Source organism: Schistocerca nitens, chromosome 9, assembly GCF_023898315.1.
Source record: "Schistocerca nitens isolate TAMUIC-IGC-003100 chromosome 9, iqSchNite1.1, whole genome shotgun sequence".
Classification (NCBI taxonomy): Eukaryota; Metazoa; Arthropoda; class Insecta; order Orthoptera; family Acrididae; genus Schistocerca; species Schistocerca nitens.
This window is the reverse complement of record NC_064622.1, coordinates 232,849,712-232,921,800: the sequence shown is the minus strand read 5'-3', so window position 1 is coordinate 232,921,800 and position 72,089 is coordinate 232,849,712. Positions and strand designations below refer to the sequence as shown.

General features: G+C 41.5%; 1 protein-coding gene across 1 annotated transcript; it reads right to left on the bottom strand.

Moving 5' to 3' along the window:
- Positions 1-15,645: 15,645 nt before the first annotated feature.
- Positions 15,646-67,120, bottom strand: LOC126203150 (uncharacterized). Its single transcript, XM_049937392.1, has 4 exons — positions 67,052-67,120; positions 33,205-33,288; positions 24,930-25,000; positions 15,646-16,904 (listed from the first exon to the last, which is right to left on the bottom strand). Exons 1-4 carry the CDS (start codon positions 67,092-67,094, stop codon positions 16,020-16,022), a joined length of 1,083 nt encoding a protein of 360 aa, XP_049793349.1. The 5' UTR covers positions 67,095-67,120; the 3' UTR covers positions 15,646-16,019.
- Between the last annotated feature and the right edge of the window lie 4,969 nt (positions 67,121-72,089).

Here is a 72,089-nt window from a genome sequence, read left to right as displayed (position 1 = left end):
GCAGCGCTATTTTGTGATCAACACCTACCTTGGATTGTTCAAGTTTCGCCGCCTTCTGTTCGGTTGTGCTTCAGCTCCTGCTGTTTTTCAGTTTTACTTGCAGCAGTTTTGTGCCATTGTTCCTGGTTCTTCCAACTCTCTGGACGATATAGTCGTATCAAGTCGCACTCCTGACGAACATTTGCAGAATTTGCGTGCCTTATTTACTGTACTTTAGTAGGCAGGACTAAAGTGTAACAGAGACAAGTGCAAATTTTTTCACTGAGATTCACTATTTAGGACATATGATTAACGGACAGGGTATCACCCCTCGCCATCACATCTCAGTGCGATTAGAGACTTGCCAGCGCCCAGGAACTTGAAAGAACTTCAGTCTGTGTTGGGCGAAATTACATATTATATTCAGTTTATACCAAATGCAGCGCAGATTGCAGCGCCTTTGTATCACCTTCAGCGTAAGAACGTTCCTTTTGTTTGGTCTTCGAAATGTGACGATGCTTTCTACCAGTTCTAATCTGCTTTGTTGACTGATCGCTGTTTAATTCCTTTCGATCCCTCCAAACCAGTTGTTTTGGCTGTCGATGCATCTTCTCTTGGCATCGGAGCGGTTCTCTCACACCGCCTTAATTCCGTCGATCGCCCGATAGCTTTTGCGTCTAAGTTGCTAAATTCTGCCCAGCAAAACTATTCTCAAATCGAGAAAGAAGCTTTAGCAATTGTATACGGAGTGAAAACGTTTTGTGATTTTTTGTAGGGTCGCAAGTTCCATTTGGTCACCGACGATAAGCCTTTGTTTCGTTGTTCCACCCTTCAAAGCCAGTTCCGGCCCGTGCTGCTCAAAAGTTGCAACGTTAGTCTTTGTTTTTGTCTAACTGGAATTACGAAATTTTGTTTCGGCCTGCGGCCCAGCATGGCAATGCTGATGCTTTGTCTCGTCTCAAATGGCTCTGAGCCCTGTGGGACTTTACATCTATGGTCATCAGTCCCATAGAACTTAGAACTACTTAAACCTAACTAACCTAAGGACATCACACAACACCCAGTCACCACGAGGCAGAGAAAATCCCTGACCCCGCCGGGAATCGAACCCGGGAACCCGGGCGCGGGAAGCGAGAACGCTACCGCACGACCACGAGCTGCGGACAGTCCCGTCTCCCTATCGGTCCTGAGGACGTTTTTGATTTTTCCGAATTTCCCTGTATATTTACTGATTCGCAAGATAAGGAATTAGCTGATGGTTTTCCGGTGGATTTTCGTCGCATTGCTTCCGCGACGGCCACCGATGCTTCTTTGCAGATTCTTTTGCAGTATATTCGTATTCAATGACCTCCATCTGCTACGCATATTCGTGATACACTTGTTCGACCTTACTTTGCGCAAAGTCACAACTTGTCTGTGCACCACGGTGTTAACTTGTTACGAACTGACAATAATCTGTCTCGTGTGGTTGTACCTCGTTCGTTGCAGCCGTAAATCCTCAGATTGCTGCACGCTGGTCATTGGGGTATTGTGCGGACGAGGCAATTAGCGCGTCGTCACTGCCCTTGTGTCGGCATTGACAAACAAATTGAGAATTTGATCGCTAACTGTCGCTCTTGCGCGGAGCATCAAGCTGCTCCCCGCCAGCGCTTCTTTACCTCGCGGACTCCTACTGCGCCTTGGCAGCGCGTTCATATTGATTTTGCGGGTCCTTTCTGGGACACTTGTTGGTTGATAGTCATTGATGCGTACAGCAAGTTTCCTGTTGTAGTGCCTATGTCTTCTACTACGTCTGCCAGTACTATTCGGGCTTTGATGTCTATTTTTTGTACTGAGGGCATTCCTGAAGTTACTGTCTCCGACAGTGGCTCCCAATTCGTGTCCTCAGAGTTTGAAGCGTTCTGTGCTGCTAATGGCATTCGCCATCTGACCGCAGTCCCGTTCCACCCCCAGTTGAACGGCGAGGCTGAACGCTTTGTGCGAATGTGCAAGTTGCGCGCCACGCACTCTCGCGAGCGCGCACTCAGGACTTTCTTTGCTTCATCTCACTCCCAGCCGCGCGGCACCCGTTCCCCAGAGGAATTGCTACATGGCAGCCCCCATCAGTCGCTCCTGCAGTTATTGCACCCGTCGCCGCGCGCTCCCGCCGCTTCACCTCGTTCTGGCTTGGGGCCGCAGCATTTGGTGTTCTATCGCGTTTTCTCTGGCAGGCAGCGCTGTGAGCAGGGGCCCATTCTTTGCCAGCTTGGCCGCTCCTTATTTGTCATTTCTGGTCCCTCCGACACTGTCAAGCGACACCGTGACCAGATCCGTTTTTGCCGTCCTCGATTTTCTGCGCTGGTAGTTTTCCGGAAGAATTGGAGGCTTCGCGGCTTCCACCGACTCAGCCAACACACTCCACCGACGGCGCCTCCGTCGCTCGCGCCTGCGCCGCGGGCGCGCGTGCCGTCGTCGCCGCTGCCGGTCCGGTCACCAGCTCCGGGTGGGAGCGTCTCGCCGCCGCCACGGCCCCACCTACGGCCGTCGAGGTCGCCGTTGCCGTGTTCCTCCACGGTGCCGGAACCGATGGACACTGAAGCTGCCGCCACGCCGCCGCCTCCGTCGCCCATGGAGGTCGTTGCTCCGCCTCCTCATTCGAGCATACCCAGTGGCGCTGCGCGGCCTGGCAAGGTTTTCCACGCGGCGTTTCCCTCGCCCCTTCGCCAGCAATTAGGGGTCGTGGATGGACAGCGCTCCCCGACAGTTCCGCTGTCCAGCCCCTCAGCTGCGCCGAACCTGGGTCCCCTCCACCCGCCGTCGGAAGCCCTACTCAACGACGGTGCGCCGTTTCAGAGGGGAGGGATGTGGTATCGATAGCTACGATGCCACGGCGTAGGTGCAAGTTCTTAGGTTGGCACTACGACACCGACAACGACGACGGCACCCTCTCGCCGGCGAGGTGCAGATCTACGAGCTCAGCTCCAGATTCAGCCCATTTGATGCCGAGCAGATGACCAAGTAACATTGTTTCTATATCAAAATGGGAGGGCCACTACTTGTAACTAACTTGTTGTACAGCATCGCACCTACATCCTCATGTGAGCCAAAGTTAAGTACTCTCCTGGAAATGGAAAAAAGAACACATTGACACCGGTGTGTCAGACCCACCATACTTGCTCCGGACACTGCGAGAGGGCTGTACAAGCAATGATCACACGCACGGCACAGCGGACACACCAGGAACCGCGGTGTTGGCCGTCGAATGGCGCTAGCTGCGCAGCATTTGTGCACCGCCGCCGTCAGTGTCAGCCAGTTTGCCGTGGCATACGGAGCTCCATCGCAGTCTTTAACACTGGTAGCATGCCGCGACAGCGTGGACGTGAACCGTATGTGCAGTTGACGGACTTTGAGCGAGGGCGTATAGTGGGCATGCGGGAGGCCGGGTGGACGTACCGCCGAATTGCTCAACACGTGGGGCGTGAGGTCTCCACAGTACATCGATGTTGTCGCCAGTGGTCGGCGGAAGGTGCACGTGCCCGTCGACCTGGGACCGGACCGCAGCGACGCACGGATGCACGCCAAGACCGTAGGATCCTACGCAGTGCCGTAGGGGACCGCACCGCCACTTCCCAGCAAATTAGGGGCACTGTTGCTCCTGGGGTATCGGCGAGGACCATTCGCAACCGTCTCCATGAAGCTGGGCTACGGTCCCGCACACCGTTAGGCCGTCTTCCGCTCACGCCCCAACATCGTGCAGCCCGCCTTCAGTGGTGTCGCGACAGGCGTGAATGGAGGGACGAATGGAGACGTGTCGTCTTCAGCGATGAGAGTCGCTTCTGCGTTGGTGCCAATGATGGTCGTATGCGTGTTTGGCGCCGTGCAGGTGAGCGCCACAATCAGGACTGCATATGACCGAGGCACACAGGGCCAACACCCGGCATCATTGTGTGGGGAGCGATCTCCTACACTGGCCGTACACCACTGGTGATCGTCGAGGGGACACTGAATAGTGCACGGTACATCCAAACCGTCATCGAACCCATCGTTCTACCATTCCTAGACCGGCAAGGGAACTTGCTGTTCCAACAGGACAATGCACGTCCGCATGTATCCCGTGCCACCCAACGTGCTCTAGAAGGTGTAAGTCAACTACCCTGGCCAGCAAGATCTCCGGACCTGTCCCCCATTGAGCATGTTTGGGACTGGATGAAGCGTCGTCTCACGCGGTCTGCACGTCCGGCACGAACGCTGGTCCAACTGAGGCGCCAGGTGGAAATGGCATGGCAAGCCGTTCCACAGGACTACATCCAGCATCTCTACGATCGTCTCCATGGGAGAATAGCAGCCTGCATTGCTGCGAAAGGTGGATATACACTGTACTGGTGCCGACATTGTGCATGCTCTGTTGCCTGTGTCTATGTGCCTGTGGTTCTGTCAGTGTGATAATGTGATGTATCTGACCCCAGGAATGTGTCAATAAAGTTTCCCCTTCCTGGGACAATGAATTCACGGTGTTCTTATTTCAATTTCCAGGAGTGTACATAGTAAAACTACTTTCAATTGCAGTACCACATGTTCTACGTCACCTGCTCCTCCCAGCTTCCTACACTCGGCCTACCCTTCAAGTTTCAAGAGCAGACCCACTCGGGATACTAATCACATAATTAATATTCCAAATTTCAAAACGCTGTATAAAGAGAACCACTGCTCAGAATGATGTCAAAATAGAACACAATATTATTGATGCAGGGTGAAACGCCAAGGAACGAAAATAAATTTTACAAAAATTTTAGCAGTAGAGGACGCTATAAGCATTTTACCTTGAATTGGGTAGGCTGCAAATGACAGATTTATCCGAAAATTACGAGAGTGATTTGAACTGTAGTCCACACTATCTTGAATGAGCAACTCTACAGCTAACATTTGTGCCACTTTACTTAGGTAAACTGATTCATCGCGGCAAAGTCGTCCCGCGTCCTAAGGGAAAATCGGTTTTAATTGTCCTGAGCCCAAAAGCAGCCTAAACATCAAACTAACATCGATTTTTAATGTACTGCAGCCAAACAGCGAATAATGAGCAAAATGATATCAGTTTTTAATGGTATTGAGGCCGAGAACTGCACGAAAAGCAAACCGATGTCGGTGTTTAACTGTTGTGAGAGTGTCGCAAGGTATGTTCAGTGTGCTGTCTACCGTTTTTTGTTACAAAATGAAATAGACAGCAGCTTCCACAATAGATCGGAGTGTGTCGGGGATCACATTCAGAATCCCTTACGCAATGCGTGGCTTCAGTTCATCTACGTTCATAACCGGAGCATCGGACGTAACATCTTTGAGATAACATACAGCCAAGGTAACACGCGGATTGTCAGGTGTTCAGAACGGAGAGAATGCCGGAAAATGACGGTTGAAAATTCTAGCATTTCCGAAATGCCTCTATAGCAGCAGCTTCACTGGCCACGTAGTGTGGGCAGGAGCACCACCTTGATTGAAAACAATGCTATCCATACATCCACACAGTTAAAGGGTTGGAATGACGTCGGTGGGGAAAAGACTCCCATAGCGTTAACCAGTGACGGCACGGGTTACTGGATCCGCAGGGCGCATCTCCTCGAAAGAACACTACCCTACGATAAACGGCGCCGTCAAACCTAACTACACTGTTAACGCTGCAGAACGACGTGCGTACGGAATTTATGTTTTCCATATTCTGCAGTTCTGCGTATTGAGGTCCTTGGAGATGGAAATTGGCTTGGTCTGTCGACAGAATGTTCCATGGCCATTCAGTGGCCACTTCCATGTCAGCAAGAACTTCCGGAGCGAATGTTTGTCTCGGTGTCAGGTCAGCCGGATGCAACTCCTCAACGAGTGTATTTTGTATGGATAACTATGCAGGATGTTTCGCAGGATTTTATGCATCGTGCTTTCACGCACGTCGAACGTTCGGGCAATTACTCGTGCACTGCATGTTTCCACACAACTGCTCGACCATTCCTGCGATGCTGTGATCTAATCTTCGACACACATCGGAATAGCTGCTTTTCTCCCTCTGCCAAAAAAGGAATTCAAAATAATCTGTCTTCTCCAATTTCGTAATCGTTTTCTACAGGGCCTTAGCAGCCATCGAGCCAATGCCCTTTCTCATACCCTTGAGTGTCCGGAACTCCTGCATGAACACTGGCGCACAGACATCGTTCTTGTAAAAGAGTCTTACCAGCAGCGCGGGATCGTAAGTGCAGACAGTCATGTTGGGCGTATCGAACGCAAACTGAGGAGCAGCTGTGTGTCGCGTGTCTGTCTGCGTGCATATTCTCACTCTTACAGCGCCACCTGTTGGTCAAATTTTTGTTACATGTATTTTTGTCCAGTGACCATTCCCTCTGCGTCAGTAATATGCTGTTAAAATTTGAGGTCGTTCTGAAGAATGCTTCTCTTTCTACATGCGTTTTGAACCTGGAATATCATTGTCTACACCCTGTAAACACTGGTAAGTCAAAGCATTATGACCGCTGCCCACCGCGGCGTTGGATGCCGTCCAATGGCGTTGCGGGAATTTGACGCTGTAACAACAGTATGTAAGTGGAGCAGACCCGTATGTGGGCTCACCCTAGAGAAGATATGGGTTCCAAATGGGGAAATCAGTTGAGATAAACGATTTTGACAAAGGGCAGATTACACTAGTCTGCATGGTACTAGGTGACTGAAAACTAATATATGGTTCAAATGGCTCTGAGCACTATGGGACTTAACATCTATGGTCATCAGTCCCCTAGAACTTAGAACTACTTAAACCTAACTAACCTAAGGACATCACACAACACCCAGTCATCACGAGGCAGAGAAAATCCCTGACCCCGTCGAGAATCGAACCCGGGAACCCGGGCGTGGGAAGCGAGAACGCTACCGCACGACCACGAGATGCGGGCAAAAACTAATATATGATATTACTTCTACTTTCTATTCTGATTCTAAATCTGTTTTCAGTTTTTTCCTGTAACGTACAGTTTTGGAGCAATCTGCTTCACTGTATGTTGCTGTGCTAGGTAATGCCTATTGTTGGAGAGAAATTTAGTCAATTCGCACTGTATATCTCTCGGTTGCAACACCCGTTTATGCTAGTTGTTATTGTGCGGCCTTGAAAGTGATTTTATCTCGCAGCCTTCCGTTACCAGTGATTTAATTTGATTATTCTGTGTATTTAAGACACTATTAATAAAACAGTTCACCTACTATTTGTAGTTTCTACAACGTTAACGCTCAAATGCGTGAACGACCTAAATGTTTTCTGTTGCGTTTGTGGAAATTAGACAATGCCTAGGTGGAGAGTGGCTTAAGCAGACGTTTTGAAACAAGCTTACCACGCTTATTTTAAAATGAAACCTGGTGACCAGAACAAGAATTAAGAATTATGACGTTCTTGAAAAATAAACAGCTCCTCTATAAAAATTGACATGGATTCCGCAAACACAAATCCTGCGAAACTCAGCTCGCTCTGTTCCTTCACGAGATTGACAGCGCAGTGGACAACGGCGCTCAGCCTGATGCCATGTTCCTTGACTTCAGTAAGGCATTTGACACCGTCACGCATTGCCGTTTAATGAAAAAAAAACGAGCTTACGGAGTATCGGAGCAGACCTGTGATAGGATTCCGGACTTTTTTTGCAGATAGAGCTCAACAGTCGCTCTTAACGGAACAGATGTGAAGGTAATATCCGGAGTACCACAGGAAAGTGTGATATGGCCGTTGGTGTACACAATATATGTAAATGATCTAGTAGAAAGCGTCGGATGCACTTTAAGGCTATTAGCAGATGATGCAGTTGTTTATACCAACGCAGCAATGCCAGAAGATAGTAAGAATTTGCAGCACGACCTGCAGAGAATTGATGAATCGTGCAGTCTCTGGCAGTTGACCCTGAACGTAAGTAAACGTAACATACTGCACATACATAGGAAAAGAAATCCACTACCGTACAGCTACACTAACAATGACAAATAGCTGGGGACAGCGTCTGCGTAATATATCTAGGCGTAACTATCCACAGCGCATGAAAGTGGAATGGCCATATACAACAGATAGTGGGACAAAGACTCAGATTCATCGGAAGAATCTGAAATGTAACTCATGAACGAAAGAAGACTCTTATAAGACGCTTGTTCGCCCGATTCTTGAGTATTGTTCATCTCTCTGGGATCTCCACCACGTAAGACTGATAGAGGAGATAGAGAAGATCCAACGAAGAGCAACGCATTTCGTTACGGCATCGCTTAGCTGCCGCGAGAGCGTTACGGAGATGCTAAGCAAACTCCACTGGCAGACGTTACAAGAGAGACGCTGTGCATCAAGGAGAGACTTACTACTGAAATTTCGGGACAGCACTTTTCAGGAGGAATCAGACAACATATTACTTTCCCCCACATACATCTCGGGTATTGAGCAGGAGGAGAAAATTCGAGGAATTAGATCCAATACAGAGGCTTACCGACGATCATTCTGCCCCCGCACTATTCGCGAGTAGAACAGGGTAGAGGGATCAGATAGTGGTACCGAAAGTACCCTCTCCCGCACACTATCAGGTGGGTTGCCGAGAGTGATGTAGATGTAGATGAGGGGGTGCCAAAGACAGTTTGCCGCTGTTGTGTTGAGGATTGAGAAAAGAAAAGACGCATGATATTTGCGATTCCAGTGGTGTGGAGCTAGCCTAAAAGTCGCCTTAATGATTCATACTTCTCTTTAGTTAACGTTCAGGGAAGCCGTTCGGAAAGTAACATACACATTGTGTATCCAAGCCTTTCTTCAACCATCAGGCCAGTTGCACATGGAGAAGAACTGATTGATCCTCTTCTTCAAGCTGTTTCAGAGAAAATGGCAGAAGATTATGATGAAAATGAAGCTGATGCAATTACCGAAGACTATAGTGATGTCTGCCAACCTGTATACGACTTTACTCCACAATTATTCTCTCAGAGTGAACTTAATGTTCTCGTAGGAGATTTAAATTTGCCTCAGGAATCTGCGGAACTACTTGGCTACCGGTTAAAAACTAAGAATCTTCCGGAACCAGTAACACATTACTCATGGTACAGACATAGAGAGTAAGAACTAGTGGTTTTATTCTCACAGAGCGATTCCTTAGTTTACTGCAGTAACGTGAAAGATTTAATGTACTTCTATGGCACTAAACAAGATCCTGCCTATTGGGGAATTTTTCTAGGCTCATCAACGAGAAGCCTGAAGGCGTGTTACTGCATAATGGGAATGTGTATGTGCCCTTTCCTGTGGCCCATTCAGTTCAACTGAAAGAGGCGTATAAGAACATGAAGATACTGTTTTCAAGTATCCATCATGAGGAACACAAATTGCTAACCTGTGATGACTTCAAAATTATCTGAATAGTATTAGGGTTTACAAAAATGCTTTGCTATGTACACGAATGGGAGAGTCGGGCAAGGAAAACATACTGGAGAGTGAGAGTTTGTCCATAACGAAGATATTTTGTGCCTGGTACTAGTAATATTTTGCCCGGACCGCTTGTAGAAACACACAAAAAAAGTAAAATCTTGCTTCCACCACAACACAAATAATTGGGCTTGATGAAGCAGTTGGTAAAGGCTCTACCACAGGAAGGACGCTGCTTCAGGCAACTCTCCAGAGAAATATCCTTCCAAAACACACGAGACAATTATTGTTGATCCTCAGGAAAAGGATGAAGATTTTGACAACACAATGAAAAGGAGAGAAAAAGACGCATGGTCCGCCTTGCCATCAGTTACTGACAATTTTCCGGGAGTAACAAACATTCTAATTTCAAGGCATTTGCTGAAAAAATACTGCAAAATTTCGAGAAGATAGGATGTAATTTGAGTTTGAAAGTCCACTTTTCTACACTCACTTACCGACTACTTTTCGGAAACGTTGACACTTTATAGTGAAGCGCAGGATGAAAGTTTTCACCAAGTCATTAAGGAGATGACGAGGAGATACCGGCGGAACTGGAAAGAAACTATTATGGCCGATTATTGTTCGATGATGAAAAGGGAGAGTCATCATATACAAGGATATGCAAGGGAGTCAAAGAAGAGAAAGTTAAAAAATTGATGGAACACTATTGACTTCATGTTTTTAGACAAGGTAGTCACGAAATAAATTAGGGGATTCTATAGAATATTTCTTAAATGTATTTTATTTTGATTAAGAGCTCACCTTATGTGAAATGTTGTTTAAATATATTTGTGGGTCCAAAACGAAAAATCGTTAAAATATTACGTCTTATTTTGTGTAAATACCTGACGTGATAGACCAAACCGGAAGTTGTTTCTGGAATCACCATAAAAAATTGATTCAAGGACACCTACACCCAACTAATCACCTTACAAAAAAGGTTAAAATGCAGACTGGTGTTATTATTATGCGGAGCCTGTGAACGAGTACCTCGAAAACAGCGAAGCTGGAGGAATGTTGAAGTGATACAGTCGTGAGCATCTATGGAGAGATGTACACTACTGGCCATTAAAATTGCTACACCAAGAAGAAATACAGATGATAAACGGGTATTCATTGGACAAATATATTATACTTGAACTGACATGTGTTTATATTATCACGCAGTTTGGGTGCATAGATCCTGAGAAATCAGTACCCAGAACAACCACCACTGGCCGGAATAACGGCCTTGATAAGCTTGGGCATTGACTTAAACAGATCTTGGATGGCGTGTACTGGTACAGCTGCCCATGCAGCTTCAACACGAGACAACAGCTCATCAAGAGTAGTGATTGGCGTATTGTGACGAGCCAGTTGCTCGGCCACCATTGAACAGACGCTTTCAATTGGTGAGAGATCTGGAGAATGTGTCGGCCAGGGTAGCAGTAGAACATTTTCTGTATCCAGAAAGGCCCGTACAGGACCTGCAACATGTGGTCGTGCATTATCCTACTGAAATGTAGGGTTCCGCAGGGATTGAATGAAGGGTAGAGCCACGGGTCGTAACACATCTGAAATGTAACGTCCATTGTTCAAAGTGCCGTCAATGCGAACAAGAGGTGACCGAGACGTGTAACCAATGGCACTCCATACCATAATGCCTGGTGATACGCCTGTATGGCGATGACGAATACACGCTTCCAATGCGCGTTCACCGCGATGTCGCCAAACACGGATGCCACCTTCATGATGCTGTAAACAGAACCTAGATTCATCCGAAAAAGTGACGTTTTGCCATTCGTGCACCAAGGTTCGTCGTAGAGTACACCATCGCAGGCGCTCCTGTCTGTGATACAGCGTCAAAGGTAAGCGCAAGCTTGGTCTCCGAGCTGATAGTCCATCCTGCTGCAAACGTCGTCGAACTGCTCGTGCAAACGTCCCCATCTGTTGACTGAGGGATCGAGACGTGGCTGCACGATCCGTTAGAACCATGCGGATAAGATGCCTGTCATCTCGACTGCTAGTAATATGAGGCCGTTGGGATCCAACACAGTGTTCCATATTACCCTCCTGAACCCACCGATTCCATATTCTGCTAACAGTCATTGAATCTCGACCAACGCGAGCAGCAATGTCTCGATACGATAAACCGCAATAGCGATAGGGTACATTCCGATCTTTATCAAAGTCGGAAGCGTGATGGTACGCATTTCTCCTCCTTACACGAGGCATCTCAACAACGTTTCACCAGGCAACGCCGGTCAACTGCTGTTTGAGTAAGAGAAATCGGTTGGAAATGTCATGTCAGCGCGTTATAGGTGTCGCCACCGGCGCCAACCTTGCGTGAATGCTCTGAAAAGCTAATCATTTGCATATCACAGCATCTTCTTCCTGTCGGTTAAATTTCGCGTCTGTAGTACGTCATCTTCGTGGTGTGGCAATTTTAATGGCCAGTAGTGCAGAAGGACAGTGAAACTACCAATAGGTACTAAGTGGTTGGACGTCGACGACTCTTCACAGAACGTGGGGTTCTAAGGTTTGTCTACTCTGTAAAGCAGGATAGATGGTGACCTTTGGCATCTTTATCGACAGAGCACAATGCTCGTTCATGCACAAGTTTTTCGGAGGACACCGTTCATAGTACGTTGTTGAACATGGAGCTCTGCAACAGACAACCCCCGCGCGTTGACATGTTGACCCAACGCCACCGTCCGTTACAACTGCAGTGGGCACGGACTGTCGGGATACGAACGTCGATCGATGGAAACGTATCAGCATTTTTGGTGAATCACATTTTTGCTACACTAGGTCGCTGGCGATCTCGACAAACGCCGTCATCGAGAAGAACGGCGGCTCCAAACGTGCAGCGAGCAATAGGCACAGGGTGGTGGGAGCAGTATTATGCAGTTGGAGACTTTGTACTTCGCTAGCATGGTAAGACTGCTGCGAATCATCTGCACCCCTTCATGTTTGATACATTCCCGTCGGCGATTCATCTTTCAGCAGCGTAATTCTTCGTATCTCGGAGCCAGAACCGTGCCACAGTGGTATGAGGAGCGTTAGTTGATGTCTCGGCGGCCAAAATCGCCTGATGTAAACCCTATGGGAAAAGTGTCGGTCGCTATTGGGCGTCATCGCAGCGTGCGCAAATCATTGTCCCGTTATGTACGCAAATTACGTGACCTGTGCGTAGAGTCTAAAGCCGCCTACCTACACAATCGTAGCAACAAACTGTCGGAACCCTGATACCCAGACTCAGTGAAGTATTTCGTTCCAAAGATTGACAAACAGGCTGTTAAGCAGGTAGACATTATATTTTGACTCATCAGTGTCTATATAATTTTTATGACTATAACGAATCCGCATTTACAAACAAATAATAAAGCTAATATGTATATTATTCTGCTTACAATTTAATGACATTGATGTCTGTATATGTATTGCGTCGGATAATAGACTTTCTACTGTAGTAGCAATGAAACGTATGTGTGGATGATCAAATGTGAAACTTAAGCAAGTACACCAGAGAACGAAACTCTGCTTTAATAACCATTGACATGAGAGTCTGAAGGCCCTATTCGCCGTTTTTCTTTGGTTTTCAGTGAAACACGGCCGAAATACGGTGTAAGAAAGAAAATATTAATCCAAGGTTCAAAATAACCCAACCTCTAGCAGTACATCTTGCATAAAAGTACAATTAACTTGTAAGAACGCTCAATTGAAAGATGTGCCACAACCACCGCTAGATTGGATAAAAAATTAATATGTACACTGGTTTCTCAGACTCAAATATGGACTGGACTCATGTATACTCACTAGACTGTAATCCGACGAACCAACAACTTGAACTTCTGTGGCCCGGATTCCATCCTACTTGTTATGTAAAGAAAGACAGTACAATACTATAAGTATTGTATGTAAGAGAAGCTTTAGGCTGAACATATAAACTGATACAAACAGAAGGCTACAGACTGTCAAAAGTCCTGTTAACAGTTTAATATTTCCATACAAAATTAAAAATGACATACTTATTCGCTTTCTTATAACTCTGTAATAACTGGCTGCATTCAGGCGAGGTTTCGTGGGCAGCATGTTTATCTACGTAATTGTCAACATTTTTTATAAGAGCTAACAAATGTGTCGGACGCTCTTTACAACACTCATCTTGTTCCTACGTCTTGAGCCTAGCAGACTGTAGTGATTTGGGGGAGGGAACCAAACAGCTAGGTCAACGGCCCCATAGGAGTAGGAAAGGACGGAGAAAGAAGCCGGCCGTACCCTTTCGATGGAACCATCCCGGCATTGGACTGAGGCGATTTACAGATATCACGGAAAATCGGAAGCAAGATGGCCGGACGCGGTTTTGAACCGACGTCCTCGCGAACCACTGCGCCAACCACTGCGCCACCTCGCTTAGTGACTGAAGTGAGACAAGTGCGTGCGTACGCCATTGACGTATTGTTGTAAGTAATAAATACGCTACGAAGATAGCAGAAATATTTAAATATTACGGCGTTTCTCATTTACGATTTATGTTTCTGCCACCAATTATCTTAGGAACTTTGGCTTTCTTCAAGTTTTTTTTTTTTTTATTTGTTTCGTGGTTTATCCGCCGACCGAACGCTCCAGCATGTAGGTGCTCTATTGTAATTTATTTCATTATTAAAGTCGAACCTTCTTCTTTGCTGACGTTATCCTTTGAATTAAGTTGCGATTCGGAATCACTGCTTATACATTTTCTTTTACCATCCACGTCATTAGATTTTTCACGTAAGAAGATCAGTACAGCGAACCAGGAGTGTTACATTAATATTGGCAGATTTAGATGATTAGAAGGAAAATATTTCTGGATTATTTCAATTTTATTAGAAACATTAAGCCATATCAGTTTTAGAGAATTTTTTTTAATATTCCGTAGCATTCATGGCAAGGTTACTTAAACTGAATACGATTCATCAATTTTAGTGAACTACATTTTTTATGGAGATCGTTCAGTGCGTTGTTCGTGACTCTCCATTTGGTGAAACTGCCATTATCACCCTTGTATATAAACCACCTCGTCTCGATCCTGTATATTATGTAAACTGTCGGATATAGTTTGTGAAATTAGAATAATTATACACAAATTCAAAACTGGTTGCAGCTTTTCTCTGAAGCGTACCCAGTTGTACAAATTTTCAACGACCACATAATAATATTGTTTATTCAGACTTCTGATGCATTTTTACTTCGACATCAAGTGTCCTAGAAATAGCAATGTTGTAAAAGTTTTTTTTATGTAACGTATGGTTTTTCACATAGTAAGGATTGAAATTCGTTCTTAATTTGCTTTGCAATTCAGGTCGTTAAAAATTCACTGTTGAACATAATATGCCACTTAGAGCAACGTTATGATACCTACGGAACCTATATAAATACAAAACATCGTGTTAAACATCTTGCTGGCACAGAAAGTGTGTGTATTATTTGCCTTTCTTTCCATTTGTAAAAGTGTGCGTATTTCGTTGAGTTTCTCCTCATTTCACGGCAGGCAAGAAAATGTTATTGTGAATTTCTGCTGATTGATAACACTCTTCTATTAAAGAAGAGTATGTTGGCTGTTTTGTTCTCTGTGTTATAAGACATTGTAATAGTAAGTACGACTTAACAGACGTTTTCTAGTGTAACAGACGTTAGATGTTACGTTTGACGATTACAGTTAATAGACTCTCATAAACCATCATGTTCACAACATATCCATCTGACGTACATCTACTAGAGGTAAGTGTTCCTTGGTAAGCATATATCGAAAGATGCAATATTTTTGTGATCAACGCCTTCAAAAGTTAAACTTTACAGAACAGCAGAATACGTAGTAAAATACTAAAACATGCAAAACATTCCGTTATGGCTGTAAGAGAACTGTACTAACTGGACATAAAATTTATTACCGTACCAGCGTGGAGTACTAGTCTGTGGGCGGCTAGCATTGTGATGATAGGTGTTGATTGAGGTGCAGTGATATGGATTTTTTTTATCTGGATGAAAAGCGGGGCTTGTCGTAATTGCAGAGGTGATATATTAATGCGGGAAGAAGGAATTTACTGTCCTGGATTACATGATATAATTACGTCATGGAGATACCAATCAAACATGCGAAGTCCATATCAACACTGCAACAGTCTACGTAAGTTAGACGATCTTCCGTTAAGTACTTCTCCTCGATGACAGTTTTTCGTTCATGTTAAGGAATTTGAATACTGAATATTTTGTAGAAGGCTACAATCTTTTATTGGCTTGTTTAAACCTTATCTTCCTAAATTTACATTGGTTGTTATTTAAAGTTTGGCACGAAATATAAAGTTGCTTCACGAACATCGTTTTCAACAATGGCAGTAGACTAATAGACTTATTATTTTAATTTTTGTGTATGTATTACTTTCATTGTTGTTTAGTGCATGATTAGTAATGTAGTGACATGAATGAGTATGACTGGGTTTTTTAAATTGTTATCATGCCATCATATTATGCATTCACTTCTGCAGTGCAATATCTGCATCAAACCTCCCATTATTAGTGTTTTACGTAAGTAAAAGATTATTATTATGTTTACTTAAAATTTGGTTAAAGCGTTTTTGTTACACCGCTTGTGAAATTCTCAGTTCTGTTGCCTGTGAAAGGAGCCATGCTTTCCATTTTTCTCATGTTCTACGTGTCCCCCATGTTTTGCGTGTTTAGAGTGACGCATAAAGCCATGGCGTAAGTCGTGGTGCTGGCCTCTGTTACCCAATGCGATAGCATTACTTTTTCTTGAGGCGTCTGCTGCAGTTGAGGCAGTTGAGGTTGAGACGTTTGTCTCCTCTGATGTGGAAGAATCAGTTTCAGCAGTTGTGACTGAACCATCTGTTGCTGTATCAGCAACTGTTGTTTCTTCTTCTGCTGAGGTCGATGCATTTGTCGTGGTTGAAGACGTTGTCCCCTCTGATGTTGTATCCACAGCTGACTCGGTTGTTTCACTGGGTTCAGTCCTTTCTGTTGTTGATGTTGATGATTCAGGTACTGTGTTGGTGGTAGTTGGTGCATCGCTTGAGGTTGTATATGATGCAGTTGAGCTAGTTGTTGAAACAGTTGTTGTAGTTGTATCTGATGCCGGTGTTGTGGTTGAGGTTGTTGTTGATGTAGTCGATGTAATTGCAGGTGTTGTGGCTGAGGTTGTCATTGGAGCTGTAGTTGTTGTAGTGGTCACATTTGTCGTTTCTGGCGTAGTGGTTGTCGTTGAAGAAGTCGATTCGATCATAGCTGTTGTAGTTGAGGTTGTTGTTGGAGCTGTAGCTGTTGTAGTTGCAGCCATTGTTGTAATTTTTGCTGTAGTAGCTGTTGTTGTTGAGGAAGTTTGTGCCATTGTAGGTGTTGTGGCTGAGGTGGTTGTTGGTCTTGTAGTAGTCATAGTTGTTCCCTTGACTGTAGTAGTTGTTCTAGCTGTTGTTATTGAGGAAGTTGGTGCCATCATATGTGATGTTGCTGGTGCTTGTGTTGTCGTTGTCTGAAACACCGGAGAAAAACGTAAACTGAATATACTAGCTTTTCTGCAACTAGAAATGTTACTAAATAAACCACATTATCAACCGTATATAAGGAAAAAACCATGTGTAACTGTACCAACAACCTACTGCTGCGATACCTTTTGGTAGACAAGGTATCACGATGCCTGAAAGATAAAAGACATCTCGACCTTATTGGTGATAGTTATCCTAGCAAATAAATTAGTAAATTTCTAAAAAAGTCGAGGCCTCACTCAATATTATCATCTTAAAAGACTTTTTGGTTGTATTACAACAAATTACTTTGCTGAATAAAGGATGAAATGCTTTAAGACTATTATCAGGAGCTGTCACTGAGAATTTAACACAAATTTGGGAATCTAAAATTGCCAACATGTAAATTTAATTACAAATTGCGTCACTGACGACATAACTGTTTGTCTCATTGCAATTCAAAGGGAAACAACTGAAGTATAACAGTTGTTATTAGAGTCTGTGCTTGACGTGAATACCTCAGTTTTATTTCAACAAATTAAGTAACTTCATCAAACTTTTGTTTTAAGTGAGACTGAAATTTAGAGAAGTTTTCTTTGAGACATTCCCATCCCTTCTATCCTATAAACCAGAACCATTTCTTTACAGTTATTAAATCGTCGTAATTCCAGTACGTGACTCATTATCACGCCATCAGCTGCTACTCATGTAGTGTTTGGGGACTGAGATTATCACGTCTCTTCATTTTAGCTTATTGTTCCTTTTTATAATTCGAAATAGTTTCATAGGTGTAACTATACCGACATTAAAACAGAATTATTATAAGCGTCAATTATAAAAAATGTATAAAAACATACTTTCCTTTGGAAAACATTCTCTTAGGCTTTGGTATCCTTAGACATGGACTATACGGGACATTTAATCATAAGTATTTCATACTGGTGTTTCTTCTAACGATTTGAGTTTTATAAGATGAATTATGCAAGGGAATTTTATGACATATTTATCTATAAAGTAGCTATGCTAAACACCACATCTACAGTGTGGTGTCTCATGTCAGTTAGAAATTAGTTCAGGCATATGTTATCCACACGAGCGAGCGTCAGATCATCAAATGACAGTCGTTAGTTTATGAGATTTCCATAAAACACTCTCGGCAAGTACAGTGACGGTTTAAAGTTTGAACACTAAAAAAATAATTAATGTAGAGTAGTGAAATCTCGACAATACTTTTGTAGAGGTAACATATTTAAGGCTATTTTATATATATATTGCTTAAGAACAAGTTAATGTAAGCGCGAGATAAGCCATAGCAAATGTGAAATGCTGGTACATTAATATCCAGTGTAACTGCAGAATGTTGAATGTAAGCATGCAGATGTGTATGCATAATGTTGTACATGTGGCGTAAGTCAGTTTGTGTGATGCACTTGATCTGTCAGTGGAGGGACGGTTAATGCTGTTTGTGCATGATGCTCAAGTTGTCGTCCAAAGATGTCACATATGTGCTTCATAGGAGACAGGTCCGGTGATAGAACAGGCCAAGGTAACACGTCAACAATCTATAGAGCATGTTGGGTTATAACAGATGTATGTGGAGGAGTGTTACCCTGTTGTAAAACACTACCCTGAATGCTGTTTATGAATGAAACCACCACCGATGGAACTACCAGACTGACGTACATATTTGCAGTCAGGGTCCGTGGGATAAGCACGAGAGTACTCCTTCTGTCATACGAAATCGCATCCCAGACCAAAATCTATGGGTGGGTCCAGTGTGTCTAGCACGCAGACAGTTCGGTTGCAGACATTCAACTGTCGACCTTCTAGTCAACACACGGTCATCACTGGCACCGAGGAAGAACCAGCTCTCATCAGAAACCATTATAAATGTCCAACCTGCCTTCCAATGAGCTCTTGCTTGACACAACTGAAGTCGCAGTTGGTGGTGATTTGTTGTCGGTGGAATACACGCTACAGGGCGTCTGGTACGAAGTTATCCTTGAAGCAACCGATTTGTAAAAGTTCGTTGTGCCATATTGATGTCAAATGCTGCTGAAATTGCTGCTGCAGATGCAATACTACGCGCCAGGGCTATACGTCGAACACCTTGGTTTTCTCTCTCTGCAGTGGTAAGTGGCCTTCGGGAGCCCAGTGTTCTTGCGCCTGTACATTCTCGTGACCTCCGCGCAGCAACTATGTACACTGGCTACATTCCTGCCACGTTTTTCTGCAGCATCGCAGGAGGAACATCTGGCTTGTAGCCATATTACACGACCTCGTTCAAAGTCAGCGAGGTGTTAATAATGGCGTCTTTGTGGCCTTAAAGGCTTTTTTGACTAACTTCAAATCACCACGTCCCATCTGAAAGTTAACTAACGCTCATGACCCTTACAGCGTGTGTTTAAAGCAAGCCAGATTTGAATCCCTATCGTGGTGCTACTATGCATCATTTGTCAGCTGCAGAAACACGCATTCCATCTTTCGTTTGTGTCGCACAACTGCTTCTTGGTGTTGCGATTTTTTCCCCGTCAGTGTATTATGACGGTCCGTATATAGTGAGGGCTTCATGGAACAGTTACATCTCAAGTGAATTAGTACTAACTAGGACATTGCATCATGCTGAAGAAAGTGTTTACCCAACTGCGTACACATCTCTATGTTTGGATTGTATTACCGTCTACTTTCATACGAATTAGTTTTTGCTACCATTTAAGATACACCCTATGTGCTATGAACTATTATCCTCACAGTGACAATATCGCGTTACCATTTGTCTCAGGAAACATTACAAGCACTGTAATGCGATACCAATTTGGAAGCACACAGCAGACGGGTAACATTCACTGATGAGGCTTGTGAAATGTACTCTCATCTACACTATCCTGTAAGTGCTTAAGAGTTCTTCTCATCCATAGAGTGCGTATTACACCTCTCTACCGCAGTTCAGAGACGACTAAGATATCCATTCAGATTTGGCAAACAGATGTTCTCATGTGAAGCTGTCGGGGAATAAATAAGTGCAGTCACTTTAAAAGTCAATTCATGTAAAAGCAAACAGATAGAAATATCTAACCTTTCATTCCGTCCAACATGAATATTCTGAATACAAAGTCACTACAATCAGACTGAGCCTTAACTTATTGGTAAGACATGTCTGTTGCATCATTACTTTATAACGTATTCATACCAACATGAAAAACAAGAATCCAGTACAAGATATCTGAGTTCTGAGCGAATTTCCAGTGGCAGTGTGAGCTGCACTCCACTTACAATACTCATCTCTCACATGATCAACTTTATGACGACAGTTACCAAAGAGTAAACGTTATCGGGGTTTTGATAGAGTTTTATACAGCGGTGTGCTTGTTGTTCATAATAACGTGTATCCTTGACCTAAAATGTACCTGCCTTCCTTCCTGTGTTAATCTGAAGTTCTTTGTTATTACCTACCACGAAATGTGTCGTTAGGTATCAGTTTATCAATATTTTGTTATAGGAGCTGCTTTCTTCTTCTATTGAGTAGCTTATTATGAATGCCATTCACTTTGTTTTTCGTATCTTTTTTTTTTCTTTCCGGTACAGGAAGAAGGATTGAAATTTAGTATATTTTGCCTCCCCTAGCCCATAAATCTAGCCTTCTCTTCATTGTCGTAGCGACATTTTCCCGAGCTGAGCATCGGTGTGATTACATTTCACTGCTCAGTTTAATAATTGGTCTGTCGACTTGAGGTGCCATGGCCATGGCCTCAGAAGTGCTGGCTGCCTTGTTTTTCAAACATTCGACAGTTACCTAAGAAAGGCGAAATGCAATCATTCTACGACTTTCAGTAGCTGCTGTAGTCGGATTAGCTAACTGTGCATGCTTGCCGTGAATGTTCTCCCATTAAAGTGTCTCTTCTTATGGTAAAAATTTGCTCAGATTTCCTTGCTCGTCTACTATTTCTTGCACACCTTCATTTCGTACATTTACTGACCATGAATCTTTAGCGGTTTTTTACAGTAGACATTTCACAGTTTCTCCATTTCGTGCTTTTCCATTGTGCACATTTTATTTCCAATGAGTCTAATTGCCTTCCGCTAGTTTACGAGGTGTCAGAAAGATCAGTATCCAGTAAAACTTTGATTGAATTGCTGGTCCCCTCTTTTTTTCCACATAACTCGTGTTGTTATCTTCTGGTACAGTCTCCTATAACTCTGATCCATCATGCAGACTTTTTACATATACTCTTACCATCTATCGCCCATATACGTTATCATTTGTTTGAGCTTTCTATATTTCTCGTACCCTCTCTAACAATTTGTCTATCATATGACATTCACCTTCTGTTGAAGTTCTTCAATAGTTTCTGGGTAGCCCATTGGTGACTACGAAGGAAAGTTCCTACATCTTCCATCTGCAATGAAATTTCGTCAATTATCGTCCGTCATATTTGGGTTTTTAAATTCGTTTTCTTTGTTTAGGATTTCGGAAGAACTTGTCGCCTCAGAGTCAGCTACCATTCATATTTATTTTCCCTTTCCGTACTAATCATTTTTCTGCCTCGGAGTTTCTGTCTTATTAAAGCATTGCAATCACATAACATCCCCCCCCCCCCCAATGAACCATGGACCTTCCCGTTCGTGTGGTGGCTTGTGTGCCTCAGTGATACATATAGCAGTACCATAGATGCAACCACATCGAAGGGGTATCTCTTCAGACGCCAGACAAACGTGCGGTTCCTGAAGGGGTGCAGGAGCCTTTTCAGTAGTTGCAGGGACCACAGTCTGGATGATTGACGAGTCTGGCCTAGTAACGTACCCCGGAACGGACTTACTGTGTTCTAACTGCGAATGGCGGAAAGCAATGGGGAACTTCAGCCGTAATTGTGATGATAAATGACGCCGGCAATCTCCTAGGTAAAATATGCCTGAGGTAAAACAGGCTCCCCATTCGGATCTTCGGGCGGGGACTACTGAAGAGCTTTCCCTCGCTGGAGAAACAAAACTGGCCTTAAATGGATAGGAGAGTGGAATGTCAGATCCCTTAGTTAGGCAGGCATGTTACAAAACTTAAAAAAGGAAAAAGATAGGTTGAAGTTAGATATGGTGTAAATTATGAAGTTCGGTGGCGGGAGGAACGGTGTTACAACTACAAAAGCATTTTAGGGGTAATGCAGAATTAGGTTTAATAATGAATAAGTAAACATGAATGAGGGTAAGCTACTACAAACAGCAAGCGAACGCATTATCGCTGCCAAGACAGACAAGACGCACACACCCATCGAAGTAGTACAAGTTTATATACCAACTAGTTCCGCAATTGATGAAGAGTTTGAAGAAATATATTATGAGATGAAAGAAATTATTCATATACTTAAGGGAGACGGAAATTTAACTCTGATGTGGGGCTGGAATTCGATTGTAGGTAAAGGAAGGGAAGGGAGAGTTGCAGGTGAAAATGGGCCGGAGGAAGGAGTGGAAAAGGAAGCCACCAGGTACAATTTTGCCCATAATTCAACAATCGCTAACATTTGCTGTAAAAATAACGAAAAGTGGTTGCATATGTGGAAGAGACCTGGAGACTCCGGAAGGTTATATAATCGTAAGACAGAGATTTCAGAACCAGATTTCAATATGTAAGACATTTTAAGGTGCTGATGTTGACTCTCACCTCATTGTATTGAAGAAATTTCCAAAAGTTAGGAAATGAATGGGATGGAACCTGGATAAGTGGAAATAACCAGGGATTGTTAAAAGTGTCATCGGGAGTATAAGGCAACGAAAGGGAAAGGAACAACGTGGAAGAGGAATATGTACCTTTGAGATGAACGCAGCTGAGGATCTGATAGGTAACACGACAAGGACTAGTAGTCCTTGTATAGCACAGGAGCTATTGAATTTATTTGATGAAACGAGAAAACTTAAAAATGCAGCAATGAAAGGGAGAAAGGGAATATAATCGTCCAAAAAATGAGATCGACAGGAAGTGCAAAATGATTAAGCAGAAATGGCTAGAGGAGAAACGTAATGATTTAGAAGCATGTAACACTAGGGGAAAGATAGATACCGCGTACAAGGTAATTAAAGAGACATCTGGAGAAAAGAGAAGCAGCTGTATTAATATCAGGAGCTCAGATGGAAAACCAGTGCTAAGCAAAGAAGAGAAAACTGAGGGATGGAAGGATCGTGTAGACGGTCAGTGCAAGGGAGATGAACTTGAAGGCAGTACTATAGAAATAGAAGATGACGTAGATGAAGATGAGATGGGACATATGATACTACGAGAAGTATTTGACAGAGCACTGGAAGTCATAAGTCAAAATAAGTCCACGGGAGCAGACGACGTCCTGTGAGAACTACTGATAGCCCTGGGAGAGCCACCCAGACTTCAAGAAGAATGTAATAATTCCAATGCCGAAGATAGGAGGTGCAGACATATGTGAATATCTCCAAACTATCAGTTTAATGAGCCGTGGTTGCAAGAAACTAGCCCGAATTCCTTACAAAAGAATGGAAAAATTGGTAGAAGACGACCTTCGGGAAGATAAGTATTAATTCCCGGAGATGTAGGCACACGCGAGGCACAACCGACCCTACAAGTTGTCTTCGAACATAGGTTAAGGAAAGGCAAACCCACTTTTATACCATTTGCAGACTTGGAGAAAGCTTTTGACAATGTTGAATGGAATACTGTCTTTGAAATTCTGAAGGCAGCATGGGTAAAATACATGGAACGAAATGTTATTTCCAACTGTTATAGAAACCAGACAGCAGTTACACGAGGCGAGGAGATGAAAATGAAGCTGTTGTTCAGAAGAAGGGTGAGACAAGATTGTTATCTATCCCCGACGTTATTCAATTACTAACCTTGAGTATCAGTAAAATGGAGCAAAGAAAAATTTGGAGAAGGAAGTAAAGTTGAAGGAGAAGAATTAAAAACTTTGAGGTTTGGCGATGACATAGTAATTTTCTCAGAGACAGATAAAGGCTTGGAACGGCAGTTGAACGGCATGGGCAGTGTCTTGATAGGTGGGAATCAGGTGATCACCAACAAAAGCAAACCAAGGATAATGGAATGTATTCAAACTAAAGCAGTTGATGCTCAGGGAATTATATTAGGAAACGAGACAATGAAGTAGATCGCTTTTGTTGTTTCGGCAGTAAAATAACTGATGACGGCCGAAGTAGAGAGGATATAAAATTTAGACTAGAAACGGCGAGAAAAGCTTTTCTGAAGTAGAGGAATTTACTGACATCGAATATAGATCTCGGTGTCAAGAAGTGTATTTTTAAGTGTTTGTATGAGGTATAGCCGCGTGTGAAAGTGAAACGTGGACGATAAGTAATTTAGATAAGAAGAGAATAGCACCTTTTAAAATATGGTGCTACAAGAGAATACTGGGCCGATGAAGGACTAGTGAGGAAGTACTGAAGAGAACTGGGGAGAAAAGATTTTCATGACACAACTGCTAGAAAAAGGGATCGGTCAATGGGACATATTTTGAGATATCAAGGAATCACCAATATTGTATTAGAGCTAAGTGTTCGGGGTACAGAAAAATTTAAAAAGTCTTCGTAGTGTGAGACCAAGAGATGAATGAAATACGCGTATGAAGAAGGATGTAAGTTGCAATAGTTATTCGCAGATGAGCAGGCTTACATAGGACAGAGTAACATGGAGAGCTACAACAGACTCATTGTTGGAACTGAAGACCACAGCAACAACAAGACTGTCAAATTTTGATTTCCATTCGTACGTTTCCACAATTCCCCATTTTCACCATATATTCTATTTCTTCATAATAGGATTGTGATATGGATATCCAAACACACCCCATTTTACGCACTGTTGACTTTGTTTCATCCCCACTCGTCTGATTGTCACTTTTTTACTGATAACACGTCAGTTTTATAACCTACCTGTACATCAATTACAACAAGTAAAATATTGATTGACATTTAGTATGAGTGTGCTCGAATTTAAATTTGAAACGTAAATAACGCTTTGGAAAGTGAACCAGAGTACCCACACCTAATGTACTGAGACATACCTGCATTCCTCCTTGATTGTTGAGGCATTGGGAATCGCAGCCGGCCGACCAAAATTCAAGGTAACGTATAGCTGCAAATAAAAATTATTTTGAATTTCTTTTACATTTAAACCGCAGACCAGATGCATTAATATAATATCAGTCAGTTAATTTCAGCTCTTATTAATAGACATTAAGAAATGGAAAACGTTACATGGAATGGCATTCTGCAATGTTCTCATGAACAACTATGCAGACCAGATGCATTAATATAATGTCAGTCAGTTAATTTCAGCTCTTATTAATAGACATTAAGAAATGGAAAACGTTACATGGAATGGCAATCTGCAATGTTCTCATGACGAAATACAAGGAGTTGTCACTGACGTTATTCAACTTACCGGATGATCAAGAAACGAATAATAGGAAAGGATGTTTCAAAACAAGAATAAGGGGGAATGGGTGAGAGAAAGATACTAAGGTTTCTTAGATATACAAAAGGTACTGTACGTGTGGAGTACTGGTCCGATGTAAGAGAGGGCTTGAAGGCCCTAATCGTGTTAAATGCATTGAATGACCAAATGCAATAGATATGGAAGTCCCACAGACTGACATCCTGCACTTGTACAATATAACTGGTGCATGTTGTATGCTTGAATTCAATATATTGCGGATATACCTGTTATTAATGTAGTAGCATTTCACAATTTCAAAGGCAATGGGCAATTTAATCACATACATATGTTACCTCGGGAAATGTGTGCCCGAAATGTCATTACTCTATGTTCATTGTTTTTGGTGTTTTGATTTTCTCCCCGTCAGTGTATTACAGCAGGGACTGCAGAAACATGGATGGTACCAAGTGGTTCTTACAGTTTCCCGTCTACACAGTTCTGTTAAAGCGATGGTCTTTTTCGTATTGATGGTGTATACATCACAACAAATTCTCGGAAAAGACGCCAGATGATCTTAAAAGTTATTATTTTATTATAAACCTGTCGCGATAGTAGCATCAAACTAGAAAATTAAGTTGAGAGAGATGTTAACCAGTGTCTGTGCGGCTTTGTATTGGTAATTTATTTGTATTTTTTATTAACACAAGACAAGATGAACTGTTACATTTTTCAAGACACAAAGGAATTACTGACATTGGCTGCAAGTTGGCGTTGATTTAAAAGTTGAAAATTTGTGCCAGGCCGGCATTGGAACCCAGGTCTCCTGCTTACTAGGCACATAATCTGACCTTTAAGCCTCCCGACACATTGGTCAGCGCTACTGCACCGTCTACCCTAGCACGCCTCCAGCCAGACACAAATTCTCAACCTATCCAGACACCACTAACGTAGTGCCCCTTGCCCATTATTCTCATTACTCGCGGCATTTCGCCGTTTCCCGTGAGTTCGAGTCTGGAGGACATCCACACTGAAGAGATCATTGGCCGCCGTCACATTAATTATATATATGTAGTGACTGTTCTATCGGACAGGTTAGAAACACCAGCCACCACATATATATTTCACATTTTTATTTATTATGTAAATATTAAAAGTTATGACGACTGGATCATTACACAGGCATCTCAGCATTGTTACGTCATCATTACATAAATTTTTTTGTTCAGTGTATCGTAACGACAATAAGCTAAATTTCGCTGATTAGATTCTTTGTAATTTAGCATGTTGTCCATAATATGTATTGGCTACATTTGACTGAAGTCGAGCAGAAAACCTTAAGCGGAACAGTATTTCCTCTATGCGAATCACAAAAGTACTCTATTTGATTTCGCAGACCAATTCTATTTGGTTTCCACAAATTAAAGAAGTATAACGTGAGCACAATATGTTGGATATTTTTGATAGTTTCTAATCGCTTCGACTAAATGACTTGCGAACAAGATAATAGTGCCAATATTTGGAATTTACTCACTGGACTATGTGGAAACACATTTCAGTAAGCAGCTGTTGTCGGTTTACTATGCAGACATCCGCAACAAGACTCTGTTTTGTATGTGGTCTAATGGAATAAAGTGTCAATAAAATCTACAGAAAAACAAATGTAAATGTTCGTTAGTTCAAATTCTTAAGTTGCGGAAAGTTCGTCAACGACTTAGAAATTTAGACTTTGGACTCCGTGTTTCATTAAAATACATACATGTTTACATGTTTATATATACCTACTGTATCTCTCTCTCTCTCTCTCTCTCTCTCTCTCTCTCTCTCTCTCTCTCTATATATATATATATATATATATATATATATATATATATATATATATATATATATATATATTTTGTGAGTCAGGAGGAAACGTACATGCTTTGAAGTGTGTTACTACTGGTGACTCCGAATAAGAAACACCTGATGAACACATGCCCTTTTCTTAACCGGTTCCGGGTAAACCAATGAAAACAACTAGGAACGGAAGACGTGTACAGTCGTCCTTACTAACCGTGTCCGTACGCAGTTCACTTACGCATGGTGCAAATGGTTCAAATGGCTCTGAGCACTATGGGACTTAAGATCTGAGGCCATCAGTTCCCTAGAACTCAGAACTACTTAAACCTAACTAACCTAAGGACATCAGACACATCAATGCCCGACGCAGGATTCGAGCCTGCGACCGTAGTGGTCGCGCGGTTCCAGTCTTAATCGCCTAGAACCGCTCGGCCACACCGGCCGGCCAAGTCTCAGTCCGACAGTTGTTGTCCTAGTGCACGGTACTACAGTGCTGTTACGTGAGCAACAAATACAATTTTTTGTAGTGAAAATGCCACGGATTTTCACATATGCAGAGGATGCTAACATGGTGTTTGTCTATGGTGTGACCAATGGGAATTCCAGGACTGCTGTGCGAGAGTACCAACAACGATTTCCGAATCGCAGAGTGCCAGATAGCAGGGCGTTTAGCAGGGTGTTTCGCGGATTGCGTGAGCGTATATTCTTCCCAGCGTAAATGTTGTCTCGGAATGTCCCATACAAAAAACTCTTAAGGGGCTCCGGAAAGGCTCAAAATCATGAAAAGTTCAATTTTTACTTTTTTGCGTTTTCTGAATCTGCAGACTATTACCTTTTAATAGATATATAATTTATTCAATTCCGAAGACTACAACTATTTTTAAATTTTTCTTGAAATGTGTTCTACATGGGCGTGACCCACTGTGGCGCTGTTAAACTGATGTCAAATGGTGTTATTATTAACGTCCGTGTTCATCAGGTACATTTTAGTGATGTGAGATAAACTAAGTGTTGTGGCTAACCTGTGATGGTTCAATATATATCGCTGGTGTGATTGTCGATTGTTTCATGTTTATTTACTCTGTCGTTATCTCGAAAATATTCGTAATTAATTCTGTTTCTTGAGTCTCTGTTTTGTTGAAGTATAATAATGAGTAAAAGTAAAGTTATTAGAAATCCTCTGAAAGCTTTTAAGAAAAGGAGAAATGTTGGAAAGCCAAAGGTATTTAGAAATATGGGAATGAAGATAGGTTCTAACATGGTACGAGCGATGCTTGCTTTAGACAAGGAACGCCTTCGGGCTGCAGACAGGGCTGTAAAGAGTCTAGAAATACAAGCAAGAGTAAACAGGAGGAGGAACAAGAGGAAGCTGGAGGAGGAGTTTGCAGAGGATGAAGATAATCCATCCTATGGACCTGGAATGCACTAAAAAGTTAATCCAATCTTTGTCGCTCGATTCCCAAAACTTTTATTTTCTCATACTAATTACATGTTTTCTAAGGATCTTCCAAACATATTTGTTTCAAACTTTCAGTAAATGTTACACAGTACCTTCTGCATAATTTAACACAGCCTTTTTCCAAAAAAACTGTATATTTTTGAATATATAAATAAAAAATTGCAAAAAATGTTGTGAATTTTCATTACAATTGAAAAAAAAATCATCTTTAATAACTGAACTAAAATTTTGTAAAATCCCTGTGTTAAGTTGTAGCCCATATTCCAATAAATAATCTGTAAAAAGTTCAACTTCCTACCTCAAATACTTTGTGAGGAAATATGTAATTTATAAGCGTTATTTTAACATTGCAAGTATAGGGCGTTCCGGAGCCCCTTAATCAAGTTTAGAACATTCTTCAAGTAGTGGAACTAGCTCTAGCAGAATTGCTGCCAAATCTGGTATTCCACAAACACGATACGCACAGTACAGGAGCACGGTCTGTATCCCTTTCATCGACAGTGTGTACAACATCTGCATGAAGGAGATTCTGCCGACCAGCAAGAATTCTGTCAATAGATCATTGCCAATGAGCGATTAATTCCTTCACTGATGAGTCAAAATTTACTCGAAACAGAATCAACAACACGCGCTACTCTCATGTATGGGTAAATGAAAATGTGCACGCTACTGCGGAAACGAATTTTCAACGACGTTTCTCAGTCAAAGTGTGGTACGGTATTATCAATGGCCAACTCATCGGTGCAGTTGTTTTAGGTAACCGTCTTGCTTGGACACGATATCTTGAGTTTCTTCAAAATGTGTTACCAGAATACTTGGAGGATATCCCTTTGGCAACACGAGCTCCTTTGTACCTTCAGCATGACGGAGCACCTACACGTTCCGTACGGCCAGTGATACAGTATCTCAACACAACGTATCCTGGTCGCTGGATCGGTCGCCGTGGAGACATTGCTTGGCCACCGAGGTCACCCGATCTTACAGCATTGGGTTACTGTTTGTGGGGGTGGCTGAAGAGCGCCATCTAAACGCGCAGAGTGGACACAAGAGTGGAACTTCTCGCTCGCAGTTTAATATTTTACGAGGTGTGGCTAGAAAAAAACCGGACTAGTACTGGTGAAACAATAAAACGAATGCAATAAGGCTGAAAGTCGCGTGGCCTGTCACGTGACTCTCGCTCCGCCTACTGCTTGAGTTTCATCTGCCTCCTGCACTCAGTCTGCCCGTGGCGTCTGTTTTAAGTAGTTGACGTTTTGTCTGTGCGCCGGAAAATGTTGAGTGTACAGAAAGAACAGCGTGTTAACATCAAATTTTGTTTCAAACTAGGAAAATCTGCAAGTGAAACGTTTGTAATGTTACAACAAGTGTACGCCGATGATTGTTTATCGCGAACACAAGTGTTTCAGTGGTTTAAACGATTTAAAGATGGCCGCGAAGACACCAGTGATGACACTCGCACTGGCAGACCATTGTCAGCAAAAACTGATGCAAACATTGAAAAAATCGGTAAACTTGTTCGACAAGATCGCCGTTTAGCAATCAGAGCAGTGTCTGAGTTAACAGGAGTTTCCAGGATGTCAGAACAAATCATTCTTCGGCGTTCCTTCTGTTCAATTGTGAGACACTTTGGAACCATTTTTGAACACACTTTGTTCATGTTGAAACTTTCATGAAGAATCTGCCTAACACTTTCCTAGTTTGAAACAAAATTTGATGTTAACACGCTGTTCTTTCTGTACACTCAACATTTTCCGACGCGCAGACAAAACGTCAACTACTTAAAACAGACGCCACGGGCAGACTGAGTGCAGGAGGCAGATGAAACTCGAGCAGTAGGCGGAGCGAGAGTCACGTGACAGGCCACGTGACTTTCAGCCTTATTGCATTCGTTTTATTGTTTCACCAGTACTAGTCCGGTTTTTTTCTAGCCACACCTCGTACATGCTTGAGCCCAGGTAAAGGCTTGCAAAACTGAGCTACAATCGGCTACACAACACCTGTCTACAAGAGTAGCAAAATGCATTGAAGTTGACGATGGACTGTGAGGAAACATATACAATTAAACAAACCTTAACACAACAGTAACTTAATTTACCGTCCTCTGCACCTTTCTCGTTCCTAGCTGTTTTCATTGGTTTACCTGGAGACGGTTAAGAAAAGAGCACTGAGCCGTGCGTGGCTCGTGTTCCCACCATCACGTATTTTACACCCTGTTTTTAACGTACTTCCACCTCACTACGTTAATTTAAATTACTACTGTCACTGAGTTGCTGCTTTGCCTGACCGTGAGCCGCGTTAGCAGCGCCTATCGATACATCCTCTTTCGTAGTATCTTCGCTTGAATGCTATTACTTCCTGGTCATAGTCTGTCGTAGGGCAGTTCGTCGCGAGTTCGGGTTGCAAGTTCTGGTATGCTAGTCAGTTGGAACGTGTCTGGAGAGCAGTCCGGACCCGCCAGTCGGGAGTTGCAATGCGACACTAGTGCAGTCTGGTTGGGGCAGCAGAGAGGTCTGCGTCTACACGGCTCGCTGAACCATTGCAGCTACGCATCACTTGAGCCGGGCCACGGTCCTTGCGGAGAGTCGGTCGGTCGTCCAACCGGACGACGCTTTTGGGCTCGCCGATCGTTCATGAGTCGGTTTTGTGTGTGTGTGTGTGTGTGTGTGTGTGTGTGTGTGTGTGTGTGTGTGTGTGCGCGCATCGACTACGAATTTGTCTTCGTGTGTGCTTAGTTACTGTTGCGTATCGTTCCCGTCTTCATGCAAGTGTTTGTGAGGTTGTGTGTGTTGTTTGTGTAATTTTGATACGCAAGTTATTTCAAATGTCGTCGGCGTAATGTCTCTGAGAGATCGGTCGTCTAATCGGGCGACGTGTAACTGGTTCTCTGAGCGCTTCTGGGCCCATTCAATTACCATCTTGTGGAACTTAGCTCTGTCTCTTCCCGGGGCAGGGAAGTCGGGTAGCCAGTGGGCATGTTTCCTTTGCATGGTTGGGTCCGAGCCAGTATTTCCACCGTCGTGTGCCTGGAAGTGAGTGGGAGACGCACCAGCAGTGCAGTCGCGACGGAGCAGCAGTCGCGACGGAGCAGCAGGCAGTCGGTCGGTTGTTGCGGGCGAGGGAGGTTATCTCCGCGCGGTGTAGTCTGTTGGAGCCGCTGACACCCCCTGCGCAGTGTCGGAGCGTGTGTAGAGCTGTCCGATCGCTACGAGCTTCGTGGTTCACCGACCCAGGACGTCAAAGCTGAATAGTAGTTTCAACTACCCAAGCCACGTTCATTCATGTTGTGGTGGTTCGTTTCGGTGGTTTGCTGTTGGGGAGGTTTTCATGTGGGCAACAAAGAGTGTCTCCACTGCTGAAATTTAACCGCCATGCGGTGCAATTAACTATTTTGGTCGACTGCAATTTGATTGCACCTGTGGAATTTTTCTGTCTTCGGGCCGTTAGTGTTCTGCTGACCTGCCCTGAGCACTGACGTAACTTCAAGCAGCGTCCTTTCCTCACCTGTTGTCGCTGTCCAACGTCGTGTGTAATTTTGACAGTTAATACATAGCTCGTTGTTTGAGTTCTCAAGTACTGATAGACGGGAAGCAAGTCGTGGTGTCGGTCGGTCCGAGGGTGTCCCCTGGTTAGGGTCCGACGTATCGAGACTAGTTGGGCTCACCACCTGTCTCGTCTGAGTGAACGAGGGCAGACCGACCTCCCTGGAGGCTTCTGAGTGCCACCGGTGTTTAATTATTTGTTGTTAGCTACTTTAAATTCAAGGCTTATACTTATTTTTTTCAATTTTTAAAATTTTGCAAATTTAATTTCTAAATTTATCTTTAAAGCTTAAACATTGCTGCCTTCTGCCTTTAAAAGATTATGGTAATATATTTTAAAACTTTGAGGTTTTATTGCGGCCCTCAGCCATTTGTATTGCACTTTGCATATGCTTGCTGATTTTCTTTTTAAATTATTTTATTGCTATCTTAATTGGATTTTTATCTTGTTGATTTGTTAAGATTTGTTGTTTGGAGGCTTTCAGCCGTGAAAGAGTTGCATTCGGTAAAGGTCCGACTATGTTCCGATTTGGTTGTAAAGGTTATTAAATTACAGTAAATGGCAATTAGGAGAAACTGATCTCAACCTTTGGCTTTTTCCACAATCCTATTACCTGTTCCGCCCAGAGGGTTTAGCGGGCGTTTCAGGCACACGTTTCTTAGAAGTGTTTTGTTCAGCATCACCAGTAGTATCACCTGCCACAGCATGTATCTTTCCTCCTGATTCACTATATATGTATATGATTAAATTAAGAGGGTTATCAAATTTCCATACTTGTGTATATGCATTACACATGGCGGAGAAGAAGGACGGAGGAAAAGAAGAGAAGGAAATTGTGAGGTTTATCCATACATATTTAGCCGTTACCAAGCATTGTGAGATGACTATTTAACTATAAATAAGTAAATAAAATAAATAACAGACGTTCGTATTAATACGAAGAAGCAACATCTAGGAACCACAGGCAAATTTTCTTTCTGCTTATTTACCTCCATAAAACTATTACAAAAATTATTACTTCTGAAAGAGTAAATTTACTAATAACCGGATGTTCGATACTTACGTCTGACGATGAAATTGGCACTGTGAACTCTCTCGGCCAGATCGATGCATCGCGAGGAGCATCTCTCCTGTGCAGAGCTGCTGCCTGAGAAAATAAAAACAATTGTTTTCTGAAGAAAATCAACTGCTCATGTCCAGATATAAAAAAGACAGTATCTCATGCAGGCATGTTTTGAATTTGCGCCTACATATTCAGTTTGTACATCCACAGTAAGGAAATCATATAATCTTGGCGACGAGACCAATAGAGAAGATACAAGTTGTGGACGTCATAACATGAAAAGCCCTTGCAAGCACAGTTTCAGATTAACACATGTATATTATAATTGAGTTACCGGATATAATGGTAAAAATGAGGGTGTCAGAATAGCATGGTGCAGCGAAGCTGGGAGAGAGCAATAATACGGCAAACCGTTGATGATTTTATCCAGTATTTCCAGAAGAAGTCTTTTTAATTCCCTGTGCTACAACTGTCCCAGTGTCGTACATTTTGGGGGAAATGAATAGCGAGCAGAGGTAGAACAGAACACAGCGGGTTATCGAGATTATTGTCAAGGAGAGAAATTATTTGCTTTGGAACTATTTTTGGTCTAGAGACGCTACAGTGCATGTGAGATGAAACCATTATCTTTATGCTGCTACAATCAGCCAAATCGTTACCATCAATGCTTCGTAGATTTTTATATGTATCAGAATAATAATCCTTAATGATATCAATTTAAGTCGATTAGAATTTTGTGATTGATATAACATACGAATTGTCTTTCTAGCATTGCTTTTCGATTTTAGGAGAACTTAATGGTTTTCAAGGTTTCAGCGTAAATTTTGGAAAAAGTTTGAGCAAATAGCCACCAAAAAACCTAGCGTTCTTTAGAATTTTAAGTTGTCCACACATATCAATTCTTTTCTTTGAGATCAGTTCCGAGGTTTTGTCATGATTTCTATGTTCTCCTTTGATAGAAAACCGGAGAGGTGATAATTGAGGGGTCAATTCTTCTAACAGTGCCTGCGTTAGGTGGAGTAATGTCACTTTGTGGAAATTCGATAGGAATGATAGGAACGTGAAGTGAAAGCTTTAGAAAGTACATCTCCTCAGAGGTCTTCGGCGTGAGACTCTTCTCTCCATCTTCCTTAGCGAATTCTTATGATGAATATTGAGGTAGACACTGATCAACCATAACATGACCTCCTACATAATAACCGGTATGTCTACCTTTCCCACTGATAACAGCGGGGACACGCCGAGGCGCTAGAGAAAGTTGGCATCACATCTGCAATCACAAGTAAATTCCGGAGAGAGGGCTATGAGCTCTGACGCCATGTTCAAACACGTACTATATTTGTTCGACTGGGTTCAGATCTGACAAGTTGGGGGACCAGCACATCAATTGTAACACGCCACTACGTTACCCAAATCACTCCATCACACGATGACCTTGAGACATGGGGCATTATCTTGTTGAAAAACACCACTGCCTCCGGAAAACATGCAACAGTAGTAATGTGGTGTGTATGGACCACTTTTTCCCAGAGATACGTTTAGAGCAAATTGCCCAACGAACCACGACCAAATAACAAATGTACATTATTGGTTACTAAAGTGCACGATAATGAAATGATGTTGAGTAAATGAACAAGTACAGATCAAGCAATAATATTACATGTCGAGAAAGAGCAATTGAGACCCGGTAAAATTCCGGTTGTAACATATAACGAAAAAAATATTTATCAAAATTGCTAATGAAATCGGAATACAAAAATAAAAAAAAATCATTATCAAAAAGTGCAAAAACCTTCGGCGCCATCTGAAGGAAACCCCAGAGGGAATTATTTCAACTTCTCTTTATCTCATCTTTACCCTCCGGGGTTTTTCGATGTTTTCCCGTAGTCAAAGTCCCATTGCCAGATCGTCTTCCAGCGACTTGATGGTACCTGCCCTTCCACGTCTGTCACCCATCATCTTTAATTGAGGGGGCAGAGCTTCTTCAGGAGCAGCGACTTGATGATCGATGCACCCCATTGCTTCAGTGGCCAGCTCAACTCCCAGCTTGGGGCAACCAAGAGCGCTAGTAGTCCTTTGCCGTTTGTATATATAATTGGTATTTTAGTGATAAAGTACATTCTAAAAGCGCTACTTTCAACATCAAATTTTGGACGTATATATGTAATATTCTTCGCATTATTGTATATCATTTGAAGAGACGAAATTTACTGTGAGCAAATGTTAGTATGAATACTGAAAACAGCTTTAAAAATAATTAATTTGAGTTTAAAGTGAAAGATATTTTCTTATTGCCTCAAACGGGACAAAGATCAGAGCCATCTGTTGACGGAAGCTCAATGCTGGTACATGTCTTAGTGTATGAATCAGCGCCCTGCAGCTGTGAGAGATAGCGATGCTAAAAAGGTCACTAGTTGGTTGCATCATACATAGCGGCAGAAACACGCCAAGGCCTAGAGCTATCGTTTCCTCCTACCAATTACGCAGCAAAACATTGTAGTGCCTCTAATTAAAACCAGCTTTTATGGATTCACCCATAAAAACATCGTAAACTAAACTTAACAAACAATTATTTACAAACCCCAACCCATTTTCCTTTTCGTGTACATAATACCAGCGATACCAGCCGATGCAAACTTTTCATCCCAATGAGAATCTTTACTAAAAACATTAGCCAACACTTTATGTTGTAGGACTTTATCTGCCTCATGTCTCTTACTTACATCATTATTCTCGTGATAAGCTATATCGTGTCCTTTACAAGCTTCATCTAACCTATTAATTCCTTCATCTCCTCTGTTTAATCGTTATTCAAGCTTTGTAAACAGACCACAGTAGTTATAACCAAGAATGTGAAGCTCAGGCATTTTGATTATTCAAAGCCCAATTAACTATTCCTTTGCCATATTTCTTATTTCCCCAGAATGATGGTGGTAACATGTTTAAGAATTTATTACGTATGACGTAACTTTAGGGCTATTTATCCCAAAATCGTTAAACTTCGACGTTAACATTATTGCAACTTTCTCATTTCGAAAATAATTGTTTCCTGCTTTCTCTTCGTTATCAATAACAGCCAGACGATCAATTAAGTCTCTAACATCGTTCATCCAAACGTATTCAATTACTAGCTTATTATATTCTTTTACAAAACCTTCGCCTCTTTTTGATCTTGGTGTTCTAGCTGCAAAACTTGATTCTGAACTGCTATCGTTTCTGCAGTGCTGTCCTAGAATGTGTTTAATTATTGATTTGTATTTTGTGCATCTACTCGATATAGGCATCCCATTACAAAAAATTTCGTTTGGTTTAAGTAAGATTTCTGCATAATTTTGTAAATCATCTTCATCAAATTTATCATCAAGATCATCCAAAGTAATATACTATTTGGTAAGACGATTCATTAACCCGTCAGTGGCTTCATATTCTTTTCTTCGTACAGTTAAATAATCGTAGTGTCTTCCACCAATAGTTAACGTGTCAAATTTTACAGATTCACCACCAACATATTTTTCGGAACCAATTGATTTTAAACCGAAAATTTCGTCATTGCAATTGTTCAGGTATTGCAGTAAACGTGTTCCTATAAAAGTTGGTTTTGGTTTTGGAGTCGCTATTCCTTGTGATTCGTCGTCTTGTTCATAATCATAAGCCATTTGACTTGCTATGTATTTCATTTCTCTTTTCTTAGTTTCTTCATCATAATCACGAAGCACATTATCTACTTCCGATTCGTTTAATGTTCTGTTGGCTCCCAAATCTTCACTTGTAATAAATCTAAACGGAATAAGGTCTTTACTTTTATTTTCAAGAGCTTTATCTACTTTGCTTTCAAGTCGTTCACCAAGGTTACCAATTGCATCAATCATAGGTTGTGCCTGTTTTTTGTATTTGTCATATTCATCAACTATTTTGTTTGTAAATTCTCTAAACCTATCCCTTACATATTCTCTCATTTTAATTGCTTCTCGTTCTTTATTTACATCATAAGGATTCTTCATTTTATCAACCATTTATTATACAAAATAATAAAACATAAAGACAACGTAAACGTAGCGTAAACAATGTGAAGAACGTAAACACAACGTAAACGTAACATAAACGCAATATGCAAAAACGTAAACGCTACGTAAACGTAACATAATTGCAACATGAAAAACGTAAACGTAACGTAAACATAACACCATCTTCAAACTTTTCTGCTTCTCGTTTCTTGTTCCATAATTAATTAGTGTAAACCAGGTTCTTGATGGTTATATAACCATAAAGCACTCATCTTTCAATTGGTCTAACATATAAAAAGAAAAGAAGCATTAAACTAAAGATTCAAGCTGAGAGAGAACAGTTTTATAATTATTAACTACTTGTGCTACTGTTTCAGGTTGTGTTTTGCATTCTATTCCAAATGTTGAGAAATTATATTTTTCAGCGTTAACCAATGTGCTTGTAAACTCATTAAAAAGTAATACTTTGCCATCTTTAAAGAAATACAATACCCCATCAACATACCAAAATACAGAATCAATATTTGCAGGTATGCCTGGGAAGTCTCTAAGAAAACCATATCGTTTAACTGTATAGCTATATTCATTCAGTTCAAGGTAGTAAATATCACCATACAAAACAAAAGTTCTTCCTGTGTTCGTATTTACAATCCCATTTATTTTTGTATTGGTTTGAATTCCTATATCAGGCAAGGTTTTCGGATAGCCACTAAGAAGACGTAAGTCTGGAAACGTTATCATGTACACCATGTTGTTTATAAAAAGAACAACTTCACCAGATGGACGTTGATAAATAGCGGTAATCTTTTCAAAGTAACCAGGTAAAAATGTTAACCATTTGCGAGTATTTTGAGGATTATTGAAGTTTGATTCGCTAATTTGTATTATCCGAACCCACTCTTTATGAAATACATTCATCATCTCTTTAACAATTAAAACAGTTTTAATATTCTTTAAATCACATAAGTTTGGTTGTTGGACAGGTGGTTTAGGTAGTTGTGGATGTTCAGGTGGTGGGCTTGGTACTGGGTTTGGTTGAGGTAATTTATTTTTAGTTCCATATAGATTTTGAATTGCTAATATATCATCAAGATCCAACCCACTCCTTATATCATTATAAAAGGCATATATTGCAGCTTGAGGGTTTTTTGAATTCCAAGTGCATGACCAATTTCGTGAACTAATACCTTAAATAAGCTAATTTGACCATTTGAACTGTTACCATCGTTTTTCTAGTCCCATAATTCACCAGCATCCATACGAATTTCAATAAGGCTGTGTTTAGAATTAGGAAAATAAGTGTGTGCGTGTGAACCACCTCTTCCATTAAATATGGTGTTGCAGTATTCTCTCTTCTTCTGAAACATATGTTGACCTTGCTTGTTAGATATTAGAATGTCAGGATTGTTTTTATCATAGTAAAAGGCAAGATTCGTATATTGCGCCCTCAAATCAAATGATTCCTGAGTCAATTGTAATACTTCTCCACTTGCTAAATAATAATGCCATTTCAGCTTGTTCTTTAACCATTTATCATGATGTACATTAAATTCAAGCTGATCTTCAACACCACATCTTGGCGAATCAAGTAGTTTTAGTGTGTCAGAATCCATTTGTCCATTGATATTTAAATTATAGAATTCTTGATGAATCGATAAAGAGTGGCGTAATCTAGCTGCATCAACCTCATTTAAGTTTGTGGAATTATCTTTTAGATAACCATATGCGTGGAGTTTATTGATAATGCATAAAGTCTAGTTTGCATCACAGACTGTAACAAAGAAAATCATGAACAAAAATCGTTACATATTTATTATAAAACATATGAACACTAAGTGAGGAGCGATTTGCTCCTCATTTAAATAAACAATCAAAAAAGGGGTAGCAATTTGCCCCTCTCTTCTAATATACAATCAAAAAGGAGGGATAAATCACCCCTCCCTTCTTAAGATATGGTTTAAAGGTAAGGATGTTGCAACGATACTTGGATATGAGAACTCGAAACATCCAATCGAGAGACATGTAGACGATGGAGATAAAATTAGATATGAAGATATTATATGAGAAAAACAGGGCGCATGTTCTAAATATAGCAAACAAGGGGCTCTGAAACAGGACGCATCTTCTAAATGTGATAAACAAAGGGGCTCTGAAACAGGGCACCTCTTCTAAATACGACAAACAAGGGGCCCTGAAACAGGGCTCCCTTCCAAACATACGATGACATACTATATATTTACAAATGAATCAGGTATATATTCGCTTGCATTAAAATCAAAACCACCATCAGATAAACAGTTAAAACGATGGGTAATAAATGAGGTTTTACCTTCAATAATCGAATAATGTATACTACATTAATGTTGTTGAGAATAACGATGTTAAGATATGGTTTAAAGGTAAAGACATAGCGAAAATACTCGAATATAAAAACACAGATGAAGCAGTAAGATTACATATTGATGAAGAAGATAAACAAACACAAGCAAAATTGAGACCAAGAGAAACACGGGGTCTAACCTATAGTGAAAAACGAATGATATTTATTAATGAATCGGGCTTATACTCTTTAATCTTTTCATCAAAACAACAAAAAGCTAAAGAGCTTAAAAGATGTCAGAAGAACAGAATACCAACTAACAAGCAGAATGAAACAACTAAAATAAGAAAACAAAACATTCAACAACCAGCTAAGATCAAAAGAAGCAATACCTAATGTTGTTACAACTGTTTTAAAAGCTTTATCTCTTCCTGTATCACGTATTTATTTGTTTTCATTGGGTACTGCAGAAGAACTTAGAGAAGAACTAAACATAGAAGAAAACATAGGAGGTACGTCTGGTGTTTACAAGTATGGTAAGACAAAATATCTGGAAGAAAGAACAAAAGATCACAAAAAAACATTTTCCAATATAAAAGGTTGCAACTTAACTCTTAGATGATTTTCTTATATCGACCTGCGCTACATATCCAATGCTGAAAGCTCAATCTCTAAATACTTTGAATAACTTGTTGCAAAGATTAAATATAATGAATTTAAAGAGATAGTAGTACTTAATAAAAAACAATACAAAAAAACAATATACTATGAAGAATTAAACAAGATGTTCAACTCAGACATACAAGAACTATTAAATGAACAAGATAGATTGAAAACAAAACTAAAACTGCAAACTTAAACAGCAGCTAAGAACAAAGCAAAGATGGAAACGGAAACAATGAAACTTAAGAAAGATCTCGAGATGGAAAAACTGAAACATAAGACACAAGTAGAAACATTAGAGCTTAAACACAAAATCGATCTACTACAACTTATAAAATAACTACTTAGCTTTTGTGGTTAAAAATACCATAAAAGAACAAACTTAGAACTAAAAATATTTAATCATCTTCACTGCTGCTCATTTCTGGTTCTCGTTGTTTTTTGTTTGATTTTCCTGTAAAATCAATCTTGTGAAAACTTCTACTGTCGCTGAAATTGATTTTACATCCATAGACAAGATATAATTGTTCTTTACCATCGTTAATTACTTTTCTGTTTTTTTATCAAATGATTCAATATAACGATCAGGTAAAATTACCGTGTAGTCATCTACATAAACAACAACCTTAGTACCAACTTTAGTTTTGAGTACTTCAGTCTTTTTGATTAATAGTGCTTTGTTCAGTGAAAGTTCATTTAGGTTCTTGAATGGAATATTTGGTTTACCTATTTCATTGAGTTTATTAGTAATGGATTCCATGATCCTATTTATTATGTAATTAAAAATATTTTTTAGAATCATTTTCGGTCATGTGGTAATCTAGTCAGAATGAGATTCATATTGAGTTCTAATACATATTTCACCTTCTTCATCATTGTCCCATTCACTTTCAGAAATAAGTGGATTATTAAAATCATGCTCATCATTGTTATTCATTTCTAATGGTGCACATCTAAAAAAAAGGCTACATATTGGACAGCTGTTGTTATTTTGAAACCAGGTTTCTAAACATGATTCGCAGAAAAAAGGATTGCAAACTGTTTCTACTTTATTAGAATGACGATTAACGAACAAACATATGCTACAAGGTTTTCTATTTTTCCCAACACTTTTTACATACTACGATTGATTCTTTCAATTAAAGCATTAGACACCTTGTTCTTAGTTATTAAAGTACGCCAATTAACTTTATTTGCAAACTCTATACTGAATTCATCTGAAAGTTCTTGGTTAGAGCAAATAACATTCCAGTCAACTTGGTCTTTAAAGTCTCGAATGAATTGTTCACTTAACTTTTGATATGACAAACTGTATACCACGTACTGTGGTCATAGTTGTTATTGAAATCTCTTAAAAACTGTTCTGAAAAGTCTTTTCTGAGCATTACAATCATTGACCAACTGCTTGGGGATTTATATATATATTTTCTCCAACAAACTCTCTAATGAAATCTTCTGACACTTTTTGATATACGACGAAATATAACCAATTGAATTCTTTATTTTGAAACTCTCAGATGAAATCTTCGCTTAGTTTCTGTGAACATCCAATACCATGCGAATCGACATTGTGACTGAACTCTCTTATAAAGGCTTCTGTACACTTTTGAGTATATGACATCTTGGAGCAATCTAATTCGTTTTCAAATTCTCTTATAAAGTCTTCTGGCAGATTAGGATATTCTGATACTTCTCTCCATTTAATGTTTTTAGTTCTAAGTGTTTTCACTACATCTTGTCTTCATTCTTCATCATCATATAACTTCACTAGTTTGTCGTTTGGTAGTCATTAGAAGCTTAATAATAATGCTTTGTTGATTCTTTAGTAAAGCGGTTAGGTTGTCTATCTTATATTGATCATGTGGCTGTTGTTGTAGGTTTGTTTCATTGTGTCTTTTGATTAAGGCAATTAGATTTGTTTTTCTAAGGTTTGCAAAACCAGGGATTCCATTTTCTCTGCAGTGTTGTTTAAGCTCAGTTATAGTTTTATTTTCCATCATATATCGTTTATTATATAAGAAAACTTATTTATAGTCTTTCGATTTTTATTTTCGCACAAAATAAATTAATCATTTTCTAAGGGAGTACTCTATGACATTTTTAATTATTTCACTTTGATGGTACATATATACACACATGTTCTTTTATAAGCACCACCTATAAAAGAACTAATACTAAACACACACATATACACTTGAAAACTAGCTTGTGATTTGAATTCATTTAATTTTGTTAACAATATGCTACTTTCATTTAGTAGTTTTATTTCTTTATAATGGATTTCGTTGATGATATGAAATATAATTATAATGAATACTAGTGATAACATATACATCAACAATACAAAAATTTTATCAATATATGAGTCGATCATACAACACCAACCCATTTATTATAGAGGAACACTAGTGTCTTATAAAAGCAATAGCGATTTTAAGTTTCATTTCAGTTATGTGGTTTGATTTCTTTGAGTTGATTAATATCCATATGGTTTTGTGTCCATTATGTTATTCATTTCTGGTAATATGACTAGTTTGTTGTAATCCATTTTGAATTCTTTTTCTGTTGGTTCGTTAACTAATTATTTTATTTTCTTGTTGCTGTTTATTTGGTTGTAGTGAAGTGTTACTTTCTCTTGTACTTTGTTGACAATATTTTTAATACATTCTTCATTGAGGACTGTAGAGTTTCCCTAGTTTAGCATGAAACCTTTGATTTTCATAACTGTTTTGTTGTTGTTGGTTCTGTAGTAATAACTTTTAGGACCTGTTGAGCACCATTCAGTGGTGTAGTTTTCTTTACCTAATTAATCTGTCCATTCGCCAAGTTTACAACCGGTTTTGACTTCGTTGTTGTTGTTGACTATATAGACAGTTGAGTCAGTGTCATAGTAAACCACATTTTTACCTAATTGATCCAACATGTCGTAAAGTCTTAATCGTGCATGTGCTGTGGTAAAAGTTGCTATGTGGATGTTTGTAGAGTTATAATTCTCAATGTAGTGGTCTTTGTACTTTGAACCATATCATCCTTTATAAACAGACATTCTGATATTTCAATTTTATCGTCCAAGAGCAGTTCATACCAGGGTTTACATCTGTAACATATTCAGTTTGAGCTAGGTTTTGTCTTTGTCCGAACTTACCCCAAATTGAGTTTAAGCACAACTTGGCTACAGCTCTCTCACCAGGGTTAGGTTCAATTTTATGCGGTTCTAAATCGATGTTAAGTGTTTGTTTAATATCATTTATGTATTCCTGTTTTGTTTCGTAATCGTTTTGCCATGGTGATGTTTCAAGTTTTATTTTCATGAAGTCTCTTATGTAACCTGTAAAGAGTTCGTTGCTTGTTTGGTGGAAATGTTGTACCACATAAACTTCCATTAATTTGTAACCTTTCTCAAGTGCTTTGTCTAGTTCAATTATTGTCCAAGTACCACTTATCATTCTTTCTTCATCAGAGTGTGTACAGGTTTTTGTTTGGTCAATCATGCATTGGTTACAGAGAGAAAACATTAGTTTGTTTATGTTGTTATCTTTAACAGGTAAAACAGGGTGATAAAGATTTCTTGGTGGTAGGACTTTACATTTCACATAACCAAAAAAGTCTTTCAAAGGATACGTTTTAGGGCTTACGCTTGTTATTGTTTTTGAGTGGCCAATCGGAAATTGATCATAGTAGAGAACCGTTGGATACAAACTACAAACATCGATCTATTTCATTTTCTTGTCGACAACTTTTAATTTGGAAGTGTTTGTTCTACCAACAAAGAATGCGTCTCTAAACTTAAGGCTTTATATGACGTTAATTGTGTTCATCATTATTTTGTAATGTTTATCTTTCGTCCATTTACATTCCCCAGGTTTCTATAACTTTGTAACCAGCATTCTTGAGTTGTTGTGCTCTTAATGTTGTTTTATAATGTAAATCTTCCATGGTTTCATGGTTAACATTCTTGATTGGATCTTCTTTGTAACATTCTTTACATCCGTGCCAGAAACATCCATTATATTGATAAAAAGTTTTGGATGTAGAATCGTAACCATTGACTTTTGAACCACAAATTATTACTTCACCGGTGTTTAATGCATGTTGAATGTCGGGGTTTTCAGAAGGGTTAAGCGAAGCTATTGATTGCTTGGAAAAGGTTTCTTTTTTGTCTCCTCTTATCACACCTACGGTTTTCTCTTGAATGTATTTTGATCGGTAAATACCCATGCAGACACTATCTATTGTTAGATATTGGAAAGGATCAATGTTAGCAAATTCAAGGAAATGGTTTCTTAGTTCAATACAACCTCTATGTAAGATGTCTACATCTGAATCACAGTATTCTTTACGTTCTTTCTTAAAATCAAATATGTAGTTTTCTTGTTTCTCTTCTTTGTGCCATTTAAGTAATATTTCTCTTTGTTCTTTCTTCCTTGTTCTTGGTCCATAGTATTTAGCTGCTGGTATTGGTCTGACATAATGTTGATTTTTCAGGTGTATTGAAGAAGTGTGGAAAGTAATCTTTCTTTAGTTCTTCAAAACCAAATGTTTTCGGAAACGAAGCAAGTTGTTGTGGAACGAAATTAATACTGTCGATAACTTTTAAGTTTATTTTCTCTACTTGTAGCAACATGAGTTTTGATCCTTGGTAAATTGTGGTAGGTTTAAAAGCATTTTTTATACGGCACTGAAGGACAAAATGTGAATCATAAGCTTTGGAGTTACGTGCTATGCATGTGTAATTCTTGTGATCTTCGGAAATTAACCATTTGCAAAAATCGGTGTTATTCTCAAAGTAGTATTTGTTTCCTTCAAAGTCGTGTGCAACTATATAATTAGCTTTGTGTATTCCTGTTTGTTGTTATGCTTTGTAGTCAAATAAAATGTACTTTTCAGTGTATTTACACCCATTTAGGAATTCTATTCGATTAATAAGAACCTCTTTAACTCGTCGTTCAAATTCGTCTTGTGTTACATTACCTGATTTCTTTTTTTTATATAAAGATTGAAGCTCTTTCCAGTTTGACATGCGTTCGTTCATCTTACCACTTTCAACAGTTGGTTTACTGAGACTTGATTTGTTACAACATTTAAATAACAATAGTAGCAGGTTGGTAATAGATGGTTTTTCAGTCATATTACATACACATTCAATTCCGTCATCACGTGTGGAAACTTTTTGTTGTCGTTTTAGCATAAAACATTGCTGAGATCCTTCTTTAGCCTTTTCGTTACAATTATGACAGTAGTAATAACCACACGTGTGTTTCTTTGATCGATCGAGAATTTTATTACAACCTTTACACTTACAAATTTTCTCACATACTTCTTTATGATTATTTTTACAGGTTTCGTTGTAGCAGTAGCGTTTGCAGTCATTACAGTAAATCTTTTTTATTTCTTGTTCTTCATGTTTTGGTTTCTTGCACATGTAACAAGCTAATATTGTTGGTTTACATTCTATGTGTCTCTCTTTGGTGTTATAAGCCTTGTCACACTTGTAGCAATAATAATTAGAACCAATAAAGGCTTGCATACTATTGATTACATCAAAGTGGTTCCCATTCTTGTACAGATATATTTGTGTTTCACGATTTTTTCCGGTGTAAATGATAGAATTAAAGTTTTCAGCACACACGATGTTTATTTGTACGTTTAATAGTTCTTCACATCGTTTAATGTCTTCAAGTGTAAACCCTTCTTCATTATATTCGCTTAAACGATTACAAAGTTCCTTGGTTAACGTTGTTTGCATCTTTCGACCTCTTCTTATGTCTTTAATGTTTTGTTTTGTTAGCTCTTTGTCAAATATGGTGTTCGTTATGTAGGTTAAAGCTGTAATTATTGCACATGGACAACAGAGCTTATCTTTATTGTTACTCAATGTTATACACTTCTTCATTCTTTTGTCTTCAGTGATATTAAGTAGTTTTTTGTTAGTTTTACTTCCTCTTGGTATTTTGATCACTTGTATATTGAAAGTTGTTTCTTCTATGTCGACTGATTCGTCTGAAGTTAAAATTCTTTGTATATGATCCAACAGGTTTCGCGAATTAAGTTCAGTTGTTATTGGTGTGGATATTGCTTTTGTCCAGAATCAATTGTTAAGTGCCATTACTCTTAGTTTATCACCTTTTTGAAACTTGTAGCTGTGTTTAGCTTGATCAATCATGTCATCTAAAGCACTATGTAAACGGTTCATGGTTTGTGTTATTGTTTCTCCTTTTATGTTTGTTAATTTTATTTGATACTCTGTTGTATAAGTCTTAAATTTGTGATTGAATAGTGATTCACTTACTTCAACTACTCTAAACTTCTTCTTCTTTGTTTCAAATAACGAACTGTCAAAGGGAAAGTTGTTATATAACTGATTTTTACGTTCTTGTCTTCCAATATGTCGAAAAAACTTCGATGCTGGTCCTCCTAGTAGTTTGGTTCTGTAATCGTCTGCTATTGTTTTTATTAATTTGGGTTTATTGAACTTACAAAATACCATTTATGATTTGTTCCTTTGCCATTTTTCTTAGATCGTCAATTGTTCGATCTTTTATGTCTTGCTCATAATGACTTTCATTCATTAAAAATTCTGCAATGTGATAAATTTGTTCAGATAGTTCTTGTTTGTTAAGTTTGTAGTAATACTTAATTCTGTATATCTTACCAAACTCTCTTAGTTTGAGTTTATAATGGTTGGCAAATTTTTTAATCACACCCTCATTCATACTCTCATTCTCACTCACACTCTCATTACTTTGTTGATTATTATTCATCATATTTATTATATAAAAAACGTATTTTTGGTCTTTCAATTTTTATCTTCACCAAAAATTAATTCATCATTTTCGGCCGTTTTTAAGCGTTTAAGGGGGTACCCTATGGATTTTTACAATTTTTTCTAGATTTTCGTATTTTCAACTCAAAATTTAATCAAGAATTTTTTTCATTGTTTTAACCCCCCACGATTAAGGGTCTCGATTGTCATGTAATATTATTGCTTAATCTGTACTTGTTCATTTACTCAACTTCATTTCATTATCGTACACTTTAGTAGCCGCTAATGTACATTTGTTATTTGGTCGTGGTTCGTTGGGCAATTTGGTCTAAACATATCTCTGGGAAAAAGTGGTCCGTACAGACCCCATTACTACTTGCAACCAGTGTACGATTCTCCTTGGTCATCATGATGCCTTGCATGAGTTCCACTGTATCCATGAAAGCCCAACTGAAGCGTTCCCCATAGCTTAATGCAGACGCAACGCTCTAACACTGCGCCAATGTCCAGTGTTGATGGTCACGTGCCTATTTCAGTAGTAGTTGTCGATGTCCTGGTTTTTAACATTGACACATGCATGGGTCATCAACTGCGGTGACCCATCGTTTGGAGTTTTCAGTGCACTGTCTATTCAGACACACATGGACTCTGGCCAGCATTAAAGTATGATGTTATTTCCTCCACAGTTCTCCTCCTGTCCTGTTTTACAGTCTGCCCAGCCTATTACGTCCGACATCTGTAATGAGGAATAGCCACCCAACCCTCCGACGTCTGCACTTGGTTTCACCTTGGTATCGCCACGCATTGAAGACATTCACCACAGCACTCCTCAAACACACGAAAAGTCGTGTGGTTTCCGAAATGCTTGTGCCAAGCCTCCAGGCCATCACAATCTGTCCTTGGTCAACTGAAGTAGATTGCGCGCCTTCCCAGTTTACTCACACACAGCAAGCTCGCTGTTACTACATGCGCCATGTGCGTATCTAACTAGCAGTTATTCCTCGCCGGTGACGCTGCTATTTCCTGGACTTCCTTTATATCCGTAGTAGATGGGTTGTAATAATGTTCTGGCTGATCAGTGTATTTGCCACAAAAGTTACTGAAGTGTGCAAAGTCTCATGTTCTGATTGAGTTTATCAGAGATCCTGAATGGTCAACCTTCACGGCGATATCACACTGAAGCAGAAGGAGAAGTGGTCAGTCTGCCTTCGCCAGTGGTGAGGCGAGCACATCTTGTTTGTTTTCCCGCATGTTGTACTGCTTGCGAGCGAGCGCGCTTCCGTCTACTTCGACGTAATGGTTTCTCTCCGTGTCGTATTAATCCACATCCTATCCCCAAACCACGATTAAATTATCTTTTCCGTTGGATCATGCAGGACTAAAAGCATATGAAATGAACGGTTTGTGTGGGATGAAATGGGGCAGCCTCTTCAAGATAGTCTCAGGATTCATTTTTCTATGACTAGTAGCAGTGTGCATATTAGGATGGGGAATGAAGAGCTGTGCGTCGACGTTGTGCAGCCCCATGCCCACTATCTCTAGTTCGATACAATGACGGCCACATAGAGGCTGTCGTGTTAGATCATGCCGGTTTTGGCCTCCGAAAATTGTAGGTGTTTGAATTGTTCGAATTACTGTTTGAGGTGTCGTGGACGCCTTTAAACCTTACAGCAATGTCCTGAGCTACGTTTCTGAAATGTGGAAGGCGTTCTATACTTACCATGTCCTCAGTGGTGAATGTGAGATAAAACTTGAACTGAGAGAACACGTGCTTTCTTACATGATTATTGTCGGCTGCAGCGCTGTCGACATATACGCTGGCCAGCCCCGCACTTGTTCAGTTTGTGTCCAGAAAGACCAGTTGTCACGAGGAAGACCATGTCCTCTCGGAATGTCTCCGACGCAGACTGGGTCAGAAGCCGGTCGGAGACGTCAGTCTACCTATGGCACCCACTGTGTTACCAGTATCGTACAGGTCCGCAGCAGAGGTGCCTGCTGTGCCCCTCTGAATCAGTCGACACTGACGTCAACTCCTCTGAACAACGTGATGGACGTTTTGCCTGTCTCTCCTACTCTGCTGCCGGCGGAAGTACTAACGCCATAAGATGGCATTACTCCATGAAATTCTACATGGTGCAGGTGATGACATTTCCCTCCTTCATGAGGTGCTTGTTGCAGCTCTTTGTGCTCCCCATGGCTTTACAGCACATGACTTTCACGTTCCCCCACTAGTGGGAGGTAGCGATCCACTTAGATGACATTATACTCTCTGATGCAGTTGCCCATCTCCCGGATCCTCGAGGTGTGGTTCTCACATTTGACAGCGTCAGGATGATCAACGTTTAAGCAGCATCTTTTTCAGGTCACCACCATGAACCTTCCACTTTCTTCTCCAGGGCGGTCACGCCTCTCTTCCTGCGTTCTCAGGCGACTTCAACTCCACCCAGGTGGCCAAAGACCAACTGTTGATCACTTTCCACGAGCGGCACTGGCTACAATTGACCAGCGCCTCAGCCTTGTGGTCTCTTGTGGACATTTTCATGGTGATCGTCCATGTGGACAGTATGCCCTCACATGGTGGGACCTCTGCGCAAAACCTGTCCTCCACAAAGCCTTGACTTGTTACAGAAGGGAGGTCACGCTGTGGAGTTGACGAATCCACGATTCCTACTTCACCGTTATCCATGAATGTCCTATGTCGCTGTATTCGCCAGAGCATTAAGCAATGGTGGATCGTGCCAATGCGCAGCTCACTATACTGTCTCGACGCTACTTTGAAGGAACTACAGTCAGGTTGCACGCACACGATGGGTTAGTGCAGGGGCGTTCGTATATGTACCACATGATAGCAGAAAAGCGCCACCATTGAAGGACTTTGGCTAATGTTCTTATGACAGACAATGGACAGTGTTTAGATACACAATGCGATAATGAGTCAGCCCTACATGCACATTATGTTACACAGTACTCTGCACGCCACCACCCCACTAACAATGCGGCAACCTGTCCAGTCCCCTTAGCTCCTGGGGATGAAACCTTGGATCTGCTGGGCGATGTGGTGGAGGACGAATGCCATTATTCTATCAAGGCACGTTCTATAAAAAAGTCGCCGAGCTCTGACGGGCTCCCGCGGTATCGGAAATTTCGTCATCTACTGGCGCCAGGTCGGACGGAAATCTGTCGAGACCTTATGTTGGCCATTGTGCAGATTCCTGACGGTTTCCTCAGTCGCCTCCTTATTCCCATTCCCAAAACGGAATTATGATCATTGCTACATGACGTTTCTCAACAGCGACACAAAGATCTTCACTCAACTATTGGATGTATGGCTTAAACAGACAGCCCAGTACGAAGTTTCCCCGGGTCAAACATCTTTGGGTGGTGCCAGAAACATCCGCACTGTCCTCTGTCGCTCTCTTTCTCTCTTACCAAGCAATTATCCCGACTTGCGGGGTCTGCTGGTTAATCGTATGTGGCATGTTAATTTTAAGGGGTGACCGGATACTCTTCCTGTCGCCAACTGTCCTCTGTCGCTATCAACATATAATCACGGTTCTCTGTCGCTTGCTCACGTTCATCGTTTACATGGGCTTTCGGCTGCTCTAGGCTTCAGCTACTCTTTCGATTGGGTTGATCACAACTACTGGAAGGGGTACTCTGCATTATGGGACAGCCTTATACTACTGTCGACGTCGTAAAACGTCTCCTTCGCGGAGCGACGTCCCGTGTACTCTACAATGGCTGGCTCACTATTCGAATCTTAATCCACAGTTCCTTGCTACAAAGTTGTCCGCTATCTACACTGTTGTAGTCTTCCGCCATGGAACCGTTGCTCTGGGATGTCTCTCGGTGGACATGTCTTTAGCTGAACAGCTTACGCAGAAGATCTCGTCCTCCTTCTTCATAGCGCTGCTAAGATCAGCGAGTCTTAATATGGTTTACCACCTGCGGTGTAACTTGTGGTAACTGCTTTAATGTACATAAACCGAGCGCTATAGCTATAGTTGGTGATCTGTGGTGCACTAATACCATCAACTGCTGACGCTTACTGGCTTAATTACGTGCTGAGTTCCTAGATCATCGTTTACGAGCCCTCGATCTTCTGCAATGGACGCAATATATTAATGAATTTTGGCGTCAAGTGTCCCGTTTGTGAAAGAGACACTCCCCATTCCTCCCTTCATAGCCCGTTGTATAGTAGCTACATTGGGCTCGCATGTTTGCCACGTCTTACCGTTCAAGTTTCGGTACGAGACCTTAATCCTCCGACGGTGCAGGGACGGTTTAGTCCTGCATCATGTCCGTGATAGGGCGAGAGCCTTCTTCATCGGCTTTCAAATGGTATGGTGGCGCCGTTGTCCCACGAGCCTAAGCAGCCTGTTGCTGGAGACCCTTGATCCACGCTTTCAATCCTTATCTAGCCTTAGGACATCCTGCTACCCCTCTTTTACTTTCGCTTTTTTTCGCACTCGAACTCAGCTGTATCCTTTGAAGTGCTAATGCCAATGCGCTTAGTGTCCACGAAGGTGATCTATGGCTGTCTGCAGCAGAACACGACAGTGAATGTGGCAGAAGGGAAGGAGTCCCACGACGCTTGGAGCGCCGTCTGGCGATCCGTGTGCACTCCTTATCTCAGCACTGACGCCCAATACGCCTCGTATCTTACGGTCGATCGGAGGAAGGTATGCCCGTCACGGTCACACTTCCAAGGGATTCACGTTGCAGTCACTCCACTGTGTCGCCTGTGGTGTTCCGGACCGTGACTAGCATCGCCTGGTGTGGGGATCGGCGATAGGTGTCTGGATCTCGGTGAGACAGATGCTGGCCTTTATTACCTGTGCGACTCCTCATCAAATATTTCCTCTCCTGGTCCTCTTTCTGGACTCAGGACTCCATGGACTCGGGACAAGCAATTACGAACTCCGTGGATTTGTGGAGACTCACCTCATTACTTCTTTGCTGATGCCAAGGAAAACGTCCTTAAATTGGGACTTCCTTAGTGAACAACATTTTGTAGTTGTCCGCAATCCCAATAATTTTTCTGTGTGTGTGTGTGTTTTTTTTCTTGTACTTCTTTTAACACACTCTGGAGTTGGGGTGTTACTGCAATGAGCAATTGATTCACGCATTTTCCACTGCTCATTACGATGGACCTCTGGCCACTGGAATGGTCTTCTCCCAGAAAATATGCATCAGTAGTCTCGCCGAGTGTACGAATTGAGGTTCCCTCCTCCTCGCGATGCCAGTTTCCTGCTACGCATATTAGTGTAACAAAAAAAAGAAAAACCTTGTCTCACTGATATACTTTGTAATTCTGCTCCTCGTCCCCTAAGCTTTCCATTTTGGAGTTGGGACAGGAGATGGTGGCTAGGCCTCGGGTTGCGGCCCATGCCGACTTTTACCCCGTCCCTCCCTTCAGGCGGCGGAAATGTTCCACTGGAGAAAAGAAAAGTGGTTAGCACACTGGACTCGAATTCTGGAGTCACACAGCTTTGATTTACGTTCCGGTGATTTCCTAAACTCGCTCCATTCAATCCCCGTGATCTTTGTATAGAAAAGACACAGCCGACTTCCTTCCCTATCCTCGAAATATTCCAAGCTTATGTTCCATCTCTAATACCTCGATGTCGACGGGTCGTGAAGCCCTAATGTTCAGTCATACCTGCACCGATATGACAACTGAAGAGACCTAAGTGCTTGTCCAACGTAGTACTTGCATTCAGCTTGCCGCGGAAACGCTTCCGGAGGGACACTGCAACGACTGTTGATGCTCATTGCTCACAAATATGCATCTTCAATGCAAATATACTCATGTTCAGAAAAAAGCATAACACCTTGAACGAATAGAGGTAGGGCGTTCATATTCACAAGACATGTACATTAGTATATTCTGCAAAAATGATTAGCATTTCAGTCACCTCGATTCAGCATGTGTCAAAAAAAAAAAAAAAAAAAAAAAGTGGTTCAAATGGCTCTGAGTACTATGGGACTTAACTTCCAAGGTCATCAGCCCCTAGAACTTAGAACTACTTAAACCTATCTAACCTAAGGACATCACACACATCCATGCCCGAGGCAGGATTCGAACCTGCGACCGTAGCGGTCGCGCGATTCCAGACTGTAGCGCCTAGAACCGCCTAGCCACCGCGGCCGGCAGCATGTGTCATGTTATCTCGTAGGCACTGGGGCGGCCATGGGCTCTGATGACTTGCTCCATATGTGAAGACATCGACGCGTATAAGGCGCGAATGGCGTCTTGTGCTATAGCCATCCATGCTTCGTTTACCCGCTTACTGAGTTCGTCTGTGGTGGTTGGCAATGTGTCACAGCACTGCACCAGACGTTTCACCATATCCCAAACATTTTCCATTGGCGACAAGTGTGGTGATCTTGCAGGCCACGGCAAAAGTCTGATATCCTGTGACACCAATAAGAAACGGATCATGCACCAACATGTGGTCGTGCATTGTCCTGCTGAAAATTGGCATGTGGGGTGTTGAGCAGAAAGGGCGTGACCACAGGTCGCAGGATGTCATTCACGTAGGTCACACTGGTCACAGTGCCCTGGACACGTACGACCTGTGATGTGTGGCTGTACCCAAGAGCACCCGACGCCATAAGGCCGTGAGTTGACGTTGTATGTCTTGTGCGAATGCAGTCACAGTGATGCCGCACACCTTGTCTGCGGCGAACCAAAATGTCGCAATCATTTTCAAACAGACCGAACTTGGGTTCGTTGTTCCACACACCATTGCCATCTAGCATCTATCTGCACATTTGTCAAAGGCAGGCGGAGAAGCGGACAATGCACATGTAACCTATGCTGTAATAAACGACGGCGGACAGTCACACCTCATAGTGTATGATGTATTGCACTGTTCCGCTGTGGCGATGGAGCCGAGAAGCACACAGATCAGATCTGTCCTGCAATGCCATTCGAATTCTCTGCCCCATCTCGTCGTATTCTTCAGCTCTCCGAGAACCATTCTTCAGGCACCCGTTGCACTTGCCGAAACACTTCATCCCACACCAGCAGCAAATTTCCGAATGGCTGGATCATATTCTCTAAAAATGGTTGGCTCTGAGCACTATGGGACTTAACATCGGTGGTCATCAGTCCCCTAGAACTTAGAACTACTTAAACCTAACTAACCTATGGTCATCACACACATCCATGCCCGGGGCAGGATTCGAACCTGCGACCGTAGTGGTCACGCGGTTCCAGACTGAAGCGCCTAGAAACGCACGGCCACACCGGCTGGCTCATATTCTCTCATGCCAATAATGTGTCCGCTTTCAAACTCACTGACTTAACTGTACTGTTCACGCATACGTCTGCGAGGCATCCTGCACGTCTGCTAAAGTCACACTGACCCGTTACCTCCGTTTTATAGCGACAACGGGAGCCGCAGGCAAATTTTACTGGTAGATGGTGTTGCGCCGCGATATTGATGTTGACCTTGAACCCACGGGACGACACGTTTCAAATGCTAATCATCTATGCAGAACATATTTATTTACAAGTCTAGTGATTACGAATGGCCTATCTCTAGTCGTTCAAGGTATTTTGATTTTCCTGAACATGAGTGTACTATGCCTCTGAGACTGGTGTACATTGGTTCTTTACATTCAACCACTGATCTAGGCAACAGCAGATTAATATTTACACTGTCATACCTTTACAGGAACTACCAGCTCTGTCCAGGGCTGTAGTTATGAAATGCGACCTCTGTTAGAATCTGCTTTTACAGAAACCTACCTTTAAGGGGCGTTCAAAATGAAACGAACCGGAAGCGTATTAGCAGAAACCAGTACCTGTATGTCAGAAGTATTGACCCTGGCTGTTGAGACACTTGTCCCACTGTGACAAAAGGTGGTGAATGGCTGTCTCATAAAATTCCCGGGGCTGTGATGCTAACCATTTCCGCACGTATAGCCTTTAAAGTCTCCTGTCTGTGCAGAGTTAACAGCATGCCTTTATAGCTGATGCTTTTAGAGAATTTTTTGAATAAATCGTCATGGAACAGATCATCAAATTATATTTTCCGTAATTTATGAGAAGTATGTGGTTTGATCAGAAGACGTGAACATAAACATATCGCCGCTGCTAGTTATTAATTCTATGGGAGAGAAAAGGCACAGTAAGGCAAAGGTAGGCCGTGGTGATTATTTGTGACGTTTCAAAAGGGCCTATTTGAACTTTTCTCGATATAGCGAAAGCTTGAAAGGGTCTAGAGCAAATCATTGTATCATACTGTTTAAACTGCACAATATTTATACCAGATAACTGATCGTCATCTTTAGATGCTATTGTGGCTAGCCATTGCAGCTTGTCAATTTACAAGCTAGTTCGCCGGCAAAAATGAAGCTTCCACGAGATGGGGCTGTAAAACCATCGCCCTTTGCGTTCGCATCCAGAGCCCCAGCCGAGAAAGAAAAAGGCAAAGGCAATTCACTGTCCTGGCTTAGATTTCTCGTCTGTGTAATCTCGTTGAATTCGTTTGTCTGGGGCCTACAGTGCCATGCTGTCCATGGTGAACAGAAAACAAAGCACATTTCGCGAAAATTGTGAAGGATCAGTACTACAGTGAAACGGAGAAAAGGTATGCCAATTAGTTTTGGATGTGTGGGATATCTTCGAAGGCAGTATGAACTGCAGAATGTGATCAACATGCTCGATTTTATGTGTGGAGAGGGTATGTGTGCGAGAGAAAAGATGTTTCTAAACATCTGGTTGTTGGGGCTATGTGAGGACTACGCTGTCCCAATATGAAATACTATTGCTATGCCTTCAGCTTATATTTATAAAACAAAAATCACGCTTTAGTTTCCAGTAATTTCTTAATTTATTGCACTGCTGAATTATTTGGTGATGAAGCTTTAGGCTCCGAAACCGGTCTTGCTGTAAATGAAGAAACTACTGACTACTGAAGAGGATGTTTTACTCGTACGTACGTCTGATCAAATATTTTGTGCCTTTATATCAAAAAAGTTTGACAGTAGTTAACTTGTGCTGGAGATTAAACGTCAATATTCCCTACAGTGTGCCGCATGATTTCGGAAAACGGATAATAAATCAAGGCATAGTTAAGGCGAAATACGAACATGAGTGTAGTTAGCACCACAGTGTAAGGCTTGAAGCGTCGGGATTCAACAGTATACTTACAAAATTCTGCCCCCACATAGACTGTCCGGACACTGATGTGTTCGGTTCTACAACTAAAATCCGCTTGCTGATTGTTTTAACTTTTGAAGACTTCAGACAGTTTCATTGAAGGGGGTACGCATGTATCTATACGTTAAGTCACCTGATCTCTTAGTCTCAAACATTTGCGGAATAATTCAAAATATCGTAATTTTGTTTGCAACCACCTGAACACTTAACAGGTCTTCAGCGAATGACGTCTGGCCGTTTTTCATAGGTGTACTGATTACACTGATATCATTATCAACATCAATTTTCAAACTGACTCACACTGAGGTGCCAAATTCATTGGACACTTCCTAATAAAGTGTCAGATCTCCTTTTCAGGCGTAGTGCAATGACTCTATGTGGCATGGACTCAACAAGTCGTTGGAAGTCCCCTGTAGAAATAATAAGCTATGCTGCCTCTATAGCCGTCCATAATTGCGAAGTGTTTTCAGGAACTAACCCCCCCCCCCACCCCCCGTTCATGTCCAATAAGTGTTCTATGGCATTCATGTAGGGCCATGTGGGTGGCGAGATCATTCTCTCGAAATGTTCAGCATATCTTTCAAACCAATATCGCATAATTGTGGCCGGATGACTTGGTACAATGTCATCCATAAAATTTCCATCGTTGTTTCGGAACATGAAGTCCATGAATGGATGCAAGTGGTCTCCAAGTAGCCGAACATAACCATTTCCCGTCAACGGTTCAATTGGACAAGACGACCCAGTCCATTCCATGTGAACACAGCCCACACCATTATCGGGCTACCACCAACTTCTACAGTTCATTGTTGACAACAATTATATATATATATATATATATATATATATATATGGATTTTAAAAGAGAGTTCAGGAAGGTATAAGGTAAATGTGGGAATGGTGACATGAAAGGTGGAGTGCAATTGAGCTGATATCCTCATAGAAGCAGCGTATACGTCACATCTTGAACTATTATACACTAGGCCACTATTATTCAGTGTTATCCGGTACGATTCAGTCTCTTACATTGAACTGTGGCACACCAGGGTGGCGGTGACAGTCTGTGGAACAGCGAACAGAAAACTGTTGCCAACAGGCTGAATTATTGGTTGACGAAGTGAGACTAGAACACGAGGACATGGAGGTGTAGTAGTTTCAGCTAAAAACAGTGACATCTCGCACTCAGTAGTGTTAGTGTGTAAAATCAGCGTGGAGCATAAGTAATGTGTTGTATGGAGGCAACTGGATAGTTCAGCGCGAGAGAGAATGGCGTGAGTTTGTCGATCCCGACTAACTATTAAAAATTCTTGAGTCTGCCAAACAACATGGTGATGAAGGGTAGCCCAAGAGACTGTAAAAGTGTATATTTGATAGCACTCGTATTCGCAATTTGCGCACGTGATTGGCAACCTCATTCGCATCCGAATACCGTCCGAATTACGGGTAAGTCGGACCTCCAACGCAGCATAGTAAAAGGGGATGTTGCTTTCCCGCACGGCATAAAGCATTTGTTTAGGGGCCAAAATTTGCGACGACACATTGTGTAGGATGTGCAAGAAGGGCTCTGAGGGTAACAGATGTGGACGGAGCTTTCCTTGCAGTCCGAGTTGAATGGCCGAGTGTAACATGTGCACGTGTAACTGTACTGTGTGTATATTAAATAAAAGAATCTGCGTGGTCTTCACAATGTCCGATGTGATAGTCAGATTACGTAACCCCGAGCGAAGATGAGTCCACTCTGCTATGGGACGAAGACCAAGTGTCGTTAATTAATTTGAGATTTTGTACGAAGGAAGTTTTCCTTTTTTTAAATGAATAAAATGAGAAAGAATCCTGTGATCGCGGTGTAAACCTGCACAGCCTAGGCACCTCCCACGCATTGGCCACTGCGCAGGGGCACCCACCCCGCTAAGGCTCGACACGGCGAGACAGGTGAAGTACTTCATAAAATTCAGAAATAATATTGAGTGGTTTTTCAGCTGTAGAAAACCCGAAAGAGGGTATGACAACTCAAGTTAACTCATTAATCATAGGATCTTTACTTACAGAAGTGGTCAATAGAGAGATTAACTGTACTGAAGTCTGAAATGAATGTTAGCGAGAGCGAGTCTGTTGCTCGTGAATACAGAGGCTGGGCGTGAAGCAGTGGAGGCGGCACAGCGCAGCTTTATCAGCGCTGAGCCGGCAGAGTGCTGAGCTCAGATAACAGCGTCAGAGAGCGCTAGTGGCTCTGCGTCCGAGACTAAGACATTGTAAGTGCAACTTAAAAGTAACAGTTTATTGCAAAGCAATAATACACGAATAGCTGATGTCACAAAGACGTTTGATTCCATTTTAACAGAACAACTTAAGTGTTCAACGGTAAATTGATTACGTTGTTGATTAAAAGAAACTGCTACTGAACATAACGTACATACGTACGTACTTCCCTTTCCCCTTCCGAAGAGCGGAGGGCATAAACGATAAAGGCCTTGTTCATATACTTAGTATATGACAATAGAGGTCTGGTAACATCAACAAGTTACACCAAGGTAGTGTGGATATGAACAGTGTGAGTGTGTTGTAAGTTGTTATTGGGCATATGAAGTGTTGTGTAAATGTGTGACTAATGGTAGCTGATGGCGGATTCGAATAGAAGGCCAATAGGTGCTATCAGAGATACTTCCAGTCCAGAAACAATGAAACATATATATATATATATATATATATATATATATATATATATATATATATATGTATATATATATGTGGAATAATAAGGTGTTTATTACCAGATTCATTTGCGATATCCTTTTGTTGCTGTTCCGGATGTAATTTTGTGACGTAAATGTAAACATTTCATCACTATTCCGTTTTTTTTAAGTGTACATTCTTAGCTGAGTATAGTTGCAGCACCCCATCAGTGTAAAACGACGGTCCCGTAGAAGGAAACCGCTTGCCCTTATTTCTAATTGCTTTCATATTCAGAACAGATTAATCCGGTTCTAAATATTGTAATTTCTCCGGAACTGCTAATCGTATTTTCAAGAGCGAAACGCCGTTGAATTTGTTCCTTTTAGAACTAGTATACCAGCATCAGAGGGAACTATAGTTCTATTTGAAAAATCTTATACCAATATCTCTGTAATCAATATAGCTATAAAAAAAGAGGCTTACCGTGATTTACTGACAACTTCTGCAGACTTCCTAAAAGGGAACGATTAATTGCGATATCATAAACGGTATCAGAAGTCAATTGTGGAACATCCTGTATTTTGTTTTGGTCATCAGTCTGCTGACTGGTTTGATGCGGCCCGCCACGAATTCCTTTCCTGTGCTAACCTCTTCATCTCAGAGTAGCACTTGCAACCTACGTCCTCAATTATTTGCTTGACGTATTCCAATCTCTGTCTTCCTCTACAGTTTTTGCCCTCTACAGCTCCCTCTAGTACCATGGAAGTCATTCCCTCATGTCTTAGTAGATGTCCTATCATCCTGCCCCTTCTCCTTATCAGTGTTTTCCACATATTCCTTTCCTCTCCGATTCTCCGTAGAACCTCCTCATTCCTTACCTTATCAGTCCACCTCATTTTCAACATTCGTCTATAGCACCACATCTCAAATGCTTCGATTCTCTTCTGTTCCGGTTTTCCCACAGTCCATGTTTCACTACCATACAATGCTGTACTCCACACGTACATCCTCAGAAATTTCTTCCTCAAATTAAGGCCGGTATTTGGTATTAGTAGACTTCTTTTGGCCAGAAATGCCTTTCTTGCCATAGCGAGTCTGCTTTTGATGTCCTTGCTCCGTCCGTCATTGGTTATTTTACTGCCTAGGTAGCAGAATTCCTTAACTTCATTGACTTCGTGACCATCAATCCTGATATTAAGTTACTCGCTGTTCTCATTTCTACTACTTCTCATTACCTTCGTCTTTCTCCGATTTACTCTCAAACCATATTGTGTACTCATTAGACTGTTCATTCCATTCAGCAGATCATTTAATTCTTCTTCACTTTCACTCAGGATAGCAATGTCATCAGCGAATCGTATCACTGATATCCTTTCACCTTGTATTTTAATTCCACTCCTGAACCTTTCTTTTATTTCCGTCATTGCTTCCTCGATGTACAGATTGAAGAGTAGGGGCGAAAGGCTACAGCCATGTCTTACACCCTTCTTAATACGAGCACTTCGTTCTTGATTGTCCACTCTTATTATTCGCTCTTGGTTGTTGTACATATTGTATATGACCCGTCTCTCCCTATAGCTTACCCCTACTTTTTTCAGAATCTCGAACAGCTTGCACCATTTTATATTGTCGAACGCTTTTTCCAGGTCGACAAATCCTATGAAAGTGTCTTGATTTTTCTTTAGCCTTCCTTCCATTATTAGCCGTAACGTCAGAATTGCCTCTCTCGTCCCTTTACTTTTCCTAAAGCCAAACTGATCGTCACCTAGCGCATTCTCAATTTTCTTTTCCATTCTTCTGTATATTATTCTTGTAAGCAGCTTCGATACATGAGCTGTTAAGCTGACTGTGCGATAATTCTCGCACTTGTCAGCTCTTGCCGTCTTCGGAATTGTGTGGATGATATCTTTTCCGAAAGTCTGATGGTATATCGCCAGACTCATATATTCTACACACCAACGTGAATAGTCGTTTTGTTGCCACTTCCCCCAATGATTTTAGAAATTCTGATGGAATGTTATCTATCCCTTCTGCCTTATTTGACCGTAAGTCCTCCAAAGCTCTTTTAAAATCCGATTCTACTGCTGGATCCCCTATCTCTTCTAAATCGACTCCTGTTTCTTCTTCTATCACATCAGACAAATCTTTACCCTCATAGAGGCTTTCAATGTATTCTTTCCACCTATCTGCTCTCTCCTCTGCATTTAACAGTGGAATTCCCGTTGCACTCTTAATGTTACCACCGTTGCTTTTAATGTCACCAAAGGTTGTTTTGACTTTCCTGTAAGCTGAGTCTGTCCTTCCGACAATCATATCTTATTCGATGTCTTCACATTTTTCCTGCAGCCATTTCGTCTTAGCTTCCCTGCACTTCCTATTTATTTCATTCCTCAGCGACTTGTATTTCTGTATTCCTGATTTTCCTGGAACATGTTTGTACTTCTTCCTTTCATCAATCAACTGAAGTATTTCTTCTGTTACCCATGGTTTCTTCGCAGCTACCTTCTTTGTACCTATGTTTTCCTTCCCAACTTCTGTGATGGCCCTTTTTAGAGATGTCTATTCCTCTTCAACTGTACTGCCTACTGCGCTATTCCTTATTGCTGTATCTATAGCGTTAGAAATCTTCAAACGTATCTCGTCATTCCTTAGTACTTCCGTGTCCCACTTCTTTGCGTATTGATTCTTCCTGACTAATGTCTTGAACTTCAGCCTACTCTTCATCACTACTATATTGTGATCTGAGTCTATATCTGCTCCTGGGTACGCCTTACAATCCAGTATCTGATTTCGGAATCTCTGTCTGACCATGATGTAATCTAATTGAAATCTTCCCGAATCTCCTGGTCTTTTCCAAGTATACCTCCTCCTCTTGTGATTCTTGAACAGGGTATTCGCTATTACTAGCTGAAACTTGTTACAGAACTCAATTAGTCTTTCTCCTCTTTCATTCCTTGTCCCAAGCCTATATTATTCTGTAACCTTTTCTTCTACTCCTACAACTGCATTCCAGTCGCCCATGACTATTAGATTTTCGTCCCCCTTTACATACTGCATTACCCTTTCAATATCCTCATACACTTTCTCTATCTGTTCATCTTCAGCTTGCGACGTCGGCATATATATCTGAACTATCATTTTCGGTGTTGGTCTGTTGTCGATTCTGATTAGAACAACCCGGTCACTGAACTGTTCACAGTAACACACCCTCTGCCCTACCTTCCTATTCATAACGAATCCTACACCTGTTATACCATTTTCTGCTGCTGTTGATATTACCCGATACTCATCTGACCAGAAATCCTTGTCTACCTTCCACTTCACTTCACTGACCCCTACTATATCTAGATTGAGGCTTTGCATTTCCCTTTTCAGATTTTATAGTTTCCCTACCACGTTCCAGCTTCTGACATTCCACGCCCCGACTCGTAGAACGTTAACCTTTCGTTGATTATTCAATCTTTTTCTCATGGTAACCTCCCCCTTGGCAGTCCCCTCCCGGAGATCCGAGTGGGGGACTATTCCGGAATCTGTTGCCAATGGAGAGGTCATCATGACACTTCTTCAAATACAGGCCACATGTCCTGTGGATACACGTTGCGTGTCTTTAATGCAGTGGTTTCCATTGCCTTCTGCATCCTCATGTCGTTGATCATTGCTGATTCTTCCGCCTTTAGGGGCAATTTCCCTCACCTAGGACAAGAGAGTGCCCCGAACCTCTATCCGCTCCTCCGCCCTCTTTGACAAGGCCGTTGGCAGAATGAGGCTGACTTCTTATGCCGGAAATCTTCGGCCGCCAATGCTGATTATTTATCAAAATTTAGGCAGTGGCGGGGATCGAACCCGGGACCGAAGACGTTTTGATTATCAATCAAAGACGCTACCTCTAGATCACGGGTACTAGACCATGTATATTAACCAGTAAAGACCAATGTAATACCTTCGTCCGTCATCCATGTTTATACTCTCTTCATCTTCAATCATCTATGCACAGAAGTGTCTGACAGTTTCCCACTGCTATACCTTCTTTATTGTCCCGAAATAACCCGGTCATCACCAGTCCTCGTGCTCTATTACGTCTAAACCACTTTGCTGGGTTCGTGGCCCTCCGTCCAGCAACTGAAGATTCCAGTGATTCCGAAACAATAAATTTTCCTAGTGCGACGTATGGTACCTAACAATCAGTTCTGTCAAAACTCTCGCAATAATTATAGGACGACCCACATGAGTCCTCTTTGAAAGCACAAAGGCATCTCACCCAACGTCCTAAAATACTAAAATACCTGTCTATCTTTCAACTGTGAACTAATTTGTAAATCCTCTTCCTCTAGGTTACTCTGTGGCAAAAACAGGTTAAAACTGCAAACTGGTTCATAATGGGGACCACTTCCTTCCACCGTATCTACAAAGTTCTTATATGACCAATCTTTACCTTTGGCATTGTTGCTAGGATTTCTGGCCACCCTCCAATATCCCACTCTTTACAAGAAAAAACACTTACATTCCGCATTCATCTGCCTTCCTGTGAATGTACCCGTCATCATCTAATTGAGCTGCCAGCACTCCTCAAGTTCCTATAATAACTCCAAAAATCCTATACATCTCAAGATGTTAACCCTACCAATACCAAAGCATTTTCCATAAAGCGCGTTACCAAAGGGTGTGCTTACTTTATAGTCCATGAAAGATAAAATTCGTTAACTGTTGTTTATTTGTGTTAACAGCATCCTCTTTAAAGAGGAAATGGTGTATACTTAGGGTCCAGAACATCTAAATATTGCTTAGCACCCTCTTAGTGATATTAAGACACTGTGAGTAAAATGTATTAACAACGGAACTATGACCACAAAAAAAATTTAAAATGAGAATTTCGTTAATTGTTGCTGACTTTTACTCATAGCATACTTTTTAAATTAGTATTAATGTGTAAGTAAGGTCCTCAGCTTGAAAATATTCAGTATGGCAATCTTTGGGAAGAGTGATATTTGCCAGTAAGAATTAGTTTCGTGGATTAAGTGTAACTGAAAAATTTTAGATATTTCTGGAATCTGGTAGAACAGTTCGTTAAAGACAACAAACATTTCTTCTAGATTTATAAAATACAAAAAAAGGGATTACATGACAATTTTGCAAAAGATAGGCATGAAGTACACCCCCCCCCCCTCCTGCCGGTATTGCAAGAATTAATAAACAAAATACCATAATACCATACAGTCCCCACTCCTCAACCAAACCGCGCCCCTCTCTCACACTGGTATCATATACTTCATTGTCTTCATATCCACCAACTTCAAACCCTATTCCAAGGTTATGTTAAGAAACCCTCACTTTCTGATTCAGAATTACTTAAATAAATGTTTACTTCAACTCAGTTACAGTCCTCCTCATTCCATTCTTCGCAGAAAATCGAGGTTGTTTTACCAACTCCAGCACCTCCCAAAACACACCCCTATTACCACTCAGGATTCAACACCCAGATACAGCTCAGTAACCACCTCTCCCACAAAATCTAATCCAGGCTCTTGCAAGTCATATTACTATACTTACCCCCATACCAGTTCATGTACTAATCTAAAATTAAGAGTAGCAGCTATTCACTCATCTGCAGCGGAATACATGAACCTCTGAAAGCCACCAAATGAATTGTGTTACTATACTACTTCAGTCCATAAAATTAAGCCCTTTGGCACACCGTAAGTATTAAAATCTGTGTTCCCGGAAGAATGCTAGAGTAGTGGCCGATATCACACCTCCATCATTTTCCATTGATTCATCTTTCGTCAATACCGTGTAAAGTACTCGTCAGGAATACGAAGTGTGTGCTGAATGACAGGTATTTCTGTGTGTCTTGCCCATAAAACTCCAATTTCTGTTTTTAATTTCATTTTACTGTAATATTTGGTGGCCTTTCAATCAATTATTTAACTTTTCACATGGAATATCACTCCAGCATACCATCTGACATTCAAATTTATTTTATTTATCATTCTTTTCACCGAATGAAGAATCAGTGGGAACTTCACGGCATAGAGGTCTTCTAGAATAAGGAAAATCATATTGATCATACACAGTTCAAAACTGTGTAAAATTATTATCTTCCCTTACTTTGATCTGCGGTTAACTTCACATATACTTTATTATATTACGAATCATTTTACTGAATTATTTTTCCATTGTGAAGCATATGATTCCTAATATCCCAAATTCGTGGAGTATCTCTAAACTCAAGAGAATTGTTCAGAACTGCGAATTATGAAAAACTACTGGGGATATTATGAATTAATTTATGATTTTATTAATAAAGTATTTTCCGGATTGATGCCGTATCAAGTACTTAGCTGCCCACGAGCTCGCCGCCCGCTATAGCCGAGCGGTTCTAGGCCATTCAGTCCGTAACCGCGCTGCTGCTACGGCACAGGTTCGAATCCTGCCTCGGGAATGGATGTGTATGATGCTCTTGGGTTAGTTAGGTTTAAGTAGTTCTAAGTCTAGGGGACTGATGAGCTCAGAAATTAAGGCCCACAGTGCTTACAGCCATTTGAACCCACGAGCTTTCGGTAGAGATTTCCTCTGCCATTGTCAAGTGCTTATTATGTATTTATTAACATCGTAATATGGGCTTGTGATGAGTATGGTGACATTTTCTATAATACAGTGTTAATAACTGTAAACTTGTAAGAACCCGAGTATTATTTCTAATTACTCTTATCTACCGGAAAGGAAAATCAGTGCAAAAGAAATAAGCATAATAAGTGGGACACTGTTGTGAAACTGGTATGGTAAATAATGCTAATTACATATTCTGGTAATTAAATTTCACAGAGACAAATTAAGTTCGAAAGTCGTAGAATGAACGGAACGTCCCGCTCCTTGTCTCTGTTTAGCAAGGCGATCACCCGACAGTCATATCTTCCTAATGTCTTGTATTTATGGCACGTGAACTTCAGAAAAACTCAAATGCACGGTGCAAGCCGCTGGTGGCTCCATAATGGTGTGGATATTCTGGTCCAGTCGAACCGATCATTGACTGGAAAAGGCTATGCTCGGCTACTTGGAGACCATTTGCAGCTAGTCACGTCCTCAAAGGTCGGCAGTATTTTTCTGGGTGAAAGTGTTCCACGTCACTGGCCCACTTTTGTTAACGATTATTTAAATGAACATTCTGGACAATTCGAGTGAATGATTTGGCCACCCAGATCGCCCGACATGAACCCTATCGATCATTTATGGGACATACTCTAGAGGTCATTTCGAGCAGCCGGCCGTCGTGACCGAGCGGTTCTAGGTGCTTCAGTCCGGAACCGCGCAGCTGCTACGGCACAGGTTCGAATCCTGCCTCGGGCATGGATGTGTACGATGCTCTTGAGTTAGTTAGGTTTAATTAGTTCTAAGTCTAGGGGACTGATGAGCTCAGAAATTAAGTCCCATAGTGCTCAGAGCCATTTGAACCATCATTTAGAGCACAAAATCCTACAGCGGCAACACTTTCACAGTTATGGAAGGCTACTGAAGGCAGCATAGCTCAGTATATCTGCAGGGCATTTTCAACGACTTGAGTCCATGTCACGTCGAGATGAGGCACTACTCTCCTAAGAAGGAGGTGCGACACCATATCAGGAGGTCTCCCATGGCTTTTGTCGCCGCGGTGTATATTAAGTGTGCAAGACCGGAAATCGGTAGATCGAGTCGTGTTTTGGTCAGTGTTCTTTTTCGTTTTATTCGAATACACCGTCATCTAAACATAAAATTAATGAAATATATGCTAATGAAAAAGCGTGTCTTGTTAGTTCTAATTACGAAGATCTAGTTCTGTTTGGAAAGAATATTTCTTAGTTACGTTTCTTTTATAAAAGACTGTATCACTAATAAATTACAAAAACATTTATTTTACGCTTCACGGAAGTGTACACAGAACATACACCCTTGCTTGAAAGTTTGATTCCACCAAGAGTCGAATCCATTTCCCCTCGCAGTAGGTGAGCACACTAGTTCCTTGTCGAAATAACTTCACATTAGCTGAGCATTCTAATGCCGGTAGCAAAATTTCAAAATCTATCTTTGTCGAGTATTTTTGAGACTTGCACCGAAATGGTTTGGGAGAGGTATACTAGGTTCCTGAACTTCACACACCATGAATATAAATCATTACAAGAAACTGATTGCTATGGGGTCCACTTGTAAGCCAAACATAAAATATAGTCTAAGCAGAGATTCATTTCCCGCCAACAGTTTTCGGAGAGGGGACTTACCGACAAAGGCCGCGAGCACGACGACGAGGAGTGTTTTCTGCATGGTGGACTACAGCCCGAGTCAGAAACGTCACCCTTTATGTACCAGCCGATACCCCCTGCTAAGGAAACAAGAGTAAGTTGCTAATGAAGGTAACGGCGATAGCGGTTAATCGTCTGGGCGCCCGTCAGATTACCAACTTAGCATATGTATCTGCTAATTACACTATAGACTTTTACACGTATCGCTTGTTAATGACCAGGGAACGGAAACTGCATCGGGGGATTGCTTAAACTGTTGTCAGTTTGTTTCAAACGTTGTTACGACGGCGGCCAGCGATAGCAAGGCGAAATGCTGCTGTTGACTACAGACATATTCAAGGTCGATTCTAGGTCAAAGCGACGCAAGCGGCAGTATGTGGTGCCAAGCTGAGAGGGCCACTCACGTAAAAAAACTGTGCACTGAGGGACAAAAGTAATGGTATACTTCTTAATATCGTGTCGGATCTTTTCTGTCCCGACACACTGCAGCAACTCGTCGTGGCATGGACTAAACAAATCGTTGTGTGTCCTCTGTAGAAATACTAAGCAAGTCACTTCTGTAGCCGTGCATAATTGTGAATGTGTTGCCGGTCCCCGAACTGACAACTGACCTCTTGATTACGTCCCGCAGATGTTGGATGGGATTCATGCCGGGAGACGTGGGTGGGCAGATCATTCGCTCAAATTCCCTTCAAACTAATTGCGACTAATTGTGGCCTAGTGACATGGTGCATTGTAATGGACAAATATTCCATGGAGGCATCCCCAGATTGCACATTGCGATGTGGATAATTTGGGTACGTAGGCTCGTGGAGTTTGTGCGACACTCGAACCCTACAATCAGCTCTTACCTACAGAAAATGGGACCATCTGACCAGGCTCCAGACAGTACAGTCACGAGCCCAGGAGAGGTTCAAATGACTCTGAGCACTATGGGACTTAACTGCTGAGATCATCAGTCCCCTAGAATTTAGAAGTACTTAAACCTAACTAACCTAAGGACATCACACACATCCATGCCCGAGGCAGGATTCGAATCTGCGACCGCAGCGGTCGCGCGATTCCAGACTGTAGCGCCTAGAACCGCTCGGCCACTCTGGCCGGCCCCAGGAGAGGAACTGCAAGCCGTGTAGTGCTACCGGCAAATACACTCGTGTCGGTCGTCTGCTGCCATAGCCCATTAACGCCATACTTCGCCGCACTGTCCTAACGGATACGTTTGTCGTATGTCCCACGTTGGTTTCTGCTGTTATTTCAGGTAGTGTTGCCTGTTTGTCAGCTACGACAACTCTACGCAAACGACGCTACTCTCGATCGTCAAGTGAAGGCGTCGGCCACTGTGTTGTCTTTGGTGAGAGGTAATGCCTGAAGTTTGGTATTCTCGGCACAGACATTACACTGTGTTTCTTGGAGCACTGAATTACATAACGATTTCCGAAATGGAGTGTCCCACGTGTCTAGCTCCAACCACCATCCCGCGTTGGTCTGTTAATTGCCGTCGTGCGACCATAATCACGTCGGAAACTTTTTCACATGAATGACCTGACGTCAAATGACAGCTTCGCCAACGCACTGGCCTTTATACCTTATGTCCGCAATACTACCGCCATCTCTGTACGTGCATATCGTTATACCACGACTTTTGTCAACTCGTTGTATACTGTGTGTATCTTAATTAACAACGATAACCAACACGGGTGACGTATGTGAAATTATTTATTTATTTGCTATTTTCTTTTAGTCTCATATCTAGATACGAGAACAAATCAAATGTTGCACATAAATTGTTCTGAATATGGCACGTAACATTATAAAATAATTGAAAATATTAGCATACTTAAATATTACCAACATGAAATAGTCACATAATCAAGTAATAACTAAAAAAATCTAAATTCTAACCTTTGGTCATCTTTGGCACAGATATATGTTCATCTGGAACCCAGAAGCACGTGCTACCGGTCTACTCTACTATGCTGCATTGCTATATCAGAGATTTTGTAGTTTACTGTCGTGAACTAAACAACATTACATTACGCAGCACTACATCACACTACCCTACGCTGCACTGTTGTGCTTGGTAGCAGACCCTAGCGAGATTTTCTCATCAGTCTTGATAGTTAGTCCCCACCACGCTGAGACACAACTCAGGATTCACAAGCGCTGTGCTGCTACAACCGAAATTATGGAGTTTGGAAGATTGCTGTCAGGAGATCAGGAAATTATTGCCTGTCCTCTTCGAGGCTCAGCTGCTCGCTGCTTCCGTTAGGTTGCTGTAGGTCGATGGGCTATCGTGTGCCTTGTCGTTGTTGTGGTGTACGGCTTCTTCTTCGTTGTATCTCTGCCCTGGAGGCCTGCAATTCGTAAGCTGATATTTTTGTTGTCAACTAGTTAAGCTAGTTCAAATGGTTCAAATGGCTCTGAGCACTATGGGACTTAACATCTGTGGTCATCAGTCCCCTAGAACTTAGAACAACTTAAACCTAACTAACCTAAGGACATCACACACATCCATGCCCGAGGCAGGATTCGAACCTGCGACCGTAGCAGTCGCGCGGTTCCAGACTGAGCGCCTAGAACCGCTAGACCACCGCGGCCGGCAGTTACGGCAGTGATACAGCTTCTAACTCCTTATGTTACATAGGGTTGCTTTAGCAAAGACGTTCTTACCTTAGTCTGTAATATCTTGTCTAATAGCACAGTCCCAGATAACGTTGTTTGGGGTGTCCATTGCTCCGCATTCACAAGTGTCTTTGGCGCGTTGTATTTTCAGTAAGTAGATAAAATTTGTGCAATGTTGTCACTTTCACGGCTCCCTCTACCGCATCACATCGCTGCCCGGTTGCCACGTACCTACTTGGCCTAGGAATTACAACTCAAATTGACGCCCATATACAGGGTGGTCCATTGATCGTGGCCGGACCAAATATCTCACGAAATAAGCGTCAAACGAAAAAACTCCAAAGAACGAAACTTGTCTATCTTCAAGGGGAACACCAGATGGCGCTATGGTTGGCCCGCTATATGGCGCTGCCATAGGTCAAACGGCTATCAACTGCGTTTTTTTAAAATAGGAACCCCCATTTTTTATTACATATTCGTGTAGTATGTAAAGAAATATTAATGTTTTAGTTGGACCACATTTTTCGCTTTGTGATAGATGGCGCTGTAATAGTCACAAACATATGGCTCACAATTTTAGACGAACAGTTGGTAACAGGTCGGTTTTTTAAATTAAAATACATAATGTAGGTGCGTTTCAGCATTTATTTCGGTTGTCCCAATGAGATACATGTACCTTTGTGAACTTATCATTTCTGAGAACGCATGCTGTTACAGCGTGGTTGCCTGTAAACACCACATTAATGCAATAAATGCTGAAAATGATGTCCGTCAGCCTCAATGCATTTGGCAATACGTGTAACGACATTCCTCTAAACTGCGTGTAGTTCGCCTTCCGTAATGTTTGCACATGCATTGACAAAGCGCTGAAGAATGTTGTCAGGCGTTGTCGGTGGATCGCGATAGTAGATATCCTTCAACTTTCCACACAGAAATAAATCCGGGGACGTCAGATCCGGCGAACGAGCGGGCCATGGTATGGTGCTTCGACGACTAATCCACCTGTCATGAAATAACCTATTCAATACCGCTTCAACCGCACGCGAGCTATGTGCCGGACATCCATCATGCTGGAAGTAAATCGCCATTCTGTCGTCATGCAGTGAAACTTCTTGTAGTACCGTCGGTAGAGCATTACGTAGGAAATCAGCATACATTGCACCATTTACATTGCCATCGATAAAATGGGGGCCAATTATCCTTCCTCCCATAATGCCGCACCATACATTAACCCGCCAAGGTAGCTGATGTTCCAGTTGTCGCAGCCATCGTGGAGTTTCCGTTGCCCAGTAGTGCATATTATGCCGGTTTACGTTACCGCTGTTGGTGAACGACGCTTCGTCGCTAAATAGAACGCGTGCAAAAAATCTGTCATCGTCCCGTAATTTCTCTTGTGCCCAGTGCCAGAACTGTACACGACGTTCAAAGTCGTCGCCATGCATTTCCTGGTGCATAGAAATATGGTACGGGTGCAATCGATGTTGATGTAGCATTCTCAACACCGATGTTTTTGAGATTCCCGATGCTCGAGCAGTTTTTCTGCTACTGATGTGCTGATTAGCCGCGAAAGCAGCTAAAACACCTACTTGGGCATCATCATTTGTCGCAGGTCGTGGTTGACGTTTCACATGTGGCTGAACACTTCCTGTTTCCTTAAATAACGTAACTATCTGGCGAACGGTCCGGACACTTGGATGATGTCGTCCACGATACCGAGCAGCATACATAGCACACGCCCGTTGGGCATTTTGATCACAATAGCCACACATCAACACGATATCGACCTTTTCCGCAATTGGTAAACGGTCCATTTTAACACGGGTAATGTATGACGAAGCAAATACCGTTCGCACTGGCGGAATGTTACGTGATACCACGTACTTATACGTTTGTGACTATTACAGCGCCATCAATCACAAAGCGAAAAAAGTGGTCCAACTAAAACATTCATATTTCATTACGTACTACACGAATATGTAATAAAAAATGGGGGTTTCTATTTAAAAAAAAACGCAGTTGATATCCGTTTGACCTATCGCAGCGCCACTTAGCGAGCCAACCATAGCGCCATCTGGTTTCCCCCTCCAAGTTAGACGAGTTTCGTTCTTTGTAGTTTTTTCGTTTGATACTCATTTCGTGAGATATTTGACCCGGTCACGATCAATGGACCACCCTGTATAACAGAAATAACAGTACAGTAAAAATTGCATTAGAAAAGATAACCGTGAATAATGCACATATTCTATTTGATTCCATGCTATGAAGTTAAAAGACTCCTATGACACAGCTTAATAGCTTTACACGTTTCAAACTGTCAGCGTGTGAGATCATGAAAAAGTCGGTAATCAAATTCTATTTGTAAGATGTATTTTAGGAACCGTTTGTGCCTTGTCAT

What these genes read in the sequence shown, in the direction of transcription:
- LOC126203150 (XM_049937392.1), bottom strand. Translation starts at nt 67,094, where the DNA reads ATGCAGAAAACACTCCTCGTCGTCGTGCTCGCGGCCTTTGTCG. An exon ending in CGTGCTCGCGGCCTTTGTCG is followed by an intron (nt 33,289 to 67,051) that starts GTAAGTCCCCTC and finishes TTATTTTCTCAG; the next exon opens with GCAGCAGCTCTGCACAGGAG. An exon ending in TGCCAATTTCATCGTCAGAC is followed by an intron (nt 25,001 to 33,204) that starts GTAAGTATCGAA and finishes TTTTATTTGCAG; the next exon opens with CTATACGTTACCTTGAATTT.